The 72,089-nt window shown below is 42.1% G+C and overlaps 1 long non-coding RNA gene across 1 annotated transcript; it reads left to right on the forward strand.

The window, feature by feature from the left end:
• Positions 1-21,714: 21,714 nt before the first annotated feature.
• Positions 21,715-47,394, forward strand: LOC134729844 (uncharacterized). Its single transcript, XR_010111342.1, has 2 exons — positions 21,715-22,179; positions 45,764-47,394. It is a non-coding gene; the product is annotated as an uncharacterized LOC134729844 (long non-coding RNA).
• The last annotated feature ends 24,695 nt before the right edge of the window (positions 47,395-72,089 follow it).

Raw genomic sequence — 72,089 nt, forward strand, 5'->3', positions numbered from 1 at the left:
GGTCTAGGCAGTTTCTCTGGAAAAGTGGGCAGAATATTCCTGGGGACTAGGGAGAAGCCAACAAGCACTCACAAAAGTCAATTTTCTCATCTGCAAAAGCAAAGGAATGTATCTCCTCTGAGAAAGGCAGCAGCATGGAATCCAACACACCTAGGTGGCAGAAAGGTCTTGGGCAAGGATAAGGATTATGTCAGTGACCACTGATTTATCCAGCCAGACACCATGCTCAGTACATTGCATAAATCGTCTCATTCATCCCTCGTACAACCCTGTAACTTACACACATTACTATTCCCATGTTTCAGTTGAGAAAATTCATGCTCAAAGAAATTAAACAATGTTCCCTAAGCCACATGGATTGCTGATAAATTGCAGAAGCCAACTGAATACTCACTTTAATCACATTCCACAATCTACAGCCTCAGTATAAGAGTAAACTGCCAACTTTCCTGTCCCACTCTTGTTCTTATTCCCAAAAGGAATTAAGGCAACCCTTTAAAGAACCATTATGGTCAGTTTCAAAATAAATAAACAAACACACATAAGCAAGGAAAGTGGAGTATAGAGAAAAATATCATCAAATGTGTGCTTGTATCCATTGCAGGGCAGCTACACTCTTGCATTTGAGGTCTCTGAGATTTTATTCTCAAGGTGAAGCATGTGTTTAAATAATATCTAGATTTCTAATAATTGGTTAAATGGAAGTATGGAAGTACATATGTGTTGTGAAATGAAATACATGTAATTCATCCCTACTGGTAAAATATTAAAACATATAATTTCATCTAATGGTCATTAATATTTGAAATTCAGGCAGACTCTTTAAAAAAAAAAAGCAATTCATTTTGGGAATCAATGCAGAAATACTGTATTTCTTAATCATCCATCCTTGCTTCCCACACTGTAGTGATTTTTAGCCTTGAGGGATTGCAAAGTCTTTCCTGGGCACCATAAGTTGGCCTCTGTTTTTACACACAACACAGTCCTGAAAATGTATGCCAAAGGTCAGTATGACAAAAGTAAGCAACTGAACAATAGTTATACCCAGTGTACATAAGGGGACCTCTTTTCTTTTGAGGCAAATAGATAAAACACTGAGTTACACATTGTCCTTCAGACACAACCTTCAGCAATATACTTTCATTATGTTATACATGTTCATTAAGTTTATTTTTATTCATAATTGATCATATATTCATTCTACCAGCTAAGAGCCAATGAACATTAGACAAGGGTTGAAGGTTTGCTACTTCTGATACATCTGTTGCTTTCATTTTGATTGCCATTGTGTTATATTTATAAAAGCTACACTTTCTACTATATTACTAGAATTTCCTTGGTTTTTTTCATCCATATTTATAGAAGAAAACCAGAAGAATAAAATATAATAGTAAAACAAATACGCCAAGACATATGCATCTATACCAAGACAGCCAACCTACTGAAAGGGAACTATGAGCAGCAACTGGCATCTCTAAGTCACAGCTAGAAACGTCCACTCCTCAGCTGACACACACAGACTGCAGTATCTTTTTTTTGTTTTTTTTATTTTATATATATATATACATATATATATAAAATTATACTTTCAGTTCTAGGGTACATGTGCACAACATGCAGATTTGTTACACATGTATACATGTGCCGTGTTGGTTTGCTGCACCCATTAACTCATCATTTACATTAGGTATATCTCCTAATGCTATCCCTCCCCCATCCCCCCACCCCACAGCAGGCCCCAGTGTGTGATGTTCCCCGCCCTGTGTCCAAGTGTTCTCATTGTTCAATTCCCACCTATGAGTGAGAACATGCAGTGTTTGGTTTTCTGTCCTTGCGATAGCGTGCTGAGAATGATGGTTTCCAGCTTCATCCATGTCCCTACAAAGGACATGAACTCATCCTTTTTTATGGCTGCATAGTATTCCATGGTGTATATGTGCCACATTTTCTTAATCCAGTCTATCATTGATGGACATTTGGGTTGGTTCCAAGTCTTTGCTATTGTGAATAGTGCCGCAATAAACATACGTGTGCATGTCAGACTGCAGTATCTTAAAGGCAAGTTAGGAGTGTTGAAGTATAGTTTGCAAAAGTACATGATGTTTAAAAATATTAAATGTATGAAAGTTGAGGACTACTTATGTCATATAATTACAATATCCCCTGGCATAGACGGAACAGGCTTTATTTTCCCAATGCTATCAGAAACAAATAATATAAAGGAAAGAAAATCAAGATTATAGACCCATGAATGGAAAAGGGAAAGATGTCATTGCCTGGAAGCATTTGTGTTCAACAAGTTAGCCAATTTGTATGCAGATATTCCTTCCATGCCCTATGTATGAGCAAGTCTTCTTAAAGCTCCGGATCTAGAATGACCAAGGTGGTAAGTTTTAGTCCCTAGAAAGGAAGGGTAAATGAAAACCAGCTCCCTGTAGAAGTACACAAGTTGGTTTTATGCATCTGCCAAAAGGACAGCTGCATACGGGTATCAGACAGTAAGACAGACTGACAATCTTTCTCAAATGAAATTAGAGGCATTCAATTCTGTCCTAATTAGCTCGCCCTGAAAGATCAGGATTTCTCAACCTCAATACTACTATTGACATTTGGAGCCAGATACTCCTTTGTGGCAGGGGTATCCTGTGCATGAAAGAGTCTTCAGTAGCATCCCTGGCCTCTGCCCATGAGATGCCAGTAGCCATTCCCCACACTTGACAATCAAAAGTGTCTCCAGACATTGCCAAATGTCCTCAGGGAAAGAATGAGCCAAAATCATCGTGTCTCCAACCTGCCCAGTAAGAGTCACAGCCTTAGATGATCAAAGCCCTTTAAGCCCACAATGGATTTGGGTATGCATAGGTCTGTTTGAAGGATTCAAGTACAAAGAATTGCTTCCCAATCTGTTCCCTTGGCTGTGCCATGCACAAATAAGCCAATATTCATGGATACTATAAACCCACTCAACCCATCTCTCCAGCCAGATATTTGCTGAAGTTAGAATTTTATCACCCAGCCCACACACCCATGTGAATGATATGGATTGGATTGTTAGTCTGAGTGATTTCTGAAACTGGAAATCTGTCAAAAGTTAGTAAAAGAACTACTATCCCCAAGTTTTGCTTAAATAGTCATTTAGCAAATTCAATGTTCTTTTAAAGTTCTTAAGATGCATTAGCTAAAATTAGAAATTACCTAAATGGCAGGCAACAGAGTTGTAGTTAATTAAAACATAGTATATCCTTAAAATGGAATCGCATGTCATCCTTAAATATATTTTTGAAGACTATATAATGACACAGGAAAGTGCCGAGGACATGGTGATAAATAAACTAACCAGTATTTAGAATGATATAAATACATGCGCACATATTGTGCTGTTCAAAAAACTATGAGCATAATGTTGTCAGCGGCTATCTCAGAGTAACAAGATGTTGATGCTTTACATTTCCCTCTTTTTGCCTTTATTTTCCACATGTTCTTCATTGAACGGTTAACTGTTACATAATTTGAAAGACCCAAACATTCTGTAAAACATGCTACTTATTAATTTATCCAAAACAAAAATCAAAAGTTAATTTTACATGCTCTCTTTTCCTATAAAATCCATCTTGGATGTTCAGTTTCTTACCAAATTATTGTTTTGCTCAATAATTGGCAATATTGATTGCCAACTGGTGGCAAACACCATCATGACTGTGTTTGTGAATCAGAACTAACACTTTCTTCCCACCCGTGGTACAAATGGAAAAACACAAACAACACAGCACCCTTCTTTGCTGGAAGCATGGCGTCCCTTGCAACTGTCTTGATTCTGTTTGGCCACGAGGTAGCAAACACTAGTAACAATGCGTAGATCTCCAACATTCATTTCTAAACAAAAGCCACGAAGAACAAACATCTCCACTTCAAAGAAAACTTATGAGTCAGAAAGAGTCTAAGACATGACAAACATTTTTTTAAAAACACTGAAGAACATGACTAAGATTAGGAGGCATTAAGGATGATTGGAAAAGTGGGCAGGTTGGTGAGGATGTGAAGGACAGCCGGGGAGAGGAGTTCAATGAAGAGCAACTCTAAAGGCAGGAGTGTGTCCCAGGTGCACAGCCAGAGTTCCAGCAGATGGTAGTGGAAGGTAAACCAGGCATGCAAATTAGAGGGGACCACCAGGACCAGGGCAGAAAGGGGGTGAACAATTTCTTCATCATTCTTCAGAAGAGTTATATTCTTACCTGCAGACCAGAAAAATAGGAAACGACCTGTAATGGTTGGAACAGAAGCCAGGATTGAGCCTCGTCTCCAATCTCTGCTATTACTCCTTGTAAAAAATGTTTAGGGGACTATAATGAGTCCATGATAACCATTGCTTTGATCATTTCACTGTTACTTGTGAGGGCAAGCAAAGAACAGCTTTTGATATTTTGTGCTTCTAAGTCTTCAACTCTAACCCACAAGTAAGTGAGCTTTGGGTACCACATGAAGAATTTCAGAACAAGAATTTCCTGAAATGAAGGCAACTAAACTCAGAAATGTCTTTTGCAGGCCGGGCATGGTGGCCTATGCCTGTAATCCCAATACTTTGGGAGACAAGGCCAGAGGATTGCTGGAAGCCAGGTGTTCAAGAATAGCCTTGGCAACAAAGTGAGACTCCATCTCTACAAAAAATTTAAAAATTAGCCAGATGTGATGGCGCATGCCTGAAGTCTTAGCTACTTGGGAGACTGAGGCAGGAGGCTCACCTTAGCTCAGGAGGTTGACACTGCAGTCATGATCGTACCCCTGCACTCCAGCCTGAGTGACAGAGAGAGACCCTGTCTCTAAAAATAGGTATATAAATAAAAAATAAAAATAAATAAATGCCTTCTGGAGAAGGCCAGAACATCTCTATCCTTTGTGTCTAGTACATTTGCTGACATTGCCAACCACACAATTTCTCTTGGGCCCATTTTCTTATCAGTAAAACAAAGGACTCAGGAAAGATAAATTTTATGGTCCTCTCCAATTCTGAGATTCCAAGGTCCTAGAATTCTTTACCACAGCCTATATTTCCATCTGCATGGAACAGAGTAGGTAAGATCAGATCCAAAATGCAACTCAATTCACTTCTACTCACTCAACATTCAAAATTCATCCCACAAAAGTTGAACACAAAATTCAACTCAATTCACTCAACACTGTGTTGAATGCATCTCTCTTGGAATACAGAGGTAGCTTCAAATTTCTCAAGTGGCTTCCCAACACCAGAATTCTGACACTTTCCATTAATCAGTGTGTCCCAGTGTAATAGGGTGACTCCTTGACTGTTCCTTGGATATTCACCTTTGTGTGTAGGCAAGCATCCTGCATCACCTCTTTTGACTTCCTTGGAAATAGCCTTGTTTGGTGAGATGCACACGTTCTGCAAAGACTCTTATACAAGTAAATAGCAGCAAATGATCGATGTTCCCACTTTGTTTCATATCAGAGCCAAACGTAGAGGAAACAAGCATGGTGCTCAACAACACTTGGCTTGGGTATCACGGCCTCTAGCAAATGCATTCCCAGGGTCAGCCAAAGTTCAGCTTCATTTCCATCTGAGAGACTTTGCTTTGGGTTTCAGAGCCCTGTTTGGCTGGATAACTCCACTTTGATCATTTTTTATTCTCCCTGCAACATGATTTCTTAAAAGCAATGCTCTTTACATCTCATTTGGGGGCTGCACTTAACACTGATCAAAGATAATGACATTTTCAGCAAATGAAAGATACCATTTCCCTGCTCTGTCTTTTTCTAGGGCAATTTGTTGAAGCAGATTTTAGGGAAGGCTAAAAAGTAGGGGAAGTGCTCCAACTTGTGTTGCTGTGGCAACTTTTACAGAAGCTCAGATACACTTGCTCTGCTTCATGAATGCCGCTTTACTTCTTAAAATATCGATTTCCATGGTGCAGAGATGCAATTAGTCAGGTCTGTAAAGGAGGAGGATTTTTTTCTCTCTCTTAGATGCTGGGAGGTCAGGTTGAAATGAAACCTTTTCATCGATATAATAACAGTGGAGCTTAAAAAGCTATTCCAGGTGTGCTTGGATGGAGCAATGGGTGGTGTGTATGAAGGCATCCCACCCCAAAGACCAAAACTGTCAGAGACCACCTGAAGACAATCATTTGAAGGGGGCAGGGGTGGGTGTCATTACAATGTGGTACTTAGCAGGCAAGCCAAGAAAGCCACCTAGTAAATCCATTCTATGGCACTTTGGGTGGTTCATAGAACGCTTTTAGGTTGCCTGTACAACTTATGAGGCTTTGTGGTCCTAGTCCCTGACAACTGTTGGGCCGGCAACGGGTACCGAACATTCGTTCTCTACAGGACAGGATGAAATGTCCAGCGGGTGCTGCCGGCAGAAGAAGAGGGAAGCACAATGCCTGACCTCAGGAATTGCATCATAAAATGGAAGAAAAGCACAAATAAATGACATGAAAACATGCACTGCAAAAAGACATCCTACTTCCTCCCCATCCTCTTCATCCATTACATCACTGCCAAAGAGGCCTTCTAAAATGCACCACAGAATCCTTTCCAGGAACCAGCAATAGCCTATTACCTACAGAATAAAATTGCATTCATTTGGGTAAAATTCTAAGCTTTCTTTCATGTGGCCCCAACTATATTATCATCATTTTTCTTCTGCATGCCTTCTCCAACTGCCTGCTGCCATATTGTTTCTGCATTGGCTTTCCCACATTGCCTTTGACCTTCTCCAACTTGGCAAATGTACTCAGCCCTCAAGGATGACGTCTGACTCCACCTCTTCCAAGAAGCCAACCCTGACTCTCCTTTTCTTTGCCCTTTGCTTTTACCTTTATTTTAGTATTTGTAAGCTACTTGCTCTCATGAGAGATTTCCTCCCTGATACTAGCAGCTCCTTGAAGGTGAAGACTGTGCCATATTCAACTCTGCATTCTCCACAGACCTGAATAGGGTGCTTTGTACAAAGCAACTGCAAAAAGTACCCACTGCACATACAGACTTGCAGACATGGGCATATGTCTGTGTGTGGTCAGTGCCCAGCTCTGCAGACCCAATGAAGTTTGGCAGTTGTGGGAGAGATTGGGCTGGGTTTGGGGTCAGGTGGGGCTTGTCTAAGAAGATTAGATTACAGAGGAGTCCTGAGCAGTGTTTTGCAGAAGGAAAAGAGCTATCCTGGTGATTAAATAACAGACCACAGGGGAACCAGTATGTGAAAATGCTGGAGGGCAGGAATAGAGGAGCCCTTCGGAACTTGGTCTGCCTGGAATGCCAAGTATTAACTGAGATGTTCAATGCATTTAAAGGGAATAAAGGATTATTTTTAAAGCCTCTCGTTCCATTTACCCTTCTTCCTTCCATGAAGGCTGCATGGCAGAATGGAAGGAATTGAGGCTTTGGAGCTGAGTGGCCTCGTTAGAGAGCCCACTTGTGTTGCTCACCAGCTGTGTGACAGAAATTACTTAACTTTTAGGAGCCTCAGTTTTCTCATCTGCAAAATGGAAGCAATACCTTATAGTATAGATTAAGCCATAATCATAGGGAGCTGCCTCACGTGCGGCACATAGACAGACAACAAAAATGTATGTATTCACATTTTTCCCTGTTGGGTAATAATGTATAGAACATACATAAGAATTTAATTTCAGCACAAAGCAAATCTCAATGCTATCTGTAACTGTTAAAGAAAACTCTGTTTTACTATCTTAAATGCCTCTTTGCTTTTATGAACTCTGTTTCATAGTTAAAGTGGTAGCTATGAAGTCCGAGGACATTGTAACAGGATTATAATTTGTAGGTGCAAACTCAGGACTGCCCTTGGAGACAAAAAGGGTACTTAAATTGATGGTCACACTGGATTTAGTGACTCAAGTCCAAAGAATGGGGTATGGAAAGACAAAACAACAAGTAACATCACAGCGGAGAACCTGGCAAATACCACCCTAACTGGGCAATCAAGGTCAACACCAGCAGTGATAAGTCATATGGATAGCATGCGCCCTTGAAATCATGTGAGAAGAAGGGCACCTCGTGCCTGTGGTGTTCTTCTCCAAACCCTTAAATCCAGGCTAATCATGAGACATACAGAAAAACACAAATCCAGGGATATTCTATAATATACCTTATCAGTCCTCCTCAAAACTATCAAGGTCATCAAAAACAAGGAAAACCTGGAAAACTGTCCCAGCCAAGAGGAGACTGAGGAAACGTGATGACTAAATGCAACATGGGGTCCTAGATGGGATCCTGGGACAGAAAGGGAACATTTGTGAGAAAACTAATGAAATTCAAATAAAGTCTGGAGTTTAGTTAATAGTAGTGGACCTATGCTGGTTTCTTAGCTGTGACAAATGTGTCTCTACACATTTGTTGTAAATCTGAAATTTGCTTCACAATACAAAGTTTATTAATAATGTAAATAACTACACAAACAGATAACATCTGATGCCTGCATTTACCACCATGCGAAACAGGGGCCATGAACATTTGAGCTGGATGTTGGCAGAATCGAGGCTGCAGCCACCCAATCCTTAGGCCACCACACAAGCCTCAGATAGACGTGCCCAGCCTGACTGTCCTGTGGTCATCACCTTGGAAACATGAATCCTGACTTCCTTTCAAGATCACTCCCTTCCCTACAATGCACACTACTGCAAAACTAGAATCTCAAGCAATCGTGTGTGAGAACATGTGTGCAGAGGAAAAGAAACAGTTGTATTTGTTTATAATTGTTTTAAGATCCCACAATGCCAATCATCAGGATTTTTTTCCAAATTATTTTCAGCATTGTACAATCCATATCCATAAATGCTCTTTGTTTGTTTGTTTGTTTGTTTTTGAGACAGAGTCTCACTCTGTCGCCCAGGTTGGGGTGCACTGCATCTTCTGCCTCCCAGGTTCAAGCAATTCTCATGCCTTACTCTCCCAATTAGCTGGAATTACAGGCATGAGCCACGATGTCTGGCGAATTTTTGTATTTTTAGTAGAGATGGGGTTTTGCCATTTTGGCCAGGCTGGTCTCGAACTCCTGACCTCAAGCGATCTGCCCACCTCGGCCTCCCAATGTGCTGGAATTACAGGCATGAGCCACCATGCCCAGCCACATAAATGATCGTTGAATAAACATTTTCTTGAAGGCAGATATTTCAATATTGCCTTCACAAGTAGAGTAGAATGCTATCATAATGAAGGTTTTCATTTACTTCTCATTAGTCCCATCAGCAATACGGGGCACTGGGAAGAAGCCAGCCTGCTGAACTGATTGCTGAATCCTGGGTGTTTAGATCAGTCTCCCACTCTCTGGTTGTGTGCACCACCTAGCCAAGGGATTTGGTATCAGTTTTCCAAATTGTCTAATAAGAGTAATATTCCTTATACCCTATATTTGTTAGGAGGGATAAATATACATAAAACACTGGGCTTCAAAGGGCTAACAAATGCACAAATACGAATCTGACCATTTGGGCAGCAGTGAAGCCAATGTTTCCCTTTTGTCCAGAGACAGTGCAGAGAAAGAGTATAAACAAGACGGGATGTGAGCTTTGTGGAAAGCATTTGCAAAATCTCTCTTCAATGCTTTTCAAAGACCTGCTCCCACTGGATTGCTGTGGGTAGTTCTCAGGCTCAGTTCAGCTTCAAAATGCCATCCTTCAATTAAAATAGGGTCCCCCGTGTAACAGAAAGTGCCCTAGTTGCATGTTAGTTATAGAGAAATATTAGCAATGATTCTCCTCCAATATCCTCTTAAAAAACAAAAAATATAATTCTTATTGAAAGCAGCTTAACTGTCTTGAATATACAACCATTGCAAAGATGGTTTCAGTGTGTGTGTGTGTGTGTGTGCTCAAGCGTGTGCTATTCCAGAGTAAGCCAAGATTCTGACTACAAACTTTATCCACTAGCTGATGAATAGAGTGGATATGTATTGCCATTCTAGAAGTCAAGCATCCGGCATTCAGCCTTTAACCAATGATCAAATTTAGCATCATCAACAATGGGACAACTTATACCAGAGGCCTCCTGATGTATGATTTATTAAGAAATGCATTTCACCTAGGAAGTATTCTTACCAAGAAATGTTAATTTTAAATCCAATTATGAGCAAACAGAAAGATCCGGAATGGAAGACATTGTGTAAGACAGTATTTCTCAACCTTGGCGCTATTGTCATGTGTGTCCAGATAATCCTTCGGGGGCAGGGGGAGTTGCCCTGTGCACTATGGGATGTTCAGCAGCATCCCTGGCCTCTACTTGCTAGATGCCAGTAGCACTACCCAGGAACAACAACCAACAATGTCTCTAGACATTGCCAAACATCCTCTGGGGACGAGGAGACACATTTGTCTCCCTCCCTCATGCCCTACATGTGGTTGAAAACCACGTTGTTAGAAAACTGGCCTGACCCTTCGATGTTTTACAGGCAACTAAACATAAAGGAGGTGGCACAGGCAACTAAATATAAACGAGGCAGCACAATTCTAGATAACATGCAATAACCAAATGCATGCTGGACACAAGACCAATAACCATTTCCTAAGTGTTGGCACTGCTCTTACTCACAGATGCCCTACTGTGCTCAGAACAGGGCTGCATCTTCATGCCCACACCAATCCCTGGGGTGGGGGTATCCCTAAAATGCAGAATTTCCATCTGCAGGTCTGCATTGCCTATGAGCTCCAAGCAGCTGCCCTCTCTGCTGTCTACAAGCCACACTGGGCCACACCTAGAGGAGGGGTTTTTTTTTTCTTTTTTCTTTTTAACATACATGTGTTAGGTTGTTGATTCACCTGCAATTAATATATTGTCAAAGCATTATTTGAGGCCTGGCATGGTGGCTCACGCCTGTAATCCCAGCACTTTAAGAGGCCAAGGCCAGAGGATTGCTTGAGCTCAGGAGTTCAAGACCAGCCTAGGCAACATAGTGAGACTGTCTCTACAAAAAAAAAAAAATTATTTGAGAATAAGATGCCTAATTACTTATGTGACTGACATATCTTTTCTGCTTTTGGGTAGAGGGGGAAGATGGGGATCATGTATTAGTATATTGTCTAAAGGAAGTAGGCCCCTATCATTAAACTCAAGATAAACTATAGTCATTTGTATGAGAATTTAAAGGTAGAATATTTGAGAAGTGTAATGAAATTATTGAAATAATTTCCATAACATGCCAAATTTTTCAATGTTTTTACTTTAAAATACAGCTTATTTGTGAGAGGAAATCTGGGGGGGAAACACAGAAAATCAGAAGAAAAGGAAACTACAGCTTAATCATTTAAATTAATTGCTACCAACCTTTGTATTTTACCCCAGACCTTTTCCCTACACATAGGCTTATGTTGTTCGTCATCATAACAATTTTGTCTCCTTCCTATCTGTCTTACATTCAGGAGCACTTGTCTGTATTATTATGAATTTTTCCTGAACATCACATTCGTGAGTCAATAATATTCCAAATCACATTTAATATGCCATCCTCCGAAGTGAGAGAGCATTCACTTGAAACTTTCCTTGTTGTTAAACTGGTTTACAAACCATAAATGAATTTTACATATTTCTAGGAGGAGGATATTCAATGTTCCGAACACAAAAAAAGTGACAAACGTTTGTGATGACGGATATACTAATTACCCTGATCTTATCACTATACATCACATATATTATGACATCACTATATACCCTATAAATATGTATAATTATTATGTGTCAATTAAATTTTTTAAATATTTAAAAATGTTTAAATGTATTTACGTATTTATTTTTAGAGACAAGGTCTCGCTCTGTCACTCAGGCTGGAGTGCAGTGGTGCCATCATAGCTCACTGCAGCCTCAAATTCTCGGGCTCAAGCCATCCTCTCACCTCAGCCTCCTGAGCCACTGCGCCTGGCAAAAATGTTTTATTCAAAGAAATAAATACAAGCAAAAACTAGGGATAAATGACCAGAGGGAGCTTTCTTCAAAAACTACTCAGGCAAATTTGATGTCCATCCTGCTACCTCCTTGGTGTGTTGATCACAGCTTGATCAAAGAATAAAAGGACTAAAATGCTTTCTTCTTTTTCACTCTGAACTATGGGGAATTGGACCACCCCCGGTGGTTCTAGCTGTAAAATCATTGGCCAACTTGGTGTAAAAATCCCTTGAAATACTCACAATGCCCTCAGCATGGACGAGGATGAGCAAGATGGGTGCTGATTAACCTAATTGAGTTAATCCACTTCTCTCTGGTTGGTTGGGCAGTTCACTGGCTGCTCCTCCTACACTCAGAGTCGAGGGGCTGTGAGCCCCTTAGATGTTCACCTGTATAGCATGGCTTTGAAACTTTTTAAAGTCTATAGCCTGAAAGACTACAGTTTCATGACTGAGCATTATGCATTTTTAGAAACAGCAGTTAAGCTGAAAATGGAGCCGAACTCTTACATGCAGAGCACGCTGCCGACCCTGGAGCAGGGCTCGGGGAGGACAGAAAGGAGGAAGAGCCAAACTTTGCTGTCCACACATGTCCAAGACTAAGGCCAGTGCCCTGAAAGCAAACTCTAGATCATACACGAGCAAGAGCTGTGGGACAGGACAGAGACTTGTGGATGCTGCTTCTTCGTTGACTTCACTTATTTGGGGGAAACCGCAGAAGTCATCAGAGCAGACATCGGCAAAGCGGATGCCAAGCATTGGTTTTTTAAAAAATACGGATTTGATAGCCCAGGTGAAAATGGGGAACATTCAAAAGAAAGCAAACACTTGGACACTTTTCACCTTTATTTCCTTGCCCTCCATGAGTTATCCGAAATTGAACCACCCCCCATGGCTCTAGCTACATGGTATAAAATGTACTTGGCAGTCAAATACAAATGAACACATGCAGTTTTATATTGTGAAGCCACTGCTTCCCTTTGCTTGATGAATCAATTGTCTTCATTTAAAAAGAAAAAGATGATGGGAAGGAATTGCATTCTTCCCCCCACCCCCTGCAGGCTGGGGTGCAGCGGCGTGATCACGGTTCACTACAGACTCGACCTCCCAGGCTCAAACAATCCTCCCAGCTCAGCCTCCCAAGTAGCTGGGACTACAGGTGTGTGCCACCATGCCGGGCTGATTTTTTGTATTTTTACGGCAAAATGCTGGGATTACAGGCGTGAGCCACCATGCCCGGCCTGCATTCTTTATTTAAATTATTTAGTTGGAAATCTAAAGAAGGCAATCCCAGTAGCCTGGACAAAGTGGTCCAAAACATCAACAATCAGGACTGTTGGGGGCTGTGTGTGTGAAAGGTTGGGTGAGGAGGGGCCACCTGCCTCAGAATCACCTGGGGAGTTTGTCATGCGTGTGGATTCCCAGACACCATCCCAGACCTGCTGAGTCAGAGTCTTCCATGTTTAACAAGCTCCCTGAGGGGATCTTCCACGTCCTAAAGGGTGAGAAGCATGGACTGCAGTTTTTGGAGATGAGATCAACAAGATATAGGGTCCAGGTGTCACAAAACGCACCTTAAAGTTCCTGAGCAAGCAGAAATTGCCAGTGAGCCTTTAGAGAAAGCCTTGGGTTATACAAGCATTTGAAGGGGCCACAGGAGAGTCTACAAATAGTGAATCTTCTCTGTGAGATACTAAACCAACCCCTTTAGACTTGCAGACAACTGCGTAAGAAGAGGATGCAAGGGAGGGAGAGGGGCGTAAAGGGAGAAGGGAAGAAAGGCCTCAGTCCAGCCGTCTGCAGAGAACATAATGGAGAATTCTTCCTGCTGCCACTTAACCAAAGCCCTACCAGGCAAAGTCCTCTGCTGAAAGCTCCGAGTCTTCTCGGGCTTCTGACAGGTACATCCTGGCAGGCTGGTTTGCTCAACAGCAGACTGTCTCTTGTGAGAGGAACGCCAGTGGGGCATTTATGAGCACTGTCTTTTGGCAACCTCACTACGCAGGCCTGTGAACGCGCAGCCAAGAATCCCAGCACACCTCTGGCATCTGTGTGGGCAGAGAGCAGTGATGCCAAAGTCCACTTCTTGAAAACGTAATGCTTCATGGCTTTCTTCCACAAAGAAGCTTCTCATTTGAATGACTTTAGGAAAGCACATTTGGGGGGGAAACTTCCAATGGTAGGGTTACTTTCTTTTGTGGGCCATTCTGTGGAAGATTGGTGTATAATTCTTGTATGGAAAAATAAAGCAGGAGCTTCTATTCATGCTGTTCAAATTGTCAGACTATGAAGGGGCAGTGACTTCAGCAACTGAGTGGGACGCAGCAGGAAACCGGTGATTAGAAGTGGGACCAGTCCATATTTGTTCCATGTATTTCCTACCAATCTTTTCGGGGCCATGGTTGATTTGGTCATGGCACACTGATTATGGTGAGGAGACACAGTGTTAGGCTCCCTATCCACACCAACTATTAGGTATTTGCTAAGTGTAAGCTAGACCTGGGATGCCACACTGGAAGAGGAATACCGTGAGATAACCCCACCCTTCCTCATTCCTTCTAGTCACAGTTACCACCATGGGGCCAGGACGGCTCAAACTGGATGGAAAGGTAGACCCATGAGTATACAAATTTTCCTTCCAGCAGAAGGGACCTGCTATAGTGAGTCACGATCATCTGGCCTCCGGGAATCTCAACTCCATCTGACTGCTCAGCCCTGCCCATGTTCACAGATGCCCAGACTCACATCAGCCCAGCTTTCCTAAATGAATGAAAACTGCAGCAAATTCAAATTTCGCAGAATAAAACTAGAAGTCCCCTTCCCTCACTATCTCTAGGTGGAAACATCATGTTTCACATCCAAGAGACTGATGCTAGCAAACATACCATACCATTCACATCTGATCCTGCTAACGACAGCTCACAGCTGGTTGCTATGGCACCCAAGCACCCCACATACAATCACAGCACCCACACAGCAGCTGGATTCAGGAGTCAGGTAGCCTGGAGTTGAGGCAGGCTTCACCTGCTGTAGACCATCTGTGCACTCTCCTAGCTCTCTCTGCCTCAGTTTCCTCATTGATAAGTAGAGACAATAATAATGCCAACTTCATAGACTGGCTACAAGGCTTATGTGAGTCAACATTTGTAAAGGGCTTAGAACAGTGGCAGGCACATAGTTAAGCATATTCACACAAATTGGTTGGCATAAAGCAGAGATTTACGATCTCACAGTTCAGGAAGGCAGAAGTCTATAATCAAGGTGTTGGCAGCCTTGGTTCCTCCTGGAGGCTCTGAGGAAGAAACCATCCCATGCCTCTCTCCAGCTTCTGGTGTTGACAGCAATCCTTGGTGTTCCCTGGCTTGGAGAATCTCTTGGGGAATCTCCAATCTCTGCATCCATCTTCACGGCCTCCTCTTTCTGTCTCTTATAACGTAAACCCACCCCCATCCAGTATGATCTCATCTCCATCCTTATCCTAATTATATCTGCAAAGACCCTCTTTCCAAATAAGGTTACATTCTAAGGTTCCAGGTGGACATCAATTTTGGGGGAACATTATTTAAACACTACAGAAAAGATACATGTGTTTCTGAAGTAATTCCACACATGAAAGGCAAACTTCTCCAGTTTCAGTGTGACTGTCATTTTTTCTTCCTGTAATGTTTAGAAGAACTTACCAGTGTAGCTATCTAGGCCTGGAGTTTTCTTTGAGGAAATGTTTTTGACTATGGATTTAATTCCTTGAAAATGCATAGAATATTTCAAATTGCCTATTTCTTTTTGTGTTTAATTACAAATTCACTCTTTTCGTCTAAATATTTAAATATATTGGCCAAAGGTTTTGTTTTTTGTTTTTTGTTTTTTTTTACGGCTTCCACTTATTTTCTTTTTAATGCCTGGCAGATGTGTAGTTATATCCCCTTTTTCATTCCTGATATTGACATCTTGTGCCTTTCGTTCTTTTCTTTTTTTTTATGATTAGTCCTTCCAAGGAATTATAAGTTTTATTAGTACTTTCAAAGAGCAATGTTTGGTTTTGAACTTTGGTTTTCTTGATTTTTCCTTGTTCTATATTTGTTTTCCACTTTATTAATTTCTGTTCTTTAATATTTTCTTCTACTTTATTTGAGATCAGTATGCTTTTTTCCCCTAACTTCTGGAGACGCATGTTGAGATTCTTGACTTTTGGCATTTCATCTTTTCTCATGCCTGTATTTAATAGTAAATATTTTCTTCTCTTCAGGGTTTTAACTGAATCCCATAAATTTTGATATGCCATGATTTCACTTCCATTCAGCTGCAAATATTTTCTAATTTCCGTTGTAACTTCTTCTTTCACTTTTCTACTATTTAGAAGAATACTGCTTAATTTCTAAACATGGGAATTTTCTAGTTATCTTTTTATCACTGATTTCTAGCTTACTTCCATTGCAGCCAAGGAATATACTCTGTGGAATTTTAATTTTTTAAGATTTGTTAAAACTTGCTTTATGAGTCAGTATATGGCTAATTTTGGTCAATTTTCTATGTGCACTTAAAAATAATAGTATATTTTGCAGTCTAAGCTTTAGCGTTTTATTACAACAATTAGGAAAAGTATGCCAAACATGTTTAAATAGTCTCTGCTTCTGAATTTTTGTATACTATTCTTTCAGTTGTAGAGAGAGATGCATTAAAATTTCATGCTTTAAAAAAAGGCAAACTTCTCTGATGAACTGTGCTCTCCCTCCGATGACAACACCCAGCGTGAACACAATCCTGTCTCAAAGGGGAAAGGCAGAGCTTCCAGAACTTTCCACATCCATGAGCAAGTGAGGAAGAAGAACTTAGAAAGATGCTGACCCAGCCCCCCCACCCCCACCCCAGCTGGATTTGCCTCTGAATTCAGTTGTAACAAAGAAATCCTCGTGTGCCTGGCAGCCCTGGGCCCCTTCCCTAGTTGGGAACTAAGGGTCACAGGGGCCACCGCACTGCATCCATGGAGATGCCATGAGCAGGCTGGGGCCCGGCTGGCACAAGCATCAGCCCGGCCCAGCAGACAGCAGTTCCCACTCACACCTAAGCCTTCCCCAGGCCCCAGGCGACTCATCTCCCTCTCACATCCCAGAGGGAACCTGATTTGGAGCTTTGTTGTGACTACACAAACACATATAAATATGCGCACATATATATTTACTGATATGTAAGATTTTATACATACAAATTTATAAATCATTATAAATATGTAATATTTGTTTATATATTTATATAATCATTGTTTTAATTACTATTTGTAATATTAAATAATTTTATAAAACATTAATTATATAACATTGTATTATTGAAATATAACATTCAAGAACTATATAATTATTTATATAATTACTTGTATATACATAACATAAAGTTATATATATAATTATATCGTTATAAAATCATATGATATACATATGTAAATACCACCTATATTATATAATAATATAATTTCAATATAGATCAGGTCTTTATGTTTACGTATAAGTAAATTATATGTAAATTTATACACAAATATTTATATTAATTTACATATCAACCTGTAAAGTATCTATATAAGTTTATGTATGAAATATGTCTAAATATATTTTTAAAATATATTTAATATTTCTAAATACATAGTATTTCTATTAATTTCAACACATTAATTTATCTATTTTGATGACCCTTTGTAGAAAACTGACTATAATCCATGCTGGGGTAAAGTCATTCTCTTTCTCCTGCTTTTTTAAAGGAAATTAAAACATTTTCATGGGTCCTGGGCACTGTGCCTCGTGAGCCTGGTGGAGAAGTCTGTGTGGCCTCGAGGAGGCACTCACAGAAGTTTGACATTCTCTGCCACCGTGAGACAAGTGGATAGTCTGCCCTTAAGATGACATCGTGAGCTCAGCAGGACAGTGTGTGCAGCCCCACAGTGACTCAGGAAATGTTCAATGATGATCCTGGATGGTATAGACATCTACGCACTTGGATGTGACTTCCTCTGAGAGGTAGTGTAGCCCCACATCCAGAGAACTGGACTGAATTCCTATGAGAGTTGAAGTACACATATCACCAACAAACCAAGAGGCAGGAAGCTCTGGGGGGTTTCATCCTCCTCTGAAATGGAAAAGTGAGTTTCACAGAACTCGTGTTTCTCTTATTAGAAATAAACCTGCTAGGTAATACCCGTTGATGCCTCAGGCGTAGGACTTTGTGTTTATTTGCACAGTTTTGGGTTAGGACCAAATTTGGAAGATTTTTGTATTTCTATAGTGATACACAGAATCTAATAATAAAAAAAATGTGAACTGGTGTAAGGAAAAAAAGCACCAAAGAGTGATTATGTTCATTGCCAATGATTTATCACTTGCTGAAAAATGAGGGATGTTCCTTGGATGGGAGCAGAATGTCTGCCAGAGCATCCTCTTGCCAACAGAGGAAAGGAGATGCAGGAGCAAGGACTGTTCCTGTCATAAACGTGAATCCTGGCTGGGTGTGGTGGCTCATGCCTGTAACCCCAACACTTTGGGTCGCCAAGGTGGGTGGATCACTTGAGCCCAGGAGTTCGAGACCAACCTGGCCAACATGGCAAAACCCCGTCTCTACTAAAAATACAAAAATTAGCCAGGCATGGTGGTACACGCCTGTGATCCCAGCTACTCAGGAGGCTGAGGCAGGAGTGAGCCGGGATTGTGCCACTGCACTCCAGCCTGGGTGACAGAGCAAGACTCTGCCTCAAAAAAATAAATTAAAAAAAATTTTTTTAAATAAAAACATGAATCCTTCTACCATGAATCACTTCCACTTAATCTAGATTTGAAGATATAATTCCATATGATTTTTTTAATGCCACATTTTATTTTGTAATTTTAATTTTTAATTTTTTAAAGGCAGAATCTAACTTTGTCCCCCAGGCTGGAGTACAGTGGCGCTGTCTCAGCTCACTGCAACCTCCACCTCCCAGGTTCAAGCAATTCTCGTGCCTCAGCCTCCTAAGTAGCTGGGACTACAGGTGTGTACCATCATGCCCAACTAATTTTTGTATTTTTAGCACAGACGGGGTCTCATCATGTTGGCCAGGCTGGTCTCCAACTCCTGACCTCAAGTGATCTGCCTGCCTCAGCCTCCCAGAGTGCTGGGATTACAGGTGTGAGCCATCATGCCCAGCCTCTTATGAAATTTTGAGAGAGTGCTTAGCTCCCCTTTGCTCATGGCATTGTTGAATTATGGTCCCTAATTCCAGCGGGACAAACCCTACTGTACTCCAGGCTCAAGTGATTCGAATCAAAGATAAATAAAAAGGAGTGTATAGAGAGCAGAGCATGACGGCAGAGGTGTCAGATCAACACGGCACTCACTCTGCATTTTTCCAAATAAAATTCAAACTTTACAAATGGATGGTGCCAGGACACTTGAATATTTGTATGGGGAAAACAATGAATCTTGACCCTTGTTTCACACCACACTCCCAGGTTGACTCAAAGCGCATCATATATGAGAGAACTAAAGCTCTTCAATTTCTAGTGGTGAACCTAAGAGAAAAATCTGTGGGAAATCAGATCAAGTGAGGATTTCTATATCAGGACACAAAAGGCACAACTATTTTTAAAAATTGATAAAATAGACATTATCAAGATTAAAAACCTTCACTGTCTGACAGATACAGTTAGGAAAAAATGAAGAGGAAATCCACAGTGTGGGGAAATTTTGCAAAACATATCTGACAGAAGGCATGTATCCAGAATATAGGTAACTCTCACACTCAATAATAAGAAGAAAACCAACCCAATTTTATTTTTTATTTATTTTTTCTTTTAAAGACCAGGTCTCACTCTGTCACACAGAGTGGAGCACAGTGGCATAGTCACAGCTCCCTGCAACCTTGAACTTCTTAGTTCAAGTTATTCTCCTGCTTCAGCCTCCCAAGTAGCTAGGACTGTGAGCATACACCACCACAGCCACCTAATTTTTTTTATTTCATACTAAGACAGGGTCTTGCTGTGTTGCCCTGGCTGGTCTCAAACTCCTGGCCTCAAGTGTTGCGTCTCAACTTTTCAAATGAGCAAAAGATAAGAACAATCACCTCAAAAGAGAAGATATAAATAGTCAATACACTTACAAAAAGATGCTCAAAACCATTAGTCATCAGGAAAATCCAAATGAAAATGCCTATACATTTAATAGAACTGATAAAGTTAAAAAGACTGACAGTAACAAGTATTAATGAAAATGCAAGCCGGGCGTGATGGCTCACCCCTGTGATTCCAGCATTTTGGGAGGCTGAGGTGGGAGGATTACTTTGAGCTCAGGAGTTCGAGACCAGACTGGGCAACATGACAAAACCTTGTCTCCACAAAAAATACAAAAATCAGCCAGGCATTGATGGCTTGCGCCTGTAATCCCAGCTACTTAGGAGGCTGAGGTGGGAGGATCACTTGAGCCCAGGAGGTGGAGGTTGCAGTGAGCTGTGATCGCACCACTGCACTCCAGGCTGGGAGACAGTGAGACCCTGTCTCACAAAAAAAAAAAAAAAAAAAGGAAAATGCAGAGCAAGTGAAACTCACATATATTGCTGGTAGGAATGCAAAATTGTTCTTATAAAGTTAAACACACATGAACCATATGACCCAACAATTCCACTCCTAGGTATTTACCTAAGGAAAGTGAAAACATATATCCACACCAGCATCTGAATGGAAATGCTTATTTAATGTATATGTTACAATGGCTTTATTCACAATCACCAAAAACTGGAAACAACCCAGCACCATTCGACAAGTAAATAGAGAAACAAACAAATATCCATCCAACTGAATACTCCCAAGGGATAGAAAGAAAAGAATGACTGTATCATGCAACTCAAATGCATGATGCTAAGTGAAAGAAGCCAGACAAGAAACCCTCATACTGTATCCTTCCACTTATGTAACGTATTAGAAAATGCCAAAAACAGGTTCCACGCTCAATTTAATGCTCTGCTGTTGCCATCTTTAAATTCTCAATTTTTGAAAAGGGGGCTTCATCCTTTCATTTTGCTCTGGAAGCTGCAAGTGATGTAGCTGGTCCTGCTTGGTTTCACCATGCAGTGTTTTTGAAAATATGCAAGAATTTGGGAATGACATTTGTTCCTATGCTTACCTGTTCCCAATAGGCCCCACACTCTTAATTTTTTTTTTTATACCCAGAGCTTCCTGAAACATCAACATTACTGCCTGACTCCAGAAAACATTCAAGTTTTCAAAACTTGCAAAAGCATGCTGGTCACCTGATCTCAGAAACCGCAAAAGAAAAAAAAAAAGGCAATTGCATACATAAGAAAAACCCTGTTAACCAAGTTTACACTCATTCTCCTCAGCCTGCACTTCAGTGTCTGGGTTGAATCACAGCCACACACTGTCGAGGCCCCTCTGAGATGTGCAAAGCTCAGCCTGTCATCTCACTAGATTATTCCAAGTGTTCCAAGGACCGATGGAATTTTTTGCTTTCTGTCTTGATGTTCTCTTGGCACCCACCCAGGAAGGTCTTGGGTAGTGCACTGAAAAGGAACATCTCCAATCTCCATCCAGGAGAATCTTAACAAATGTCCAAATGTCTCTGCTTTCTAAAAATCTGCCTCATGGCCAGGATGGATGCTTTCTGCCCTGTCAAGTTTCCAGCTCCCTTTTCTAAAAGTAGCCTTATAGAGCCCCGTATCTATAGAATTCCTGCAATTGATATCTCTAGAGTTCCTGCAATCGGCATGGCAATCAGCATGGACTTGCGGAATAAAAAGTGTCATCATCTCCAAAAAGCAATCCACACCAGGGAAAAACAAATCATCTTCAATGCTGTGAAAATGCCTTGGTGATCTCTGACAAAGAAATGTAAGGGTTTGTATTAAAACTGGCAGAGCAAACTTCCTGCTGAAAGCCACAGGCCAATCCCCAGAGTAACATATGTCTTGACAGCAAGAAGAGCCACTGACATCACATTATGAGTTTCCATGAGCACCAATGATGGAAGCCATGGAGAAGAAAAACTGCACTGCCAACTGCTTCAAACCACTCCAAAGACAATTTTTAGTACTGGAGGAGAGAAGAGTGCTTTTTCATCATGCAGACTTTCCTGAATTGATGCTGAGAGGGATGCAGCAATTTTGGTGGTCAATTCTGGTGGCGCTTCCAAATGACGTGATGTCGCGAAGGTACATTCCACGCAGCCTGGCCCCTCTACGTTGCTGAGAAGCACTCCACAAGCACACACTCTCGTTATTCCACTCCACACAACTGTGAAGGAGGTGAGTGGAAAATTGTTTCTTTTCTTGTGTTACAGATTTTCTATAAAAATGTGAGGGTGCAAAGGGTTAATGTGTGTTTTATGTTTGAAATCACAAGGTTGCTCCAATGCCATCTCCAGCTATGGGGGAAAGGAGCTACCACTGAGCAGGGAGTCTCACTCTGTCACCCAGGCTGGAGTGCAGAGGTGCAATCTCGGCTCACTGCAACCTCCACCTTCTGGGTTCGAGCAATTCTCCTGCCTCAGCCCCCTGAGTAGCTAGGATTACAGGCACCCGCTGCCACGCCTGGCTAATGTTTGTATTTTTAGTAGAGATGGGGTTTCAGCATGTCAGCCAGGCTGCTCTCAAACTCCTGACCTCAACTGATCCACCCACCTCGGCCTCCCAAAGTGCTAGGATTACAGGCGTGAGCCACCATGCCCAGCCAGCACATTTCCATTTGAGGCTCATCTCCTCATTATTTGGATTTATGAGAACTCAAGTCACAGAGGTAGCATTTTATATGCCCCAGAGGAAGGGCAAGCGGGCCCGTCAGCCTCTGCAAACTAGCATCGGCAGACCTTGGAACCAAGGCAAGGGGGAAAACTATAAATATTCTTTAGGACTTTGAAGGAAAATGTGTGTGAGAAATAAAAGTGAAATAAAGATTTCCCTATGCTCCAGTTGGTCTAGAGCAGAGCTATGAATAATCTAAGAAGGCAAAACAGCACTGCATTACAGCAGGAGAGAGATGGTAAAGTTGACATATAGAAGGATGTATGTGTATTCATATGTATGCATACGTGTGTGTGTGTGTGTGTTGGCAGCCATGTAAACTCATTCAAGTAAAGTAAAAAGACCAGCCTAATTACTCAATTATGGACTGTCTAACTGATCCTGATTTCACAAAGCATTTTCTTTGACAAACATTAATTGAAAGCCTGCTCTACAACCCACCACAAATGAATTTTCCTCAAAAAGTATTCTTTTCAGTATGTCAGTCTTGTGTTCCAGTTACTAGGGTAAGTAACAAATTATCCCAAATTTGTTCACAAATCTGCAACCTGGACAGGGCTTGTCAGAGATAGGTTGCTTCTGTTCCTCTCCGTCTTAGCTGAGGGAATTTGAAGGCCAAGGCTGGAATCCTCTGAAGACTCACATGTCTAGATGTTGATATTGGCTGGCTGTTGGCTGAGATCTTTACTAGGGCTATTGGTTGAACAACTTATACATGGCCTCTTTGTGTAGTGTGGGCTTCCTCACAACATGGTGGCTGTGTCCCAAAAGCCAATGTTCAGGGAAGAGGTAGAAGCCATTTTGAATTTTATGACCTAGCCTAGAAGTCACATAGCATCACATTTGCCACATTCTACTTGTTGGGATGGTCACGAAGCCTCACTCAAGTTTAAGGAGATAAGAAATAGACACTGCCTTCTGATGAGAAATAGCAAGATGCTAGAAGAGACATGTGGGACCAGAAAGCTTACAGTAATTCATGGTCTCCACTCCAGCAACTCACAGAGTGATGATCTATGATACATTCTATTGCATCTTCTAAGACACAAGTGCTTGTGACAATTGTGGAGCCATAAAAAGAGATGTAACCACCACCCAAAGTTCCCTTAGCACCCACAGATCATGAGATTAAAATAGCCTCATGAGAAAAAAATCAGTTATTATTTCTTTATCCACTCACAGCATTAGTACAAGGCAGCTCATTCTGAAACTCATTAGAAATCGTAACATAACAACAGATATTATTATCTGAGAAGATATATCCACTATCCTTGACCAAAAGAATTTAAATGGAAATTTTCTACAGTGTTTCTACAAACCAGTATTTCCTTTCTAGCATGCTGGCTTCGACAGCAGAGCAGTGATTTTCAATTTGTTATGTGCTAAATATTTTAATTACATTTTGAAGTAAGCAGCATTCCAGAAAAGACAAATAGTCCAAAATGAGGTAATTAATTCTTGAAGGTAACCATACTAATATATGCATCTTTCATAGCAGAAATTAATTATTCTCAAGACAACTGTCTTTTCCCCTTGTAAATTAGGACATTTCTCCTCTAATTAGTTGAAAATGCCTGTAGGACATTATCACCACTGAGCTATGGAATTTCCTTCAGCAGGTAATTCCAGTTAGAATTGAGAGGTGTTTGAAATTGAAAGCAGAGTTTTAGGCTTCAGCTTGTTTCTGCTCAGTGGGGTGCAGAATCACAAATATAAAACCATCTACGATTATGAAGAGCCATTCATCCTGTATGCATGGGTAAGTAAGTGTTTAGCAGGGTGACCTGGACAAGGTACCAGTGGAAATATCTCTTTCTCATTTATACTGTCATCTTTTATCTTGCAAAAACAGCTCATGCTAAGAATGCAGGAATGTTTTCCCTGTGGGTCAAGCTGTATATCATGCTGAGATCCCAACCAAGAAAGAAAGGGCAGTGTGTTCACTACTGTAATGTGCCACTTAGCGTGTTACTCAGATAAAGTTGAATCTAGAACTATCTACCAGCGCTTCTTTCTGCTCCTCGAGGAACAACAGCACTTCTCCTCCTTGCCCCCCCACCCCCCACCCAGTGAGAGCAGTAGAATGAACAAGGCAGCTTCAGCCCATTGGGAAAGAATAAAGAACCCTTTGCCTGTGTGTTATCAGCCTCAATCATCGTTTAGCATGAACTCTGCAGCCCCCTGAGTTGTTGGTGAACTCAGAATTGGTCAATTCAAGGGAAGGAGGACCAGGCCAATTCACTGGCATAAGGCAACATCCTTGAGAGCTGGACACACACATTCCCAGCTAGATCCAGCCCAATTCCCAATGCATAACATCATCATAATAATAATTAGTGTTTAGTGAATTTGTAATTAATGAATAAATTATGGCAACTGTCCGGTTTTTTATTCTTTAACAATTGTTTTAGAATTATTCACTTTAGAATTATTCACCAACCAAGTACTAGGTCATTATACGGTAGTCAATAAAGGAAGCATCATCTCTGCCTCGTGGGACATATATTTCAGTAGAATTATGTTTATTCCACTGAAAGTTATTTATATAAATAGAGATCAAGTGCACAACCATTTATTTCAAACCAACTGGCAGAATTGTCTCCTCAGTTGGTTTTAACGCAAACACTCAGAGACCACTGGAGTTAGTGTCAGTTTTTTAAAAACCTTATAAAATATCTATTTTTAACAAGATATAATCTCCTGCAAAGCAAGGTGCAGAAAGCTATAATACCTGCAAGCTGTCCTCCTACATCAATCTTGTTCCAAGATAACAGAAGAAGATGAAGCTTTCAGATCCAAGATTTACCCACCGGGGCTGTACCAGGTTAAATGAATATAGATAAGACATAATCTGGAACAAACAAAACCACAAGAACAGTATGTACTGTAGGAGTCTGATCATGCGAGGTTCAAAAACAGACAATGCTAATTCATGGTGATAAAAATCAGAATAGTTACCCTGGTTGTAGGGGAGGATGGTGACGGAGAAAAAGCATGAGAGAATGTTCCAGGACACCAGCAGTGTTTCTAGTTATCCACTGAATGGTGTTTACAGATGTAAGTATATGGAAAAAAAATCATCAAGCTGTATAGTTAAGATGTGTGTGCTCAGCTGAGCGTGGTGGCTCATGCCTGTAATCTCAGCACTTTGTGGGGCTGAGGCAGGAGGATTGCTTGACCCCAAGGAGTTCAAGACCAGCCTAGTCAACATGGTGAGACATTGTCTCTACATTAAAAAATTTAGCTGGGCGTGGTGGCATGCACCTGTGGTCCCAGCTACTCACGGGGGCTGAGGAGAGAGGATGGCTTGAGCCCAGGAGGTCAAGGGTGCAGAGAATGGTGATTGCACCACTGCACTCCAGCCTGGGAGACACAGCTTTTTTTTTAGAGTCTCTAAATTTTTTTTAATTAAAAAAAGATATGTGTGCTTTATTATATGAAAGTTACACCTCAGTGGGAAAAAAATAAAAGTGTAGAATGGAAAAGATCTTTATGAACTGAAATTTCCAGGACATATTGTTCAGTGGGGAAAAAAAACAAAGTGCAAAGTAATATCTTTATAATATGCTACCCTTCATGTAAGAATGAAGGAGATATAAGAAAATAGTCATGCATTTGTTCTTTTGTGCAAAATAAACAGGAGAGATGAATCAGAAGTGAATGCAGCTGGTTACTTAGAGGGGGTGGGTGAGAATGAAGAAGGAATGAGAGAATGGGAGTGGGGGATCACAGATGGAGGGGTGGAGAGCAGGATCTCTCTGTGTATGTGTTTTGTATGATGTTGACTTTTAGAACTATGTTATGCTTCCCTTACTCAAAAAGTAATAACTAATTAAAATCAGCCAGGACAGTGGTGGTGGCAGTAGGGCAGAGACCCAAAATGGAATTTAAAGAGTAACAAATGAGCCCAACTCTATTGCAAATGCATAACACAGACATGCTAAAAGAAGAAAAGAACTGATCTAAATAACTTTGAAAAACAATATTTTGACTACATACTAGAAGGCTTAAAAGACAAAAAGAAATGTGTACATATACTGTGTTCTAGTTAATACATGTTCTTTTCAAGTGGCATGTGAGTTAGCAATTTGGGGACTATAAACATGCATACACATATAAGTTAGGGCTGAGTGAGTTCATAAATATGTTGAGGGTAATGAGGGACAGATGTTTCACTGTTGAAGAATTACAAATACAGGGGAAGGCTAGAATGAACACTGTGATGTTAGACTGGAATCAGTGACAGTATAAACTCATGGTCCTTAATATATAAACATAAAGGTATATACATATAGGTATAGATGGTTATATGTGTATGTCTGTGTATTCATAGATATACTGGGAAATAGCCCTGTTCTTTGAGAGGGTTAAGAATTGACACCACAGTAGCAATGAGCATGCCAAGCTCCCAGATCTTGTTTTCTAAATCCCTTCTCCAATACAAGTAATGGGGGCTCCTTGGAAATTGCTTATTCCCAGACTGAGGCAAGGGAAATACAAAATGTTCCAGCAATATCATATGGTGCCTAAAATTAAGGAAGTATTTAGAAAATGATGGGGCCATGTCAAAAGGAATTGACAGTTAAAGGATCTCCCCGTGGGCAAATCTGGGGACAACTGGAGCAATAGCAGAAATAGCAAAAAATACTAATACTAATGAATTATAACCCATAGAATAAAATGATTATCCATGAATTCATTACTACTAAATCAAAGGAGAAGGTATAACTCTTTCTTATCATAGAACTCCCATTATTCAATGTAAAAGAAATGAAAGAAATAGAATATCACCATTTGCATGTATCACAGTAATAACTGTTTTTGAAGAAGCCATCAATGACTGTTAACATTAGCTGGTGAAAAAAATATGATAAAAAACAGGACATTTGTATACTGTCAAAGTGTCTCCTCACAATATTTTTTTATTTCAAAGGAAAAATAGTAACTTTACAATGGAGAATCCTGGCAGACACAGCCTTAGCCAACTGATCAAGGTTAATATCGCCAGTAATAAAACACAGTGACATCATCATGTGTCCCCCTGATAACATGCAGAGGACACAATATCAATTCCTTGGTATTCTTGCAAAAAACCATATAACCTAAATTTAATAATGAGGAAACACCAGGAAAACCCAAATTGAGGGGCATTCTACTAAAAAATTTGCTAGTGCTCTTTGTAAATCTCAAGAATATAAAGAACAAAGAAAGGCTCAAATTGCAGGAGTTAGGGAGACAACACCTAAATGCAATGTGAAGTCTTGCATGCACTCCTGGACCAGAAAAAGGACATTAGTGCAAAAATTGAACAAAAACCTGAAGAAAATCTGCAGGCTAACTAATAGTATTATACTCATGTTACTTTCTTAGTTTTGATCATTGTACAATAGCTACATAAGATACTAACATTTTTGAAAGCTGGGTGAAGGGTATATGTACTATATAAAGGTAATTACTTTGTACTAAAATGTTTGGCAACATTTTTATAAGTCTCAAATTCTTTCAAACTGAGAAGTAAAATAATATATTTTTGCTTTATGCACATATTTAACAGTTTTTGGAGAGGTAGGTAGTGTATCTGAATGGCACCTCTCAAAGTCAAATCCTGTAACTTTAAGGTAATTGACACCATGTGACTTCAAGGTAATTGCTTACATCCTCTATCCCTGATTTAATTCTCCATCTGTGCAGTATTTATCATAATCCTCATTTTACAGAAGAGAAAGGTGAGGCAGTGAACACAAAGTGGCCACCATTCGGTATATGATGTTATTATTATTAGAATAAGGGATCAGGGAATGTCATAATGCAAGTGAAATCATCCGTTTCAATTATTTTTTACTAAGAACTTCCTCACCCTATGAAGAATCAAAGGAAGAAGCCAGGGACACAGTGAGTGGGAAAGTAAAGGAAGAAAGAAGATGGAAGGAGAAGGGAGGGAGGCTCGAGAGAGGGAAGGAGGAGTGAAAGAATAAAGACTGCCTCCTTACTGTGATAAATGTGACCTTCAGTATCATCAACATTAAGCCTTCAAACAAAAAAAATAATGTAAGGACTACATCCCTTTATTCATTCCTTTCTATACCAGGGTTCTCAAAAAGTATATCTTCACACTCATACAGTTAAGAGGATAATTGCTAATGTATAATTTGAATTCACCATGTTACTTAATCACTGTTTCCTCATTACATCAATCACAGTAATCGATCATGATGATAACAAATCCATTTCCTTCAGGAAGCAACCCCAATCTTAACCTCTTTTCTAATACTATTTATGGAATCACCCTGCCCAAGTTTTGTGTTTTCTATCTGAAACCTAATTTAGATAGATAGATAAAATGCATAGATGGATGATGGATAAACAGATATGGATGGATAGATAGATAGATGAAATGGATAGACGGATGGATGGATGGATAGATAGATAGAGATGGATTACCGTCGGATGTATACATGCATACCATCATTGGAAGAGTCAAAGAAAATTCTTCGGTGGAGTGACACCCCACTAATACAAGTACGACATGTCACCAAAATCAAAACTACTGTACTCAGGAATATATCTATGCATTCATTTGTTTATCTGCATTATATATATATATATATATATATATTTTTTTTTTTTTTCTTTTGAGACAGGGTCTTGCTCTGTCACCCAGGCTGGAGTGCAGTGCTGATCATAGCTCACCGAAGCCTGGAATTCCTGGGCTCAAGCAATCTCCCTGCCTCAGCCTCCCAAGTAACTGGGAATATAGGCATGCACCACTGCACCCAGCTAACTTTTTGTAGTTTTTGTAGATATGGGGTTTTGCCGTGTTGCCCATATTGGTCTCTAACTCCTGGCCTCAAGTGATCCTCCCACCTCAGCCTCCCAAAGTGCTGGGATTACACTTAACATATATTTATTTAAACACTCAGTATGTACCAGGTTCTAGGTGCTGAGTTGAAAGCAAGGATGAAAACAAAGTCCCTGCTCCCATCAAGAATACTTTCTAATGGAGAAGACAGATATATAAACAATGAAATCTATTATGGCAAGTCCAGACGGGTGACATAAAGAAAAACAGGCTGGGCGCGGTGGTTCACACCTGTAATCCCATCACTTTGGGAGGCCGAGGCGGGCAGATCACCTGAGGCCAGGAGTTCAAGACCAGCCTGACCAACATGGCAAAACCCCATCTCTATTAAAAATACAAAAAGTAACCAGGCATGGTGGCACACACTTGTAATCCCAGCTAACCTGGGAGGCAGAGGTTGCAGGCAACAGAGTGAGACCCTGTCTCAAAAAAAAAAAAAAGAAAGAAAGAAAGAAAATGAAAAAGAAAGTGTGATAAGAGGAGAGAGATTTCAGAGAGGGGCCACGTGGGAGTGAGTGAGGTCAAGAAAGGTCTCTTGAAAGAATAAAGACCTGTATGATTATCTTGGGGAAAACAGTGACAAGTCAAGAAACTGCAAGTGCAGAGACTTGGAGACTGGACTGACTGTGGCAGCCTGAGGAGCAGAGAGAAAGGCAGACTGCTTGCTCAGAGGGAGAGAAGGAATGGGAAGCACATGAAAGGGAGACAGTAGCCACATCATTTGGGATCTTGCAGGCCATGAGACCCCAGGTATATCACCACTGGACGTACACATGCACACCATCATTGCAAGACTCCAATACAATTCTTGGCTAGGATGACACAGGAACTTGCAAAAACCCATGGGAAACCAGCCTCCTGTTTTATCTCTGGAGTCCACAGGTTCCTAAAACCCAAGGCAGCCTGGAAACAGGAGTTACGCAGAGCTGGAAACCTTGGCAGAGAGAAAAGCCTTCAGTTAAGCGAGACTCTCCAGGGCGAGGCAGACTTTTTTTTTTTCCTCCCTGTTTTTGTTGCTTTTCACATCTGGCTTTCTTGTGTTACTTTCAGACCATCCATCTATGTTTGTGTAAAAGGGTCAGGGCCACATAGCATGGAAAAATGTAGCTTTCTCTGCTTATTTATAGGCCCAGGCCTTTTAAGGCACAGATGCCCGAAGATCTCCATCCCTACCTGGAAGTGGCAAAAGGGCAATGACAGTGGAGCCAAGCCAGCCTCCCAGAGTGTCCAAACCTTATTTAAAGCTTTTTTGGAGCCAAGGACATTTCCCTGAATCTGTTCCAAACTAGAATGAAGATGTGGTGAATGATATTTTTGCAAAATCTGCAGGCTCAGGAATTGACAGTCTTGACATTTACGTTAAATATGAAGAACCATTTATGAATCCTTGTTGCAGAAGGCTGCTGTCAGCAAGCCAAAAATACAGCATAAAGAATAATAATAATAAAACAAAGCTGGCACAAAACCTTGTTTCCTCTTGAAAAGGCCAATTTTTAGTTTGATGGCAGTGACTCTTAGAACCCAAAAGGAAAACAAATTTCTACCCACACGGTCTGTGCTGCTCTTCTCCTCATGTTAATTTTATCTCACATCTCAAATACATAGTCATTTTTTTCCTATTGAAACTGAAAGGTGTTCTTCCTATTGAAACTCAACGGTGTTCATTCTAAAAATAAGTTGTCTGTATTTAATTCCATAAATGGTTTCTTCCTGGTGAGTGCTATTTTTCAAGAATGTTGCTTGACTGAAGTTATAATAATGAATTAGATACAGTCTCTTGCAAAATTCTTTTGAGATACAAAGTCTTCATGACATGGAAACTAATTGCCCATTAGCTTTGTTCACATACTTAATAAAATATTTCCATGAAGACAATAATCATCAAACTTCTTTGCTTCATGCTGTTCGAGAGCTAGAAATTCCTTTTTTGCCCCCAGTCAAGGGCTATGCACAACGAAAACTCATCAAATGCAAGAGCCACTCAAATCAGCTAGTATTTTTAAAAACTAGACTGCAAATACAAATCCACCTGATATCTAACTGAAAAACATGTCCCTAACATTTTCTAAACACTTCATTAATTTTAGGCACCATATGATATTGCTGGAACATCTTGGATTTCCCTTGCCTCAGTCCCAGAATAAGCAGTCTCCAAGGAGCCCTGGTTCCTTCTATTAGAGAAGGGATTTAGAAACCAAGATCTGTGAGCTTAGCATGCTCATTGCTACTGTGATGTCAATTCTTCTTTCAACTGATAACATTCATCTTCACCCCCACGGTGGGCAGAACGTTCTAACAAGTGCTTCTCACTCCTTTAAGTAGGCAACATCCTGTTAGATTATTTTTTTCTCCCTATCTTCTTGCCCAAAAAAGATGGAGAAGGGGGCACCAACATGGTGTGCCAGAAGCAGGTGGCAGCTTCCCTGGACCAATTAGCCATTGATTGGTCAGATACTACTCTGCCCACAAAGCCACCTCTCACCCAACCTTTCTTTAGCTGCTTTAAAAGTTCTTCTCTAGATTTCTAAACAAAGACATTGTTCATATCTTCCAAGAATTTTATAGTTTTCGCTCTTACAGTTAGGTCTTAGATTCATTTTGAGTTAATTATTGTATACGGTGTGAAGTAGGGATCCAACTGCACTCTCTTGCATGTTGAGCATCCAGTTGTCCCAGCACTATTCTTTTAAAAGCCTATTCTCTACCCAACTTAATTGTATTGACTCTCTTGTTTAAAATTAATTGACTACAAATGTGAGGGTTTATTGCTACACTCTTAATTCTATTCAATTCATCTACATATTTACCCTTTTACCACTACCACATTGCCTTTATTACTATAATAAGTTTTGACTGTAAGTTTTATAGTGGGTTTAGAAATCAGGAAGTGTGACTCCTCCAGTTTGATCTTCCTTTTCAATATTGTTTCGGTTATTCTGGGTTGTTATATTAGCAGATGAATGATAGGTTCTGCTTGTCTACTTCTGCAAATAAGCCAGCTGTGATTCTGATAGAGCTTGCACTGAGTCTATAGATCTATTTGGGAAGTACTGCCATCTTAATGTTATTAAGTCTTCCAACCCATGAACATAGACATGGGATGCATTTCCATTTATTTAGGTCTTCTTTAATCTCTTTCAACAATGTTTTATAGTTTTCAGAGCATACATTTTGCACTTCTTCCGTAAGATTCAAAAATGCTACAAAGAGGAAATCAGCAAGGAATCAATGGCCATGGGGTGGGGGAGAGTTAGTGGGACAGAGTTCTAATGTGACTAACTCATAGCTTTCTGCCTTGAGAGAATGCAAAGATGGTGGTGCCATTAGCTACACCAGGTGTCTTGTGAATGAAGGAGGGTGAAGTGGGTGTCAGAAATACTGAGTTTCAGGAAGTGCCTACTGTGGGTGGTAGTGTCCCCTAGAGTGGCTTTGGTATAGAATTTGAGTATACATGCTCAAGGGGAAGCCTTGGATGTGGCTGAGATCACCTGGAAAAATGAGAAAACCACAGCAGGACCAACATGCACAAAGAGACATGAGTCAGTGGAGAGTCTATACAGGACTAAGGAGCAAGACAGGAGCAAAACCCAGTGGGTGTTTTGTCAGTGTAGCTAAAATAAGAGAACATGTCAAGATGGGGTGTCGAGAGGACCCTCAGGAAGGCCAGCAGGAATCAGGCTGCATATGGGGGCCCAAGTAAGCAGGCTGCTGTCTGGTCTGCTTGCCAGTCTGTGAACACCAAGAAGGCAACTACAAAAGTAGCCCATCTTTACAGCAAGTCTTCACACAGCATGGAGGGAGGGGAGCTGAATCAGTGGACACATTGCAGGGACATTAAGTGAGTCCTGGCCCAACAAGAAGCAGATGTCCACGTGGGATTAAGAAAATCAAGATGGTTTCAGAGAGAACACCTCTGTAAAAGAAAGGGCAATACAAGTCTGCCCCCACTTGAAGGATAAAGGGAGGGAAGGTTGGACCGCTCTTGACTGATACACAGACTAAGACAGGTTCCAGGCTACCCCAGGGGAGTTGTCAAGCCAATGTCAGTCATATTGGGTTGCTGGCTGGGATTAGTCAGTGAGAAACATGGCCTCTGCACCCCTGCACCAACATTGCAAGGGACTGCAGAGCACAGTAGCTGGGGCCCTTGATCAGTTATGCGCCCTGCACTTGGAGTCTGCCAGATTCCGATTCAAGGCTACCACATACATCAATATCTGGTCTGGGTTTTCCTATGTTGCTGGAGAACTCACTAGTAGACAAGAGGTCCCTGTGTACTCTGGAACAATTGAGAGAAGCTGAGCAGAGACCCAAGAGATGACAACAAACAAAAGCCAAGAATAAAGAAAGAAAATTATGTTTGAAAAGGAATGGAGCCTTCATGCATGCCTTTCTTTCCTCAGAATTTTTTTTTTTTTTTTTTGAGACAGAGTTTTGCTCTTGTTGCCCAGCTGGAGTGCAATGGCATGATCTCGGCTCACTGCAACCTCCGCCTCCCTGGTTCAAGTGATTCTCCTGCCTCAGCCTCCTGAGTAGCTGGGATTACAGGCGCCCACCACCATGCCAGGCTAATTTTTTGTATTTTTAGTAGAGATGGGGTTTGGCCATGTTGGCCAGGCTGGTCTTGAACTCCTGATGTCAGGTGATCCACCCGCCTCGGCCTCCTAAAGTAGAAAATTACATTTTATACCTTCTAGACCAAACACCATGAAACTAATATAATTAATTTTTTTATCCTGGTAGACTTGAACAATGAATTGGGCTAAAATTATCTCGCCAACAAAATGCACACAATAAAATGAGAAGAGGGGGAAAATTGCACCTGATTCTTTCTAGCACATATCCTATCAGCCGCAGCTAATTAACTAAAGGCCCAATTACCTACTGCGCAAAAACTGTAAAGGAGCAGAGAAGCCTATTCTATGCAGAAAATCTTCATCATAATGAAATCATTAGCTTCAAGAGGAAAAAGAGTTGTACTTCAAACTTGGGAAGCGAGAAGTGTCTGATGGCTTGTCGAATTACAAGTTTCTATTCTACTTGTGGAAAAAAATATTCTGTTAATGTGTTTTATGTGTCAGATGAAAATTGTATCACCTAGCACAGCCTGTCTTACATTCTGGAAATTAATGTTTTAGAGCAGGGGGATTTTTTTTCAACCCAGAACATAATGTATGCTTTGACAAATGAGCTCTCACTTTTGTCAATAATATTCAAAGAGTAAGTAGCAATAGGACAGAGGCAGTTCTATCCATGAGAGAACAGCCAGGCATGCTTTATTGCAGAGAAAGAAAGGGAAAACAGAATAATATTCTGTACAAGAAAATTAAGTTTCAAAAGATTCAAATGTAATGTGTCAAGAAACTCTTATTTGCAAGTGGAATTTAAAAGGAAACCAAACAAAAGGATGGATGCATGTTTCAGCCTCATAAGAGGACATTTCCTTCTCCTCTTTCCTTATAAACAGTATGGATCTGGGCCCACTGCTACAACCATCAGACTTCCATCACAGCCAGCATTTGTGTTTGAAAGTTCTGTTTCATCTTCCCCACACCCTGACCCTCCAAAAAGTTCAGTAGGGAGTCATCCTGGGATCAGGAGAGCATCAACAGTCGCTGTTCCTAGTGGTTCCAGCCACTCCCCACCCTCTGTGCAAACAGGCTCCAGAGCTTTGAGTTCTTCACTCCCTGGGGCCCTCTCTCTCCATCAAAACCTCACAGCTTTACATCCCGTCCCATAAGGACCAAATCCCAGCTCCGATATAATTAGCTCCAGCCACAGAATAGTATGCCATAAGTTACACAAAGATCATAGCTGTATACAAACCGCATGGAAATGTCTTCCGTACATTTTAAAGATCTTTTCCACATAGCACAGCCTTCTTGCAGATAGTATAATTTACTTATTTGTTATTATCACATATTGTCTCTCCCTCTGCTAGCATGCAGATCCATGGTCCTGGGGGAGCTCTGTATGCTTTATTTGATGATCTATCTATCCCATGCCTTCAAGCAGTGCCTGGGAATTCCTGGCAACAGGTGCTCCATGAATACGTGTTCGATCAACATGCTGAGTGTGCTCAAGGCTTTCCATTTTTACTGTACAGACTTTTTAGTAGTTTTGTTTATAACCAACATATATTTGTGCATACATAGGGAATTCTGACGGTTAAGATTTTAAAAAGGAAATAAGAGAAATAAAAAGCCTGCTAATGACAGTGAGATAATCTATTATCCTCTATCAATATGACAATAAGTGACAAAGTGAAAATAGTCAATTCAGATCTCAAGGACAGAATGTAGGATTCCCAGGTCCTGTCTATGTTCATGCAGAAGATGTTTGGGGTCAAGCGGAGCCTTTGCTCAACTCCACAGAGGTGGCTTCGCCTGGCGTGATCCTCTGGAGAAGTCTCCGTTTCAGCCTCTCCCCATTCTTTGGGTTTCGAGACACTAACCTTCTTGACTTAATAGGACGCAGCTCATATTGGGAGCACTGCCAACAACATACAAGTGAAATACATTAAACAATGGTGTACTGCCCTCAGGCTTCTGAAACTCAGATCTAATGAGGACATTTTTGTCTTCACACCCTTAATGACTTCCTGTTGCCCACGAGAGAAACACCAGTTTTTCAGGGTGGTAAACTTGCATGGCTCTCCAGAACATTCTCCAGCCATTCATCTCCATATCGGAGTTTTCAGGTGACAAATCCTTCCTACCTCCCTTCCTTGGGTCACTATTCCTCATGCTCTTCCCCTTCTTCGTGAAAAAGAGTCACAAATATGTCATTCAGTTTGTCATAACCCCTAAGGTCACTCTTTGACCAAAAGCCATTCACTGAAAATAAAAAATGGCAACAGCTATGTACCAAGCACCGGGTTGAAAAACAAAAACAAAACAAAACAAAACAAAAAAAACTTTCACCTGAATTATTTCATTGTAATCCTCCAAAAAATTCTGTCCACATGATTGTCAGAGTACATATAGAAGGAAATTGATGCTCAAAATGTAATAAGTGTGCTTCACTCAAGGACAGATGAAGATGGCAAATAAACGCAGGAAAAGATGTTCAGCATCTTTAGCTATTAGGGAAGTGCAAATTAAAATCACAGTGAAATGCCACTATCTTCCTATTAAATGGGTAAATTAAGAAAAAAAGAAAAGAACAATAGCAAGTGCTGGCAAGGATGTGGAGCAACCAGACTTCCATATATTGCTGGTAGGAATGTAAAATAGCACCGCCACTTCGCAAAAACAGTTGAGCAGTTTTTTTATAAAGGTGAACACACACTTGCCATATGCAGCAATCACACTTCTAGAGATGCATTTATACAAGAGAAATGAGAACTTATGTCCACATAAAGACTCAATTGCAAATGTGTACAGTGACTTTATTTGTAATCACCAAAACCTGGAAACAACCCTGTGCCCTTCCACTGAGAAATGGACAAACATTCAACAGTAAGTACATCCATACAAGGGAATCTACCCAGCAATAAAAAGGAAAGGCTAGCAGGGTACAGTGGCTCAAGTCTATAATCCCAGCACTTTGGGAGGCCAGGGCAGGAGGACTGCTTGAGGCCAGGAGTTTGAGACCAGCCTGGGCAACATAGTAAGACCCTGTTTCTACAAAAACAATTAAAAATTAGCCAGGCATGGTGGCACATGTCTGTAGTCTCAGCTACTCAGGAGGCTAAGGTGGGAAGATCACTTGAGCCTAGGAAGTCAAGCTGCAGTGTGCTATGATCGCACCACTGCACTCCAGCATGGACAACAGAGCAAGACCCTGTCTCTTTAAAAACAAAAGGAGAGAGAAAGGCCTACTGATGTATGTGACAACATGGATAAACCTCAAAGACACTGTGCCTAAGTGAAAGAAGCCAGACATGAAAGCCTGATACTGTCTGACTGGTTTTATATGAGATTTTGGGAAAAGTAAAACTATGAACAGAAATCAGATCAGTGGTTGCCAGAGGCCAGGATGGGGGCAAGGACAGACTACAAAGGAATATGAGAGAATTCGGGGAGGTGGGGGGATGATGAAACTGTTCCATATCATGATTGTGATGGTGATTGCACAATTATACTGGCTTGTCAAAGCTCACCAAACTATACCCCTCAAACAGATGCATTTTACTGGATATAAGTTATGCATCAATAAAACTTAGTGTAAAAAATAATCAATCAATCAATCAGAAGAAATACAAGCACCTCATCCTAGGCTATAAGGCTTATGAATGGTCAAGCTGGAGCTTACTCTTGCAATGTGTCTATTTATCTATTTACAAATTACCTCCAAGTGCTAATATCAGTAATATCTCAAAGCACATATATGAGGCTAGGAAAATAGCTATCATTAATGAACTTAGACATAAAACTGCATTTCAAATAGTCTCTTGATCATTTTGATTTTTTTTCTGGTCAGCTTTTTGCCAGACCTGATGAAGACAATGTTTGGACTTCTCAATACAGTAAGGAACTCACATCAGGAATACAAATTGACCACTTTCTTGTGGTCACTTGTACTTGGAGTATTACCCTTGCCTTCAACAGGTTGCACATCTTCAAAAGTCTTTTTAAGCTATTTACCTATGCTGTGAAGGTAGGTTTTACATAAACTCGATGTCATCTCTGGGTTCACATGACCATACCTGGGTAAGGCACGATACATGCCAATATGTGGAATACTGTGGGGTGCCCCACTCTGCCCTTGGATTAATTCTTATTTCATTTCTGACTTGGGACATTTGGCACATGGCTGGGTGTGAGCACCAGTATTGCTCTGTATAGACATTAATAATGCCAAAGATAAAGACTGTTAACATTTATTCTTTTTTTTTTTTTTCTTGAGACAGTCTAACTCTGTCACCCAGGCTGGAGTACAGTAACATAATCACAGCTCACTGCAGCCCCCGCCTCCTGGGCTCAAGCAATCCTCCCACCTGAGCCTCCCAAGTAGCTGGGACTATTTGGGAGGCACACCCCACCATGCATGGCTAATTTTTTATTTTTAGAGATGGGGCGGTCTCACTATGTTGCCCAGGCTGGTCTTGAACTCCTGACCTCGGGCAATACTCCTGCCTCGGCCTCAATTCTTTGTTTTTTGTTTTTTGTTTTTTTTCTGAGACGGAGTCTCGTTCTGTTGCCCAGGCTGGAATGCAATGGCGTGATCTCGGCTTACTGCAACCTCCACCTCCCTGGGTTCGAGCGAATCTCCTGCCTCAGCCTCTTGAGTAGCTGGGATTACAGGCATGTGCCACCACACCCAGCTACTTTTAGTATTTTTAGTAGAGATGAGGTTTCACCTTGTTGGCCAGGCTGGTCACAAACTCCTGACCTCAAGTGATCCATCTGCCTCGGCCTCCCAAAGTGCTGGGATTTCAGACCTGAGCCAACACGCCTGGCCTCAATTCTTTATTCTTAAAAATGTTCTAATATTTTCTTCCCACATGGAACAAATTGCTACCAACACCGCCCAAATTATATTCAGTCACTATGGAGGCCTCTACTCCTATTGGCCTCCTCTCCCTGATGCAGTTATAAGACCTTTCACAGACTTGAGTCCTGTGGCCAGTCTTACATACCATACTGGAGCCATCAGATCTGACATTCATTGGTCACTACCCTTTTCCCAATTATCTTTCCATCTATTGAAAGCAATCTTTTTTTTTTCCCTGCTATTGTCATTTTAGGACATTTCTTCAAGAATGACATTTCTAGAACATTTGCAGAACATTTCCTTAAGAATAATGTTCAGAAAAAAAAACTACAGTATAGGTTTTTTTGTGGACTTCTGGAAGCAAGTGCAAATAGTAGGCAAATCTCTTCAAGGTTACTGATGTCCTCAATCCTACCTTTCAAGGCTGGCAGTCCTGCAGTTTCCTTTCCTAAAACTAAATGGAGTGTGGAGGTTGTCCCCCTACCTGTAGTTTCATGTCCTTCATTGTGTCTTGCTCATTAAAATCCAGGGACCTGTGGTTCATGCATGTAATCTGAAAACTTTGGGAGGCCAAGGAAGGAGGATCACTTGCACCCAGGAGTTTGAGACCAACATGGGCAACATAGGGAGACTCCTTCTCTAAAAAAAACTAAAAACTTAGCTGGGCATGGTGGCACTCTCCTGTAGTCCTAGCTACTCTGGAGGCTGAGGTGAGAGGATCACTTGAGCCCAGGAGGTTGAAGCTGCAGTGAACCGTGATTGCACCACTGGACTCCAACTTGGGCAACAGAGTGAGACGACTTTGTCTGGAAAAAAAAAAAAAAAAAAAAAACCTCAAGGACCCACCCACAGTCACCTCCTAGGTCAGGCCTATTTGCGGTTTCCCACTGCTGTGTTTAGACCTTGACATTTTCTGTTTACTTTTTAAGATGCTGGGTGTATGCCTAAGCCTACGATGATAAAATAGGATTGCTCAACTTAGCACTATTGACATTTGGGCAAGGTGATTCTCTGTGGAGGGATACATCCCCTCCACTACAGGATGATGAGCAGCACCCCAGCCTCTACCTACCAGATACCAGGAGCACCCTCTACCCATTTGTGACAACTAAAAATGTCTCCAGACGTTGCTAAATGTCCCATGCCATAAAGTTACCCGCTTTACTTACAAGAAGCACCAAGATCCTAACAACTTGGGCTGCTATAACCAGAGAATAACTACCCTATTGAATTTGCCAACAAATTGCAAGTAACCCCTTGCGGACAAAAATTTCTTAGTGTAAGGGAAGTATTCATTTTCCTAGAGAAGACGAGAAATTCTTCCTTTCTCACAAGAAAAGGAAAAATGACCTGCAGGCATGTGCTCTGCTTCTCTCAAGAAGCGCCTCCGAGGCGGAGGTTGCAGTGAGTCGAGACCGTGCCACTGCACCCCAGCCTGGGTGACAGAGTGAGATCCTGTCTCAAAAAGGGAAAAAAAAAAGGAAAAAGAAAAAGCACCTCCTAAAGCCCTCTGTTCCTTCTTTGCCAACATTCCTCCCAGAGATGAGGGCTCCTTCTCACTTCCACATGCAGGGGACAGGTGTGCCACACCCAAAAAATCCTTCCATCTTCACCCCATCTGAACTGTAGAGATAACAATGCTAAGTGCCAGCCAGGCACAGGAGCTCATGTCTGCAATCCCAGCACTTTGGAAGCCTGAAGTGGGAGGATCACTTGAGGCCAGGAGTTCAAGACCAGCCTGGGCAACATAGACCCTGTCTCTAGAAAAATAAATGAACAAACAAATAAATAAAAATAATATTTTCAAAAAATGCTAGTGCCTACCCAGGAATGTAACAAGGATTACACGAGTCATTATATTAAAGCATTTGTAAAAGCACTATTACATATAAATATAATAGGATAACACCATTATGGCCAGAAACTACCGGGACTCAGTGACTCTATCACATTCTGGCTTTGCATCCACCAGAATTTACTAAGCACCCGCACCATGCAGACACTGTGCTAAACCAGTGTTACTGCATTCAAGAAGGTTCTAGTCTGTGAGGAGACAGGGATGATGAAAGTGTTGACAAGGTGCAGACATCGGTGGGAGGTGGTGCCCAAACTTTTCTGGAAGAGTCAGGGAGGGCTTCCTGTAGGAGGCAGTGGTTAAACTGAGACCTGAATGACAAGAGGGAATTTTCCAGGAGCCAAGGAGAATGAAGAGCATTTCATTCAGAGGTAAAAACAATGGGTGAAAGTCCAAGGGCAGAAGGGAACATGACATTTTCAGGAAATTAAATTTCCAAATCACCATCAACCAAAAATATAATCAGGGGAGTTACAGAAAAGAAGGCCAAAGAGCAAGTTGGGGCCAGCTGACATGCAGAAGAGGCAAGATCAACCAAGACCATGGGAAATGCTAGGTCAAACCTAAAGGAGTTTAAAGTGTCAAAGGTGGTGGTGAGTTTCCAAAAGGAAAGATCATAAGCAGCAGTTCTCAGATGTCGGTGATGATCTCGGAAGTCCAGGGTTCAGGGTTCTGAAAGGGATCCGGGTTGGGAAACACTGCTGAGAGAATGACAAGTCATTAAAGACTGATTAGATAAAGGAATTTCATCACCAGGTGTGCACGTGACAGATGTCACTCTGACCTGATCAGCATGGAGGGACTGGACAGGATAGGCCCTGAGGCATGGAAAACACAAGATACCCTGGCAATATCCCAGGAAGGGAAAGGCTAAAGCCAGGCACGGCCATGGGCGGTGGGCATGGAGGGGCTGGAATGCCTCAGAGCGACACTGAGACGGAGAGGAACAGAGACACCACATTTCCACCTTAAGCAGCAGGTGAGATGGTGGAACCACCCAGAGGGAGAAATCGTAGGAAGAAACTGGTTTGAGGAGGAAGACAAGGATTTCCAGTTAAGTGCATAGAGTTTGAGGTGCAAGTGAACTATCATGAGTATATGGGGGTGGAGGCTCCAGAGACTTGGACTTTAGATATAAATTAAAGAGTCAGTGATCAAGAACTGGGCAGAAACTACTGGCATCAAGTGGTTCTCAGGATCACCTGGGGGGCTGCTTAAAACCCCGAGCTTCTGCTTCATGGGGTCCCAGGTGATGCTGATGTTGCTCATCTGGGGACCTTACTTTGAGAACCACAGCTCTAGATAAAAGAATCCTGCCCTTTCTCCTCTACTTTGGACATAAATGATAGGTAAGGAAAGCATAAATGTTTCATCTTTTTCTCTCTCTGGCCCTTGAACTGCAGAAGATGGGAGTACTTAGTTTGACTGCATTCTTATTCCAACTTCAGGAGCCCAAATCTACCACAATTTGCCAAATATAAGAAGAGTATGGACTGTAAGACACACCTGTAATTTAAGTAATGCTAAGAAGGAAAAACAGATACCAATAATTATGAGATGTGGCTGATTGAAAGAAGCATTCTGATTTTCAAAATATGAAAGGCTGAAAAATGTGCATTTTAGAATTGACCAAAAGTGGTCTTTCCTGTCCTCTGGGGCCACCCTGGAAAAGTCCAAGCAGAAGCCTGTGCACCAGCAGGAGCCAGGATCCTGGATCTTCCTGCTTTTTTGCCTGTGGTATATACCACCACATCCACAGGAACCTGCCACACACAAGGGCTTTGCTCCCCATAAGATCTCCCAGCAACAGGGTCCTTCACCCAAACCTTCCAAAAGTGCCTCATCCCACATTCCCCAGATTCTGCAGAAGCTCTCAAAACTCATATGCAAACATGCAAGGACATTTAATAACAACTCCTGCATTTCCCACTTTCACCCATGACTACAAGTAGTCATACCCAGGGTGTTCTTGCTCAGAGAGCCTACTACAGAAAAGACCCAATTAAGAAACACCATTGGCCAGATGCAGTGGCTCACGCCTGTAATCCCAGCACTTTGGGAGGCCAAGGCGAGCAGATCACTTGAGGCCAGGAGTTGGAGACCAGCCTGGCCAACATGGTGAAACCCCACCTCTACTAAAAATACAAAAATTAGCTGGGTATGGTGTCACACGCCTGTAATCCCAGCTACTCGGGAGGCTAAGGCATGAGAATCGCTTGAGCCTGGGAGGCAGAGATTGCAGTGAGCTGAGATCATGCGACTGCACTCCAGCCTGCATGACAGAGGGAGATTGTCTCAACAAAAAAAAAAAAAAAAGAAAAAGAAAAGGAAGGAAGGAAGGAAAAGAAAGAAAGAAAGAAAGAAAGAAAGAAAGAAAGAAAGAAAGAAAGAAAAGAAAAGAAAAGAAAGAAAGAAGGAAAGAAGGAAGGAAAGAAGGAAAGAAGGAAAGGGAAAGGAAAGGAAAAAGAAACACCACTGCCAAAACCAGCAAAAGATTAAAGGAAGCAAACATCCTCATTCTATTATTTCCCCTCTTATGCAGGAGAAATCGCCTGAGTTGCACATATTAACCCATAATGTCTTTTTTTTCTTTCCAAATTTTTAGGTTCAGGGGTACATGTGCAGGTATGTTACACGGGTAAATTGTGTGTCACGGGGATTTGCTGTCCAGATGATTTCATCATCCAGTTAGTCAGCATAGTACCCAGTTGATAGTTTTTCAATCCTCACCCTCCTCCTGCCCTCCACCCTCATGTAGGCCCTAGTATTCATTGCCCCCTTCTTTGTGCCCATGTGTACTCAATGTTTAGTTCCCACTTATAAGTGAGAACATGCAGTATTTAGTTTTCTGCTCCCTAGCCTGACACCGCCCAATGTCCACGGCCAAAATACTTAGGCAAAGCAAAAAGCACGAGGGGCCTTTGCACCTAAAAGACAGTGTCTTCCATTCCAGTCTGAAAGAAACTCCCCGGAAAAACTGAAGCAAAATAGCTCTGTCCTTCCCAGGGTCTCAGAGGCCTCCTCTCTCCTTGGAGAGTATTCTGCCTGTCTCCCTGGGCTCCTCTTTTATTCTCAGAAGTACGAGTTGAAGGGAATCTCTCAAGCTTCAAGGAGTGTCCAAAGTCAAGCATCTCTGTTGTTGTCAAGCTGCAATAATCATGCTTCCATCTCCAACATACCCTTGTAAGAAGAACACTTTACATATGTTTTACAAAATGTAAAAATGGCTATGTGGAGGTCTAGCAGATCAGAAACAGCAGAGGCCAAGAGCCTACATGTCGACATCCTTTCTGGCTCTAACCCCAAGGCCACGCTTCCTCCCAGAGGACCCACACCTATATGTAGCTACTGCTAAAATGCTCTTACCCGGGCAGCTCCTGACAGGGAGGCCCAATTCATGACATGCCATTAACGCAGCAGACGAAATTTCAACCAAAACAAATCTGTTATGCAAACAGTTACCAACATAACTTAGAAGGGTATTCTGAAATGACAGGCGGGGAAACCTGATCCCTACCTGAATATCCCAGGAGGACGTCCAGTAGTAGCAAATCCTCCAAGAAGGTCAAAATTGCCTGCTATTTTTAAAACCTGAAACTTTAAATAATTCCAGACCCCCTCCGCCACATGTTGAGCAATCTGCCAGATCAGTTATACACATGGAGTTGGGTCCAACAATCTGCCAAAGAAGGGAGTCTCCCAAATCTGGCCACTTCTCATTTCCATATGGAAAGAATTACCATGACTGGGCGGAGATGGAGGGAGAGGGGAAGAGGAGGCGGGAGAGGTGGCGATGATTCCAAGGAGCTGATCCCTATTATACCATGACGTGTGCAGCATCGAACATCGTCACTGCAATCATCATTTCACATATTTAAAGGAAGCCTTCAGGAAAAGTTTGTTTTATTCTTTTAAAGATAGTTAATACGTTCATTGGAGTTTTTGTGGTTGTTCTTAGTCTTGTTCTCATTCTGTACATAAGAGTTTTGTGTGTGTGTGTGTGTGTGTGTGTGTGTTTTTCGCAAATCTGAGAGTAATTAGTCCTTTGCATTCAAGCTCTGGTATTTGGAAAATTCAGCATTCTTAATAGGTTGACTTTGAGCTACCTTTGGAAATTCAGCTCCCCAACATGCAGGAAAATTCTGACACAACATCTGTTTTCCAGTAAGACCCTGTTTTGACACAATTTGATACTCATTTGCATTGCCCCAGGTGTTGGAAGGTCAAGCAATAGATCCAAGGTCACACTGAAAATGAGGCTCCCTTTTAATTTCCTGCATTCTTCCTGAATGGTTTCAAGAGTAAATGGGTTCCAGGAAACCTGAGGAGAAAGAATGAAATCACTGCAAGACTATCCAAGCTTCCCATGTTTGGTTTGGTTAGAAGACATTTTTAAATACAGCATCATTCACACGGTCTTCTTCTGAGTTTAGATACCACTTTTCAGGTTCTCTCTGGAATTCCGTAAAATTTTGCAGCTCATCAGAATCAACCACTCTCCCCTTGTTCAGTGCAATTGCCAAGTCTATTTATAAAAAGCACACGCTATCTGAACACTTGCTACTCAAAGTATGGTCTATGAACAAGCACCATCAGCACTTGCTGGGCACTTATTCGAAAAGCAGAATCCCCCTTCCCCAACCCCTGATGTAGGATGTCATAAAACGCTGTTCCCAAAGTAATTGGGATGCACTGATTAAGCCACGGGACAGCATGCTACAAGCCTGCAGGCCAAATCTGGCCACTGCCTGTTCTTGTAAATAAAGATTTGTTGAAACACAGTTAGAGGCATTAATTTGTCTATGCTTACTTTTGCTGTAATGGCAGAATTGAGACGTTTCAACAGAGAAAGGGTGGCCCACAAACATAAAACTATGAATTATCTGGTTCTTAACCAAAAATCTTCACTGACACTGATCTAAACCTTTATTCTACAGGGAGGAAGAGGAAGGATGAAGAAAAGGAAGAAGGAGGAAGAAGGGAGGAAGGAGGAAGCAGGAAGGAGGAAGGAGGAAGAAGAAGGCAGGAAGGAGGAAGAAGGAAGCAGGAAGAAGGAAGGAGGAAGAAGGAAAAAGGAAGGAGGAAGAAGGAAAAGGGAGGTAGAAAGAAGGAAAGAGGAAGGAAGAAGAAACAGGAAAGAGGAAGAAGGAAGGAGGAAAGAGGATGAAGAAAAATAAAAGAGGAAGGAGGAAGAAGGAAGCAGGAAGGAGGGGGAAGGAAGGAGGGAGAAGGAAGGAGGAAGAAGGAAGGAGGGAGGAGGAAGAAGGAAGTAGGAAGAAGGAAGATGGAAGGAAGAAAAAAGAAGAAGGAAGTAGGAAGGAGGGAGGAGGAAGAAGGAAGTAAGGAGGAAAAGGGAAGAATGAAGGAGGAAGAAGGCAGTAGAAAGGAGGAAGGAGGGAGAGGGAAGTAGGAAAGAAAATGGAGGAAGAGGAAGTAGGAAGAATGCAGGAGGAATCAGGGAAAAGGAAGAAGGAAGTAGGAAGAAGAAAAAAGGAAGACAGAAGGAGGAAGTAGAAAGGAGGAAGAAGTTAGGAGGAAGAAGGGGGGAAAAGGAAGAAGAAGAGGAAGGAGGAGGACACACCTTTTACACAAAGTTCTGCTAGTTTAACCCTTATGTGAAACAGTTAAATAGCAACTCCTAGTGAGACAGCAGGCGGAAAGATTTGAAGGAGAACTGTTGCTGCCACAAGAGAAGTTTGATGGCAGGACTTGGAGTGTGTATGCATGATGTACTAATTGAAGCATTAGTACAGTTTCTTTGGGGGGGTGTCAGATGAGTGTAGAGGAACCCCCTACTCTCCACCTTTGCCTAGGGCAATGTCTGCATCAGAGATTGGTGCCAACGTAATAATCAGCCTCACAGAAAGTTGGATTCAGAGTCTGGAAAGATGGAAGATAAAATCTTCACAGCCTATGGATAGACCCTCCTTTCCAGACTTCAGCGTTTGGAATCTTAGTACAATTTCTATATCAAAGGTGCTGCCAAATGAAACTCTGGATTTACAACAAATTGTGTTTTGAAAAATACTGTATTTGCCAGGCGCGCGGCGGCTCATGCCTGTAATCCCAGCACTTTGGGAGGCCAAGGCGGGTGGATTACAAGGTCAGGAGTTCAAAACCAGCCTGACCAATATGGTGAAACCCCTTCTCTACTAAAAATACAAAAATGAGCGTGGTGGCAGGCGCCTGTAATCCCAGCTACTTGGGAGGCTGAGGCAGGAGAATCGCTTGAACCCACAGGGCAGAGGTCACAGTGAGCCAAGATCGTGACACTGCACTCCAGCCTGGGCGACAGAGCGAGGCTCCGTCAGAGAGAGAGAGAGAGAAAGAAATATTTAAATTGCTCCAGTTCAAATAAGCCGGTAATAAGCCAAACCACCTGTCTCATAGAGAGCTGGAGAGAGAGAAGGGTCAGCAAGGGAAATGATAAAATAAACAAATCACTGCTATGAAAATTTATATGGCTCACCCCACCTCTGAAATGAGAGTTCAAAATAGAAATGCTTGCTCCTTAACACGGGTTATCATAACGAGATGCATTTAATACATGAGTTTGCTGGATACCATGGTTCAGCCGTGCTGTATTTTTTTTCCATGATAGATTTGAAACATCCATCGCTTCATTTGCTGCCTCTTTCCACAAAGCAGATACTGGAGAGCAAATCTCATGCAGATGATGTTTTGTCTAGAGGCAGCGAGCTGTTTTATAATAAGGCAGATGTAGAGGATGCAATTTCAAACACACACCCGAAAGCACAGGGCTCACTACCTATAACTGAGAAAACGAGGCAGAGATGGATGCCTTGTTTGCATTCATGCAGGACACATGCAGAAAGTTCTGTCTGCCAGCTACGGGAGGACTAGACAAAGCACCTCCCACCACCAGGCACAGGTGGAGAGGCGGAGGAGGGGGCGGTGGCAGTAGTCCCACCTCTATGCACAGAGTTCCATCTTCACAAGTAGGAACTCAAGCAGTTGAAGACCAGCAGCAAGCTGGCCATGCAGCCGCAGTGTGAAAATGGACGGCCTCTCCGCACACTATAGACAGTCCCGCCTTGAGCAAAAAACTAACATACACGATCCTTTCCAACCTGCAGAACCTGCCATTCCAAGGGGCCCAAAATAACCAACCAACAAAAATAAACAGCAAAAACAAGCCAAAAAAAACTTTAGTGCCTTAGAACATCTTCATTTGCCTTTATTTTTCCTCTGCTTTTCATTTAACAGTGCTCTCTTTTTTTCAGAAAAATAATTAGTGACAAAAGCTTGGTATACTTTAGAATTGTAGTTAAAAGGAAAAGGACACCCCAAATGGATTGTGGCCTTCTTCAATTCTGACTTTTCTTAAAATGAACTCATTGCAATTTAGGGAAGAAAAATGTAGATTTTTCCATCTTTCACTACAGAGCATGATGCTGTGCTGATGACGGTGGCGTTATATATATGTATTTGTAAATCTAGAAGAGTTTGACGCATTCCTAAAGAATACCAAGAATATAATTTTTAAAACATAGAATTAAGGGCGTGGCAAAATGGCTCACACCTGTAACCCCAACACTTTGGGAAGATGAGGTAGGAAGATCGCTTGACCCTGGGTGCTGAAGACCAGCCTAGGCAACACAGCGACACCCCGTCTCTACAAAAATAAAACTAGCCATGCGTGGTGGCATGTCTATAGGTCTATAGTCCCAGCTATTCAGGAGGCTGAGACAGGAAGATCACTTGAGCCCAGGAAAGCAAGGCTACAGTGAGCTATGATCACGCCACTGCACTCCAGCCTGACGGAGCAAGACCCCCCCGCCCCCCCCCCAAAAAAAATTAGTAGAATTAAGGAATCTTCCTGCCTGGTCAATTTTTTCCGGATGTCTCCTGCTTTTTCCTCTCCTTGCCTGGCTATAAACTTTAAAGCAAAGAAAAACTAATTCTAGAAGAAAATTCCAGGAGAAATTTCAAACAAAATAACATGTAGAAATATTATATTCAAGAGCTAATGCGGAACTGTACACAAATAGATAATGACTTGAAAATCATTACAAATCAAGAAGAATCCTGAATTATCTTACAAAAGAATCACACTCTTGAAACTTACCAACAACTTCATCACACTATTCCTGTTAAAATATGTACACAAATCCCTTAGACATTATATTCGTTTTCTGGGGCTGCTGTAACAAAGTATCACAAACTGGGTGGCTTTAAAAGCCAGAATTGTTATTCTCCCACCATTCTGGAGGCCAAAAGTCTGAAATCTAGGTGTCAAGCAGGATTGGTTCCTTTTTGTCCTTTTTATGATACAATAGGATTGATTTTTTTTGTCATTTTGTTTGTTTGTTTGTTTTTGTTTTGTTTGTTTGTTTGTTTGAGACAGGGTCTCACTCTGCCAACCAGGCTGGAGTGCAGTGGTGCCATCGTAGCTCACTGCAGACTCCAACTCCTGGGCTCAAGCAATCTCCCCACCTCAGCTTCGGGAGCAGCTGGGACTCCGGGCTGGTGCCACCACACCTGGCGAGGGTTGGTTTCTATTGAGGGTTGGGTGGGAGAATCTGTCCCGGGCCTCTCTTCTTGCTTCTGGCAGCCTCAGGCTATCTTTGGCTTGTAGACATCTTCCCCCTGTGTGTCCACTTCGTCTTCCCTCTGTGTCTGTCTGTCTCTGTGTCCAAATTTCCCCTTTGTAGAGGGACACCAGTCATATTGGACTAGAGCCCACCCTAATGACCTCATTTTAACTTGATTACCTCTGGAAAGACACTATTTCCAAATAAAGTCACATTCTAAGGTCCTGGGGGTTAGGATTTCAACCTATCTTTTTCAGGGTAATGCAATTGCACACATATAATCACTATATGCCTCTATTCTGTGTATTCTAAGACTCAAAAATAGATTATGCTCTAAGCTGCAGTAAGTTCATGTTGGAAGAAGTCAAAGGATGACTCTCCTCAAGGAACAGATCCATTGATGATGACCAAAATTCACATACATCATCATTCGCCATTGAATGCATTTGCAAAGTACCCCAGGATCTTTCCACTGGCAGCCTCTCCTTCTTGTAGTGTTTAGAAATCCACTTCGGAAAAAAAAAAAAAAAAATGCTTTTTCCTCCCCAGTGAGCCAGTCTATAAAAGCTCTCAACTAATTTACATCTGCAAAAGTAGATCACGTCAGACACTACCAGGTTTTCCATGCCTCCCCACTGGGATTTGGCCTCAGCCTCACACAGCTGTCTTACAGGTGGCGCTTGCTGGGCCCTGCCACCCCATGTCCCCTCCAGCCATACTATGCTCTTTGCTTGCTTTACCTCAAATGTACCTTGCCTTTCCACGGCCCTGAGCCTGTGTTCAAGCTGCTCCCTGGCCTTGACATTTTTGACTTTTTTTCTTTACCTATTAAAATCCTTCAAAGTCCCGCCAGGCCCAGTGGCTCAAACCTGTAATCCCAGCACTTTGGGAGGCCGAGGTGGGCAGATCACTTGAGGTCAGGAGTTTGTGACCAGCCTGGGCAACATGGTGAGACCCTGTCTCTACTAAAAATACAAAAATTAGCTCGGCGTGGTGGTGCACACCTGTAGTCCCAGCCACTCAAGAGGCTGAGGCAGGAGAATCGCTTGAACCTGGGAGGCGGAGGCTGCAGTGAGCTAAGATTGCACCACTGCACTCCAGCCTGGGTGACGGAGTGAGACTCTGTTTCAAACAAAATAAATAAAACAATAAATAAATAAAATAAAAATAAAATCCTTCAAAGTAACTTCCAAGGTTCTGTCCTCTGCAGAGACCTTTCTAAGCCACCTGGTTATGATTCTCCTCTCCTTTTTCTGTTTTCTGCTTTCCTTTCCCCCAAGGAAGCATTTCAATTCCTCTGCCCATGTTATGTCAGCCTCCTACCATCTGCCGTCCTGACCACAACATCGTAGCCTCCCTCCTGCCATGTCTCCATAACCCCATACAACCCAGCATATAGCAAGACCTCAAGCAAGCACTACTGGCTGATGGAATGAGTCAAGAGATGGGGGTTGTTGGGCAGAGCCCAGTAGAGTTATCCAGCTCGCTGAAAATCCCAGGCTTTCCAAGGAAAAGGTTTGGGATTTATTTTCCTTAGTTCATGGTCTGTGCTTTGAGGATTCAGCAGAACAAATCAACAGATTAGTAAGTGGGCACCTGACATCCAGATGGGAAGAAACCACACTGCTCACAATGACTATGGACTCGAAACTGCATTTTCAGGATAACTGTGTTCTGGACTGTATACTCTCATGAAAACACAAGCTCGCTTAGCAACAACCAGAGTAGTTGGAGGAAGAATGTGAAAAGATGGCAGAATTCATCTACAATTCCTCCGATACACAAGAGTAATTAGCCAGTTTTCAAAATTTGTAAATATCACCCCTCTGAAATGCTGGATGAGGAAGGCAATGATCCCAAGCTTTTTCTGTTTCTCTCTGCCTGCACTGGCTTACCTATTCTTCCCTATTTGGTAAAAGCCAAGATGTCTCAAATTGCAGCTCTCTTCCTGAACCATCCAGCCTGGAGTATCCCCTTCACTGGGCCAAACTATTTTCGAGTGCCTAAGGGCTACTCCCCTAATTCACTGTCTGCAATCCTTAGTTACCTTTTTCCTATAATTCTGTTTAAATGGCTTAACTTGAGTAAGAGTTCCTTGAAGACAGGGACTACATAATGTGTCTTTGCATCTTTCGCTTATCTAAAATGTCTCCAACTTCAGCTGAAACTGAAAGTAGAAACCCAAAGCTTTCGACAGTGTTGAAACATCTTCTCCCGCCCCTATATGCTTCAAGAACTGCTGAGTAAATTAAAGTGCACATCTGTGAAGGCAGCTCCATTTCTCCATGTCCAGCAGAGCTAGCTAGTCAAGGTCGATAGCAGGAAAGAAAAAACATTGTGATAAACACTATTAAATGTCCAGGCTGAAATCTGCCACTAAAGCAAAGAAAAGCTTTCCAATTACAAACTTACTTTGAACTCCTATTTTCATTTCCGACATGTAATTATTACTAAATAAACCAGGCCGAGTGAATTAATACTTTTTTGGAATGTAGTCAAGAAAAACTATAAGTACAATATTTTCAGTAAATTATTTACAAGAATGGGAAAGGGGGGTGTCAAGCATTTTGCTCTAGTATAATGTATTGGAAAATTAGTTACAGTGTCTATTAGATTCAAATATGAAGAAGATTACATGTATACATATAGATATGGATATATGCATATATACATGTGTATCTACACACACGTGTGTATGTGCTTGTTCATTTCGGATCAAGTTTACCATTTGGGTATAATTACTTGAGTTTGGGCAGTGGTCTCTCGTCTCACCTTCAGCTGTAAGTACTGAACATGGAGCCCTGTGAGGAATTCCATTTGGGCTTTCTACAGTTGAACCTCTCACCCCTGTAGTTTTACAAAGTGTCAGGTAATTTTAATATTTGGAGCCGTCTCTGGCCTCACACTCTTAGATCACATCCCTCCCTTACAGACAGCAAGGGGTCCATCCCACCCTCTGGTTGGTTTCATCCCTCCGTGTCCCGTGGCCTCAAAGTCACAGCCAGGGGAAGTGCAGTGGGCCCAGCCTGCATGTGACCTCCGTGTCTCCATGTCCCCCTGCGCAGCCCAGGGTGGTACCTTCTCTCTGGCATTTTCAGGGAATGGCTAAGAACTGCAAGTCCCTGAAGGGCTCATGTGTTTGCTTCTCCCCATCCCAGCCTCTGAAACCCCTTATTCTATAGGTATCTGGGCTTCAGTATTAATGCGCTTGGTGGAATTCACTTCAATAAACTTAGGGGAGCAAAACTACAGCTCACAAATGGACTTCTAGAAAAAATGTCCACATATTTGTTTGACCCACCAAACAAATACAAAAATGCTAATAGTGACACTTTCACAACTATATCAAGGAGCCAATGGTGTCTGCTGGTGTGACAAGGTAAAGCAATGCCCTGCAGCAATGCAAAAGATAGCTACGAACACTCAGAGTGCAAGAGCTGGAGATGTCCTCTGAAGGGCAAGGATCGTGGCTGACCAAGGAAGAGGTTATCTTTAGGCAGACAACCTTGAATTACAAGAGGCAGCTATGTGCCCTTCCTTCCCATACACAAAACAGACCCTAGCTGGCATCAACAAGAACTCAAACTACCCTTGATTTTTTTTTTAATTGTACCTGTAAATCCTGACTTGAATGCTTTCCAGTAGAGAAGTGTGGTAAACTCAGGCTGTAAAGTCAGGAATACTTCCTCCCAAGTGCATTTAACTTCAAATGGCTTCCCCGTTTCTCTAGAATAGAGACATGCAGAAGCTTCCATCTGGATGCACAAGTATCCAGACGAGACTTGTACTCCAGATGCACAGGCCTCATCCTATGGCTTCTGTGCTGTGAGGAGAGTTGGCATCTCCGGTGCCCCAGATGGCTCACCATCCTAAGGGCCTGAAACCGAGGAAAATGCGCAGGCAATGCATACGCGCCAACTTCCAGTGTGGGAGCTCAGTGTCCAAGCTCAGCCCCTGTATGCTTAAGCTAAAGTCCCCTGGCTCTCTGGCTTGACTGGAATCTACATTGCATTTCCCCAAGGTCAGTTCCTGCACCATTTGCTTGGCAAGCCATTTTGAGCCACTCTCATCTCATCCTGGACAGGATTTTGGTATCCACTCGCCAGCATTATCCAGCATAACCACAGCTGAGGAACATTCAGTCCTCTGCCAGTCTAGTCCCGAAAGGCCTGGCCATGTGGGACCAATTTTCGGGCAGATGGAAACATACATTCTACAGCTGCACAAGGGTAAATCTTAATTACAGCCCTCAGTCTGGAGTGATCGGCAACCAGCGTGGTCACCTTTTCAGACTTCCGCCTATATAAGCTCTGATGAAATCTTAGAGCACCTAAGCCTTGCTGTTCAGAAAGACAACATGAGGGCAACATATGCATGAGTGTGTGTGTGTGTGTGTGTGTGCACGCACACACCTGCACGCACACACACATACTAGGTTTCCCTTTCTACCTAACTCCCGGAAACGCATGGAAGCCCCTCTGCATCCAGACGTGATAGATGTATATTTATATTCTATTTCAGTATGCTGGACCTTCCGTGTGATTCTGAGTTGCAGCAGCTTAATAGGGTACAGGAGGAGTTTTCGAATTGTGCCCTTAGCAGGCAAGTAGACAGCTCCACTGTGGGGCACAGAAGCAAGTGTCTCTGAAGTCTTGGGCGTGCTGAAAAGAATTCTGTGAAGAAATCGCAATTCATCTCTTGTGACACTACACACGGCTCTGTACGCACAGCCCCTTTTGTGTCAGGAAGCCCCAGGATTCCTGAGTAAACAGTTGAAGAGTGCAGGTAACAAGAGACCATTCATCAGTTGAAACAATTTAGAATATCTTGAAGTGTGCTTTAGAAAGTAATTTTTTTCATTTTTGAATTTAAATATGAGAGTGGCAATCTTCTCAAAACACTAACTTCAAAATTAATTTGTATCTTTCAGAATCACTCCCTAAACAAAACAAACAAAAATGCATAATTTACATGAATGTTCATAGCAGCATTATTCATAATAGCCAAAAGGTGGAAGAAACTCAAGTGTCCATCAGAGGATGAATGAATTCACAAATCGTGGTTCATCCCTATAATGGGATACTATTCAGCCATAAAAATGAATGCAGTGCTGATACACGCTGCAACATGGATGAGCCTGGAAGTAATATGTTAAGTGAAAGAAGCCAGTCACAAAAGGATGAATATGATATGATTCCATTTACATGAAATATTCAAAATAGCGAAATCCACAGATGCAGAAAGCAGGTTTCTGGTTGCCAGGGATTGAGGGAAGGAGAGAATGGAGAGGAACTGCTTAACAGGCACGGGGTTTTCTTTGGGGATGATGAAATTGTTGAGGAACTAGACAGAGGCAGTGGTTTCACAACACTGAACATATGAAGTGCCACTTCATTGTTCACTTGAAAATGGTTAATTTTATTTTATGTAAAATTCACCTCTGTTTTTTAAAATGCATGATTGAAAATGTATGAAATACATTTTGCTAAGTAATCTGTGAAGTCTTTGTTCCAAAGGATTTAGGTTTTTTTTTTGCTTTGTTTTGTTTTTTTGGAAGAATCCATTTAAGATACCTCTAAAGTCTTATATTCATGACACTTTTTTAAATGCCTCTTGGTGGATTCTGAGAATAAGTGGTTCTAAGAAACAAACAAACCAAAAAAAACCTCTACCCTATGGAGCTGGCAACTGAAAGGCAAAAACAGTTGCAGTTTATCTACCCAAAATCAAATAAAGTAAGCAGAGATTAAGACACATAGCTGGGCCATTATATGTGGATTAATGCAAGGAATCTGACATTTTTCCAGGTAAAGAAATTGAGACATCAGTATAGCCCCAGGCTTCTTAAAGCATGGTCCATGGACCACCAGCCTTGGCATCACCCCAGAGCTTCTTAGAAATGGAGGGTCTCCATCCACCCTAGAACTACTGAATCACAGTCTGCGTTTTGACAAGGTTCCCAGGGGATCCTCATTATAGCTAGAGAAACAGTCAACCGGCCCCTCTCCCTGAAGTTGTATGATTTTGCCTTCAACAAAATGCCTCTACAGGGTCTCTAAAATGCATGTTCCACAAACATGGCTGCCCAAAGCTCCCCACCTCCCCTCCAAGGCCCCTAAGACTGTTCTATCCTCCCCCCACGCCTGCCCCACCAGACACCTACAATGATCAAGACCGTCAAGCCCTGCTGCATTACTTAGAAACCCATCAGAACCTTCTAACCCAGTTTTTACCAAGACTTTGCCTTCATCCTGGAAAGTAAGTCCTTCCTCTTCCTCCATCCTCCCTCAACTGGTAAAAAATCCAATTGGTTCTATGTCAGGACATCTGTTTTTCACAATGCTCAGACATTACCAATCTCCTTATCTCTTTCCAATTGTTTTTTTTTTTATTTCTTTTTCGAGACGGAGTCTTGCCCTGTCACCCAGGCAGGAGTACAATGGCGTGATCTCGGCTCACTGCAACCTCTGCCTCTCGGGATCAAGCAATTCTCCCTCCTCAGCCTCTCAAGTAGCTGGAATTATAGGCACCCGCCATCATGCCTGGCTAATCTTTGTGTTTTTGTAGAGATGGGGTTTCACCATGTTGACCAGGCTGGTCTTGAACTCCTGACCTCAGATGATCCACCCGCCCTGGCCTCCCAAAGTGTTGGGATTATAGGCGTGAGCCACCATGCCCAGACTCTTTCCAACTTTTATCACCCACAAAGAATCACCTCTAATGACTGGCGATAGGCAAAAAAGCAGGGTTCCGGGTGGCTGCAGAGGAAAGATGTGGTGGCTCAGATGTGTGTACTAGAGGTATTGCCGATCCCCATAGATTGGAGTGGGCTGGAGAGAAAAACAGACTCAAGAAGGACTCCAAGATGGGCCCAAGCTACAAGAAGGAGGGAGATTCCCATCCCTAAGATGAGAAAGGAAATAGGAAGGGCAAGTTTGGTGAGAAATTCAAAGCATGCTAAAAAATGTTAGAAACAGGCCAGGCACAGTGGCTCAAACCTATAATCCTGGTGCTTTGGGAGGCCCAGGCAGGAGGACTGCTCAAGACCAGGAATTCAAGATCAGCCTGGGCAACATAGCGAGACCTTGTCTCTACAAAAAAAAATATATATATATATATACACATATATATGTGTGTGTATATATATATATATACACATATATATGTGTGTGTATATATATATATATATACACATATATATGTGTGTGTATATATATATATATACACATATATATGTGTGTGTATATATATATATACATATATATGTGTGTGTATATATATATACACACATATGTGTGTATATATATGTACACATATATATACACATATATGTGTGTGTATATATATACACACATATGTGTGTATATATATGTACACATATATACACATATATGTGTGTATATGTACACATATATACACACATATATGTGTGTATATATGTACACACACATATATACACATATATATGTGTGTATATATATGTACACATATATATACACATATATATGTGTGTATATATGTACACATATATACACACATATATATGTGTGTATATATATTTTTTTTGTAGAGACAAAAATATATATATACATATAATATATATAAATATGTATATATATATTAGTTGGGTGTGGTGGCGCACGCCTGCAGTCCCAGCTACTCAAGAGGTTGAAGTGGGAGAATCACATGAGCCTTGGAGGTCCAGGCTGCAGTGAGCTGTGATCACGCTACTGCACTCCAGCTTGGGCAACAGAGACCTTGTCTCAAAATAAAAGAAAAAGAAAGAAAAAGAAAAAAATGCTAGAAATATACATGCATTGCAATTAGGTGTGTGCATTGCCTTGTGAGAATTTCCACTCAAGGAACCGACCATACTTGCCCCTTCTCACAACGGGCTCTGTATTTATGGACACATGGCTCTCAGTCATTACTGCATGCATGTGCACACCCACACATGTGGGAGAATGCAATGTGCTAACTGCATTCAGACATAGCCAGGACCTTGGGGCTGCTTTTGGAGACTCTCTATGGAGACTGTAGGATGCTTCACGCTGCGTATCAGGTGACTAGAGAGACCAAATGAGAAGGCTCTCTGCAATCACCCAATTTGACGCTTGAGAAGATTACCCATAATCTTGAGTTCTTTATTTCAGAAAGCAAATCAATTGGCATCTGGAAAAACAAGAGTACTACATCTTGGGGGAAAAAACAACAAAACTCAGCTTCTGCCTTGATAGAATAGATGCCAGGAACCACATATGTGTGTCTATATATGTGCGTATACCATAAAATTATAGAATTGTAAAATCAGATTTTATTTATTATATAATTACATTATATCCAATATTGTATAATACACAATTAAATAGTTATTGGAGGTAAGTATACATAATACATAATTATCAAACATAATTATATATTTTGTGTAATATGTAATATTTATATTTTTATATAAAATTATATTCTGCACTTGTACAATGTGTATTATATAATATGTATATTAATGTATAATGACCATGAATATGTCTTTACTAGCATATACAATAGCCATTAAAAATCACCAAACCATAAAATGTACATAACTCCCAAATTAATGCCTCACCCATGGCAGCCTACCTGTCCTCTAGATGCCACAGACAATGTGGGGGCTGTCCCCAAGGGACACAGTGACCACCAGTCACTCTTCGCTCTTGAAATGACTCACATTTCCTCACCCACCCCCAGCTTTCCCTTCGGCTCACGGAACCAGGCCCCCACCACCCACTTCTGTGCCCTTTAAATGTATTATTTCCTGTGCTGTTACTCACTCTCTCAAAAGTTTTTAACAATATGAGGAAAGTGGATGAATAACTCATCTGAGCCCCGTAAATGACTCTGCAAGACAGAACGCAGGTGTAGGATAGAGAGGGTCAACTAGCAGATAAGCACTGGGACACAGGCCCCCTGGGGTGCCAGGCTGGAGGAAGTTCTAGGAGGTGAGCAGCAAGGACCAGCCAGAGGTCTTGAGTGAGGTGAGTGATTTGGGATGCCAGACACACTACGGGTGAGCATGAGGAATGGGAGTCAGCTCCTTCCCAGCACCATTTTGTTAAGTATATCTTATTTTCACAAGCCAAACCTGTATTTGCCAGGGCAGGATAACTGCTGGAACAAACAGCCTCAGTGGTTCAGCACAGTGAGTGCTTACAGACAGTCCTGACTTACGATGGCTTGACTTACAAATGTTCAACTTTATTATGGTGTGAAAGCAATATATACTCAGTAGAAATCATGCTTCTCTCTCAATGCTGGGCAGCAGCAATGAGCCACAGCTCCCACTCAGCTACACATTTTTGGCATAATGATATTTTCAACTTATGATGGGTTGATCAAGATGCGACTACATGGAAAGTCAGGGAGCGTCTATATTTCTTGTTCACGTAACATTCCGATGGGCAAGTTCCTGCTCTGATGGTGCTCCTGGGCACCTTTCCTGCTTCTGACTTTTGGACCTGCCACATTCTGGGATTATAAAGGATTCGCCTTCCAGGCATACCAAGAGGGAAAGAGCCAGCATGGAGCATTGCTCAGGAGGCTGTTTGGGGCTGGGCCCGCAGCCAGCATAGGTCAATTCAGCCACATCCCACTGGACAGAGCCTAGGCATATGGCTACACAGAAGTGTCAGAGAAACTGGGAAGTGTGGTGTAGCCATGAGCCCAAGAGGAGAAGGACACAAGTGTGTTGGGTAACGAGGCAGCTTCTGTCACAAGGCACCAAGGAGTGACCACAAAGACAAGGAAATGAGGCAGAAAACTGTCATAGGGGAAAGAGCTTTTTAGAAATGGTTTACCCGATTCAAGGAAAGTCTTTAGAACTACCACTGCTCTCTTCACCCAAACTTAAATCATAAAGAACAACAACAACATGATAATAACAATAATAATAAGGTTGGGGGAATGCACCTAAAAAACTGGCTAAATCCACACTAGAGAGGATATGCAATGAATTAGAGATTATGTTATAGTTGCAGTGTTGGCCATCAAACCCATCAATAACTAACATATAAGAGCAAATGTTAGTTCAAGTTTCCCTGTCTTGGTGGCAATTCGACCCACATTGTCTTTCCATGTCCTGGTTGTTCTAGCTTTGCTACAATTCCAAGCCAGTGGACAGCAAACCACAGCCTGAGGTCACATCCCACCTACCTGCTGTTCTTGCACGGCCCGCAAGACGAGAATGGTTCTGGCATGTTCAAATGATTGCACAAGGCCGGGTGCAGTGGCTCACACCTGTAATCCCAACACTTTGGAAGGCTGAGGTGGAAGGATTGCTTGAGGCCAGAGTTCAAGACCAGCCTGGGCAACATAGCAAGACCCTGTCTTTACAAAAAATTTAAAAATCAGCCAGGCTTGGTAGTGTTCGTCTGTAGTTCCAGCTACTCCACAGGCTGAGGCGGGAGGATCGCTTGAGCCTAGGAGTTCAAGGTTGCAGTGAGCTGTGTTTATGCCACTGCACTCCAGCCTGGGTGACAGAGTGAGACCCTGACTCAAAAAAAATTTTTTTAATTTAATTTAAGAAAAAAAAGTAAGAGTTTGTCAACCCCAGGTCTAAGCCTGATTGCTTTCTGCTGTTAAAAACTGATCAAATCCACTGTTTGGACTTCTCAGGGTACAGTCTATTTGACGTCCAATCTTTTCATTGTCTCTGCTTAAACCGAACAACAGGTGAGCAACTCTTCCTGGACCTCCCTTGCTCTTGCTGTTCCTACTGCATCAATTCATACAGCATGGAAACCTCCATAAATACAGCATCTACTGACCTGGGATGCCCCTTTTGTTTCTGATGTCTGAACCAGGGAGATTTTGCTAAACTTCAAAAGTCTTAAGCAGAAGAAGAAATATTTAGGTTTGTGCATGACGTGGAAGGTTTCCCATCATTTCTTTAAAGGGCTTCCCTATAGGCTTTAATAGGCTTCCCTCTATTTTCTATGTCCCATTTATAAACACCGCCACTCCCGGCTATAGCAGTTGGGATTCAAAACTACTTCCTCCGCTGGTGATTTATCATTTCACTAGTTTATACTCATCCTGCATCCGTTCCCTAGGGCGGCCATAACAAAGTCAAAGCCAAGATTTACTCAAGTCTGAATTCAAAGCCCAAAATAATTCCATCCCATCAGCTCATTTTCCCAGCACTTTCTCTACCCCAGGATAAAATGCCCTGAATCTATTTACTATCCCGACAGTCCTTATACAGATCCCCTGATTTCATCTGACATTTTCTGACCTATGGGTCCTTTTCTCTGCCTGAAACAAAATATCTACTTAATCTTTCTTCTTCGGTCTTCATCAAGTACTTCATCAAGTACTTTAATTCCTAAATTCAACGATGTGACTCCTTTACTCTCCTCTGTAGCTAACAGAATTACACAGACCAATCCTGCAAATTAATAATAGCCATTAACACCTTTTTACACCTGTGTAGAGTTTTGTCATTTATTTTACATAAATATATATTTCCCACTGGTTTTAACCCACAGTGAACCTGCCTTGAAATACAGCCTCCTGAAGACCCCTCCAGGTTGGCCACATTACCTGGGCTCACTTCTACGGGCCCACCTTGCTGTGCTCAGGCCAACACACCTTCCTGAGGCTACTGGCAACTCAGCTTTCCACATCACACTGATTACATAATTATGCCTCTGGCAACTTTTATTGTCATTTGTAAGTGGCTACTATTGGAGGAAGCCACACACTTTTCCTCAATTTTCGGTCATTTTTGCCCTCCCAGACACAGCTTCCATTTGGACTACCAACAAGTAATTGTTTACCTCCACAAGTCTCCATCATGCCATACACTAATGGCCGACTAGTTATGTAATCATTAAACAAAATCCTCAAAGCTTCAAGGTATTTCAAAAAAATATTTTTATTATAAAGCGATGGATAACCCTTAGCTAAGTTATGAGCCAATTCCTATTTTGTAAAGTTGTGAATTCTATTACACAATGGTTACCTTTCACGGGAGAAAAGACAGCACTATTCGCGTCCAAATGCAGAAACTGGAAGCAATGCAAACTACCAAATTGTCTTCAGCTAAAACAAAAACCAAACATTTCATAATTGAGCCAAGACCCTAATCCAACTCATAACAGTAAATCAGTGGCACAGATGGTAGCCATGGCGACCTTATTTTGGCTCTATATAATCTACATGTCAGATGTCGCACACGTGAGATGGGATGTTAGAGTATTACCAAAATAGTGAACAATGGGCTCACTTCAGATTCCCAGATTCCTTGACCTTAAATTTAAACTACCCTTTTAAATCCATCTGAAAATATTCAAGACAGCACTCAGGCTTCCTGATTTATGCTAACAATTTGATCGTCCTTCCCTTCTTTTAGCAAAGCTCACCACATTTGAATACACTGAACGTTTAACCACCTCAACACATTTCTGATCAAAGCAAGTGTGAAATAATTTCCCCCGCTTTGTACAGCAAAATTCTTTCTGCAAGTAAGTAAGAGGAGATAATGCAATTCAAAAGGCGTGAAGACTGGGCTTATATTATAGAAGATGTATTTGCTAATATAATCATATGAAATTGTTTCTTTTGTTTTCTTAAGCCTCAGCTGGGAGACAGTGGCAACTGAAACAATGTTCTCACATTGTATCCTGATCTTCAAGATGCTTTACAAATGAAATTACTTTCTGATAATGAAATCCACTAGACTGTGGGAGAGCCTATTAGGAGAAGCCCCATGATCCCCCTCACTGCTTTGGGCCATTTCAAAGCTGATGCTCAGGGGCCCTTCCCTGACTCTGGAAGGAAAGCCAGCGAGCAGATCCTGCGTGGAGAGAGGGAACGCGGGAGCCCTGTCTCCCGGCCTTGTGCTTTAACATCCAATTCTCATTATTTGGGTCTCCAGGGGCAAGGAGCTCGCAGTACCGGGGAGGTGAAACACCACCTGAAATGCAGGAAAAGTCTGGGGTTTGTCGTAAAATTTTAAAATCCGCATCCTTCCTATAGAATTGTCTAAGCTTCAACTTTTTCAGAAGAAAGGTTCTGATCAGGAATAATCCTAGTCTAACTGCAAGTCTTTACCAAAGCGGGCAGGCAATCTGAACACTCTCTTGCCTATGCCCTGCTCTCCCATGAGTCGTTGGAGTTTAACTTGCATTTTCCGCCCCATTCAGTTCCCTTGGTCCTGGGTTGAGTGGATCTTGTGAGAGAAAAGGACACGACCCCAGAATCTGCTGAGAGTGTAGAGTTTTCCTTGGAGCAATGGGTCCCATACTTTAGCAGCAAGTATATCAGGATCCCTTGGAAGTATTTTTTTTCTTTTTCTTTTTTTCTTTTTTAGACAGGGTCTCACTCTGACAACCAGGCTGGAGTGCGGTGGCACAATCTTGGCTCACTGCAACCTCAATCTCCTGGGCTTGAGCAATCCACCCGCCTCAGCTTCCCGAGTAGCTGGGACTACAGGAGCACACCACCAAGCCCGGCTAATTTTTGTATTTTTTGTAGAGACAGGGTCTCACTACGTTGCCTGGTCTGGTCTCGAACCCCTGGGTTCAAGTGATCCGCCTGCTTCAGCCTCCCAAAGTGCTGCAATTACAGGCGTAAGCCACCATGCCCAGCCTAGAAGTGTCGTTGGAAAGGGCCACCCACCCAGGAGTTCCTGATTCAGCAGGTCTAGGTCGGGCCCAAGAATGTGCATTTCTAATAAGCTCCCCAGTGAGGCAGATGTGGCCACAGAGAGCAGCACTTTTCCAGAACCGCTAACCTGGAGTTTAATTAAATAAGCTGTGGGGAGGATGTAAAAAACTCATTGCAAGCTCATTCGCAGAAGCTGCCACTTGATTGGCACACATTGTTTTGTCGCGACATGTTTTCTTTAATACCTGTCTGATTGCACACATTTTCTATTTGGAGAGAAGCCACACTTCCCAGGTTAGAATCACAGCTTCCCGCAAGTGTGTGGTCTGAAGGAAGTCTCTGAATGTCCTGGGGTCTTAGTAAGGACGTCAGAAGGGGGCAAAGAATGAACTGGGGCAAGTAGAGCAAAGCAGTCAGACTGCCCGGTATGTGAGACAGCCCAGAAATGCAGTGATTTTTATTCTTATTTTTACCCGCCTCGGATGTGAAAGCTGTAATATAACCAACTCTGGTAAATCAACACCAGTGGGTCGTAATTCCTTATAGCATTCATGTGCAGCCCCTACAAGTGTTAAGTGGTTTAACGTCTCCTTGGCCCTAGATGGCACTAAGCGGAAGTAAGAGTATGTTGTGCTGTTACGTTTAAGAAGATGACTTGGGCCGATCACGGTGGCTCGCATTTGTAATCCCAGTACTTTAGGAGGCTGAGGCGGGAGGATAGATTGAGGCCAGGAGTTTGAGATCAACCTGGGCAAGATAGTGAGAGCCCCCTCTCTACAAATAAAAAATTAAAAAATTAGCTGGTGTGATGGCATGCAGTTGTGGTCCTAGCTACTTGGGAGACTGACATGGGAGGATCCCTTGAGCCCAGGAGGTCAAGGCTGTGTTGAGCCATGATGGCACCACTGCACTCCAGACTGGGTGACAAGGTGAGACCCTGTCTCCAAAAAAACAAGGCGACTTAGTAAAAAATCGGGGGGAAATATGGCAATAAATATAAGAAAACTTAAGGAGGAAATATTATGTCTATAGGAAAAGCATGGTTATATATCAAGGTAAATACTGTGCCCAGTTCTCATCTGATTATTGTGAGGGTTGTCAAAGAAGAAAATTGATTTTATAACCTCTAGAATTTTTTCAAAGAAGGGAGGGAGGAGGGAAAGAGGACAGAGAGAAGAACCTGAAAGGAAAAGGGAAATGAAAAGAAAAGGAAGCAAAGGGAAAAGAAATCTCTCAAAACATCAGGTGTGCCTTTGTTTAGTTGAGTATAGACTGTCTGTGGTGGCTTGGGGTCGTGGCGTTTTAATTGCACAATGCACCAATATGATGCTGCGCGTGCAGTGTAAACAGCTAACTGAAAGCAGAGTACCAAATGAATACACACAAGCCTCGGAAGCCGCCTCAACCGGGGCAGCTGCTGCCCTTCACCGAGCCCTGGAACTTCTTTTGTTACCTGAGCCCTTAAGACTCGTCTCCAGGCAACCGGCGCCCCCTCCCCACCGTCTAGAGTGGGAGGCGCCGGCCCCCGGCAGGGCTGCGGCTCTCCGGTTTCATCCCACCAGTCCAGATTGCTGAGGAGTTATGTTTAAATAATTTCTCTATTCCGTAATCAGTACGCTCCTCCCGACCCATTAATACAGCGAAGCTGCAGTCTCATATTTGGGGCCTCGAAATCACTTCTGATTGCAGGGTGGGAAAACAAACCACCACCAAAGTTACAGGTTATACACGATACCCAGACAGAGGCCCACAAACAGATGTGTATACCTATATGTGCACACAAACACGCACACAGTACACACGCACGCACATGCATGTGTGCATGCAAACACACATGTGCGTATATACACAGAAACACAAATGCACACACAAACATGTAAACGCCATGCATGCAATTGTGTACACACGTGCATATGTAGGCAGTATCATGTCTGTACACACATGCACACCTGTGTGTGCATATGGGTATGTGTGCATACACATATGCATACACAGACACACATGCCCATATACACACATGCACATGCATATACACCCACACATATTAATATGGTGAGCTCTGTTTTTCAACTGAGAGACTGAATAAAGTAGGGACATTTTAAGGCCTTTCCTCAAAGAGGTTCATTGTTTAAAATTGTAGGCCGGGGCAACAACATTCTAAAGACTCGAGGCTTTGAACTCACACCTCCAGTATTCCAGTCTCTGCTGTGTGCTGCGTCGGGCCCTTCCTTCTCAGAGCACAGGAACTGTCAACCTTGGGGTTCTGGGTGGACCCCTATGGGTTCTCTCTCTTATCACAATGATGGCTTGCCCTGGGGCCGACCTAGCCACCCCCAACTCCTACCAAGCACAACGAAGCTTTCCATAACAGGAGACCAAGTCAAAGAAAGGTAATGGCCACCGCCTTTCTCGTATTGATCTTCCGCTAACAGGCAGATCATAACTGAGCACGTCAACCCAAACCTAATGTACTCCGGGGCTTACTCCTTGGCAAAGTGGACCAGCCCTGTTCTCCCTGAACCAAGGCAAGAAAACTATGTAGAAAGCAGAACATGAGAAATCAATCTGATAAAATGAGACCAGCTCAGAGAACAGTAAACAGTGACCTCTCTCCCTCAGTCACCTGTCAGCTCTGCAAATTAGGAACTAGGTCTTCCTAGCAGGTAGGCAGGTGCCAGGTGGGGCCCAGGTGTGGGCGGCAGTGGGAAGGGGAGAGGAGAACCCACCCTATACACCGCATTCCCGCCGGCAGACCAAACAGCCAGCGGCACTTTGGTCGCTGGATGCGGGGAGCAAAGAACAATTCATTAAAGGCTTTCAGGATGAAAATCCTCACAACAAATTGCCTTTCTCCTCTCCCTCTGAGTCTTCACTCTTATCTAAATGTATTCAAAAAACCACCACTGTGCTTTCAGTGAAATGACACCACAAAGCTACCAGAGGTCTCCGGGCTGTCTGGGTGCTTGGCAAATGTTTCTAACATCCCTATTAAAACACAGCCCGGATCTGCAGCATCCAAACGGAGGGAGATTAGCCGCGAGGCAGGGCGCCTTCGGACGGAGCTAAGCTGGGGCTTCCGAAGCGTCTCTCCTCCTGATCTCTATCAGGCAATTTTACGTAATCAGAAAAAATCAGCTTGCAAATGAAACCTAAACTTCAGAGTCAAAAGTTGAAAATGGAAAGTTTTTTTGTTTGTTAATGGATATGGTTTTAATCCAAATGAACAGCGTAGTTATATCCATCAAGTCCTGATTCTGTGAAGAGTTTCCAGTCAATTTTAATGCCAGCTTTTGTTCCACATCTTCAAAAGCCGATAAGATGAACAGGAGGAATGTTCATTAGAGGGTCAAGTTAAATTGCCATACTGCCATCAGTAGAAAGAAAAAAAGGAGGTCAGCATGTGCAAGCACTGCAGTTTCCAAATCGTTTCTATACCTTTTCATGTCAGGGATGACAGGAAAGATTGTATTTCACTTAAGCCCTGTCTTCCCCCAAAACAATTTCTTATATAACCATAATCAGTTAAATACAACAATGAAATACTTTGTGGTAATTGTCCAAGGTAGAAATTCAGAGTAATATTGGAGTATTAACCCATTTTTGTTTTATTCACGTCAAGTTCATATACCAGTTTACTTGTTGTGATTGGATTCCTCAAGTATCACTTCAATATCATCAGACTCAGAAGGGACAGTCCCTATTTGCCATGCAGGGTATGCTGTTTGATCTGTCCCTTATAAGCACATTTATGCTTGAAGCCTAATGCCATTTAACTGTGTATCATAATGACGACAAAAAGAGAACGGAAAGGAGGAAGCACCAGTCAATTATCTCATCGAACCCCTGAAAGAACTATCTACCCCCCACCTCACAAAGGAGCAAACAGATTCATGATGAGTGACCTGCCCCAGGCCCCCCTACACCGGGCTGGACACAGGCTCCAGAACCAGATGCATCATCACTCACCCGCCTCACCCACACAGACGCACCTGCAGATCCTTCACTGCCTGCAGATGAAAACACACCATTTCTCACCTAATCCATGCGCAGCTCCATTTTGGCTCCTGGGCAGGGATCTAATATCTTCGCAAGCATAAAAGAAAGAAATCTCACCCTCACAAGTATTAATACACAACAGGATGAAAGAGTCTCGATACTCAATTCCAGCAGCCTCCACAGCTGCCCAAAAAACAGCAGCATATTGCACCCACACAGGGTCTCAGATGAATTCAGCAAGGAGATGTCTGCTTCCCTGATTTTCCCTAGAGCTGGGATTCTCAATGCTTTAAAGTCAATTCCATTTTTATATCAATTAGATTTTTAAATAGTATTATACCTTATTTTAAATTCTCACAGGGCCAGGCACAGTGGCTCACACCTGCAATTCCAGTGCTTTGGGAGGCCAAGGTGGGAGGATCACTTGAGACCCGGAATGAAAGATCACCCTGGGCAACATAGTGATCCCTCATCTCTACAAAACATTAAAAAATAAAAATTAGCCAGATGTTGTGGTGCACTCCTGTAGTCCCAGCTACAGGGGAGTCTGAGCAGGGAGGATTGTTTGAGCCCAGGAGTTCAAGACCAGCCTGGGCAACATGGAGAAATCCCATCTCTACAAAAAATTAGCTGGGCATGGTGGCGTGAGCCTGTGGTCCCGGCTACTCAGGGAGCTGAGATGCGGGGATCACCTGAGCCCAGGAGGTGGAGGCTGCAGTGAGCCGAGATCACCCACTGCACTCCAGCCTGGATGACAGAGCAAGATCCTGTCTCAAAAAAAAAAAAAAAGAAAAGAAAAGAAAAGAAAAAAGAAAAAGAAAGAAAAGAAAAGAAAAATGAGGAATTGATGGAACAAATGACATCATGTCCCCCCATTAGACACAAAGTAAAATCTTCAATAAACGTTGCTAAGAAACCTTTCACTTCATGTGGCGGATATTCAGCACCCCAGATTCCATGCTCTTTTCTGGTCTTATAAAGAGAAGTATAATTCTGTTTCCCATTATACAATCCTCTATTAAAATATGATCTTCCCAGAATCTCTCAAAGCTGCAGATAGCTATACAATATAGTTCGAGCTGATAAGACATAAGTAGAGGTCTTTCAGACATTTCTGGGAAAGAATTTGCTTTCCTGATAGAGACCTCTCGCTTCCCTTCTTTCCTGTTTCTTTCCTTCCTTCCTTTCTTCCTTCCTTCCTTCCCTCCTCCCTCCCTCCCTTCCTTCTTTCATTTCTTCCTTCCTACCTCCTTTCTTCTTTAGAACACACACTTTGGGGAAGCTTGCAGAAACGAAGTACTAAGCATGATGATTAAGGATACAAGCCGAGGACAAGAGTGGGAAGGAGACAGAGCGTGGGATGCTGGTGAGAACATTGGGTCACAGCACCAGCCCTGCCTGGACTGTGTTTATCTGGGTCATTTTCATTATGAGAAGAAGAAATTACAGCGACCCTTGAACAACACAGGTCTGAATTGCACTAGTCCACTTATACGTAATTTTTCTTCAGCCTCTGTCACCCCTGAGACAACAAGACCAGCCCCTCCTCTTCCTCCTCCTCTTCAGCCTACTCAACAAGAAGATGACGAGGGTGAAGACCTTTGGGATGATCCACATCCACTTCGTGAATACTAAGTATATTTTCTCTTCCTTAGGATTTTCTCCATGACAATTTCTTTTCTCTGGTTTACTGTATTGTAAGAATACAGTGTATAATTTGTAAAACATACAAAATATTCTTTAGTTTACTTTTCTGTCTGTTTTTGAGACAGGGTCTGGTTCTATTGCCCAGTCTGGAGTGCAGTGACACAACCTCAGCTCACTGCAACCTCTGCCTCCCAGGCTCAAGTGATCCTCCCACCTCAGCCTCCTGAGTAGCTGAGACTACAGGCACTCACCACCAGGCCTGGTGAATTTTTGTATTTTTTGTAGAGATGTGGGTTTCACCATGTTGCCCAGGCTAGTCTCGAACTCCTAAGCTCAAGTAATCCACCCGCCTCGGCCTCCCAAAAGTGCTGGGATTACAGGCGTGAGCCACTACGCCCAGACCTCATTAATCGACTGTTATTGGTAAGGCTTCCGGTCAACAGTAGACTATTAGTAGTTAAGTTTGGGGGGAATAAAAAGTTATCCATGGATTTTCAGTTGTAAGGGGCCCAGGCCCCTAACCCCTGAGTTGTTCAAGGGTCAACTGTAATTCCTGCTTGGTCAAGGCTATAAGCCTAACCCTAGCATGACTGATATGATTAGCCCAGTATTGCCCAGACTTATTTGGACACATAAGCTCTTTTTCCTAGTAGGCTCTGTTAACAACAACTCACAAAACTAGTTCTGCTGATCATATTTTTTGAAAAACTGACCATATTTATTTAAATAAAGGGAGGGGAGAGTTCTTCTACTTTGACATTTTAATAGCCCATGTGCTGCTCTTTGGAGGTTGGCGGGGTGAGTTTTAATGAAAGTTACCATAGTGGAAAATAACTCAAAGAATAAAACTCAGAAATCCTGGAAGCATTATGTCAAAAGTGTATTAGTCACCTTTATCTCCAGAACACAAACATTTTAAATATTATGTTCTACTGCAAAATTTATAACCTAGTTTTTATTACTGATGTGCATTACTTGGACAGGAGTTATCATTTAAACCATCTTCCATGAACAAAATATATACCACAGCTGCTTGCTACTCTGCCTTCTTTTACCTACAGTAATTCAAAATAAGCACCAGCTCTTTCTTGTTCCTATTTTACACATTCCGACATGCAGGTCTGGAAGGCAGTGTGGAGTTGCCAAGATGGGAACTGGAGTCAGGACCGAAGGGCTGTCCTGGAGCCGGGCCTTCTGAGAGGGCAGTCACCGGGCACAGCTAGCTGTTCCGCACCAGAAACGTGGCTAGTATGTATGGAGATGCCCCATACGTGTAAAATACACACAAGATTTCCAAGATCCCATATGAAAAAAGAACATAAACACGCCATTAATAATTGATATATTAATTATAGGTTGAAATCATAATATTTTTGATGTATTAGGTTGGCCACATATATTATTAAAATTAATTTCATCTGCTTATTTTTCATAATGGGGCTGCTAGAAAATTTAGAATTACAAATATGGCTTGGATCTGTGACTGGCATTACATTTCTATTAGACAGTGAGTTCTAGACACTTTTGTTCTTGTTGTTGTTGTTGTTGTTGTTGTTGTTGTTGAGACAGGGTCTCACTCCATCACCCAGGCTGGAGTGCAGTGGCACAATCTCGGCTCACTGCAACCTCCGCCTCCCAGGTTCAAGTGATCCTCTTATCTCAGCCTCCTGAGTAGCTGAGACTACAGGCATGTGCCATCATGCTCGACTAATTTTTGTAATTTTTGTAGAGATGGGGTTTTGCCATGTTGCCTAGGCTGGTCTCGAACTCCTGGACTTAAGCGATCCACCTACCTCAGCCTCCCAAAGTGGGAGGCCACCGTGCCCAGCCTTAGACACTTTTTTCTCATTATTATGTTGTGACTTGTTAGGAGAATCTTTGGGCCTCAGTTTACCCTATCTATAGAATGTGGTGCTTGGAACATGTTTTTCCCAGCTTTAGACTTGTGGATTGTCAAAGCTGTGCATTTCCTCTTTCCTTTCCTTGTCTCCTAAGAAAAACAGTCCTTTAACATCTTCCTGGGAAGAACATCGAGCTTACAGTCAGAAAGTCTGGTGTGAGTCCTGTTTCTGCCACTCCACGGCCAAGTAAGTGACTTTGGAAAGGTCACTGATTCTTTAGTATCAGTTTTGCTGAGAGAAACCCATATTTAAAATGTTTTAAATAAAGTCCTCCCCAAATGTTAGGCTGGCTCTGAGTAGACATGTGGTTGTCTTGAAAGAGGGTATTTATTCACAGAGACAGAAAACAATATGTAGGAAAAGTCTTTTGAATAATGGAGGAACGTCTTCCCAGGAGCTTGCAGCCTGAAGCCTAAAATGCAGAATCACAAAAAATGCCTCCCACAACTGCCTTATGAGTTACTTTCAATCATCCTTCTGAAGACTGCAGCAATTAGCACTTGGGTTCCCAAGGGGAAGTGAATCTCAGTAAGACAACAAATATGTAGCAGATACTCTTCCAAGTACTCAGAATACAGCAAGAAAACAAAAATTCTGTCATGGCTTCTCCCGCTTATGGTAATTATGTTCCTGAGATTCCAGAAGTTATAGCATTGCAAAGACCTGTGCAGGAGCAATTAGGAACAAAAGTAGCTACCACAAAAGACATCCAGGTGGAAAAGGTTCTATAAACATGACAGAAAGTGCCTCTCTATTAAAGTTAGAACTTTACACACAAATTGTCTCAGAATTTTGCAGTGAGTTGATCTCTTGTGACATAAGTAGGTGACAAATCAGAGATAGGTAAGTATAGAATGACTAAGAAGATGAAGTAGAACAGAAGACAACAGATATCCCTGGTGATGCTAGAAGCCAAATTAGAGGAGACGTTGAGGATCCAAAGCAGAAGGGCAGAGGCAGGGCTCGGGGCAATTTCCTGAAGTTCAGCTTTAGAGTGGGTTTCTCATATCATGGGCAGCAATTTGCCCAATGATCAAGTTTGCAGGTTTAGGAACCAACGAATCACTTCAGAAGCCACTCTAATATGCATAATTGGATATTTTTCCTAAAACTTTGTATATGTTGATGCCTTAACTGTTATTAAACCATATGCAATGTATTCACTGTCGTAATCCATGTCACTCAAGGACTCACTGTCTTGGATTTCCCCAGAATCAAGTTAAAATAATGTATTAAGATATTTTACAGGCCAGGCATAGTGGCTCATGCCTGTAATCCCAACACTTTGGGAGGCTAAGGTAGGAGAATAGCTTGAGCGCAGCAGTTCAAGACCAGCCTGGGTAACACAGGGAGACCTCATCCTACAAATCTAAAAAAATTACCCAGCCTGGTGGCCCACACCCGTGGTCCCAGCTACTCAGGAGACTGAGGTGGGAGGATCACTTGAGCCCAGGAGGTGAAAGTTGCAGCGAGCTATGATCATGCCACTCCACCCTAGCCTGGGCAACAGAGCAAGACCCAGT

This window comes from Pan paniscus, chromosome X (assembly GCF_029289425.2).
Source record: "Pan paniscus chromosome X, NHGRI_mPanPan1-v2.0_pri, whole genome shotgun sequence".
Lineage (NCBI taxonomy): Eukaryota > Metazoa > Chordata > Mammalia > Primates > Hominidae > Pan > Pan paniscus.